General features: G+C 39.7%; 1 protein-coding gene across 4 annotated transcripts; it reads right to left on the bottom strand.

Moving 5' to 3' along the window:
- Nucleotides 1-51,571: 51,571 nt before the first annotated feature.
- Nucleotides 51,572-59,791, bottom strand: znf326 (zinc finger protein 326). Of its 4 annotated transcripts, none has more exons than XR_012407416.1 (14): nucleotides 59,629-59,791; nucleotides 57,778-57,824; nucleotides 57,602-57,674; nucleotides 55,935-56,295; nucleotides 55,461-55,626; nucleotides 55,261-55,277; nucleotides 55,145-55,190; nucleotides 54,959-55,040; nucleotides 53,078-53,225; nucleotides 52,899-52,998; nucleotides 52,444-52,571; nucleotides 52,264-52,359; nucleotides 51,745-52,184; nucleotides 51,572-51,658 (listed from the first exon to the last, which is right to left on the bottom strand). XR_012407416.1 is itself a non-coding variant. In XM_073953299.1 (13 exons), exons 2-13 carry the CDS (start codon nucleotides 57,803-57,805, stop codon nucleotides 52,077-52,079), a joined length of 1,353 nt encoding a protein of 450 aa, XP_073809400.1. In that variant the 5' UTR covers nucleotides 57,806-57,824; nucleotides 59,629-59,791; the 3' UTR covers nucleotides 51,572-52,076.
- Nucleotides 59,792-62,225: the final 2,434 nt, after the last annotated feature.

Below are 62,225 nucleotides of genomic sequence, written 5' to 3' on the forward strand. Positions count from 1 at the left end.
TTACGCAGCGGATACCCCTTCCAGCCGCAACCCATCTCTGGGAAACATCCACACACACACAACACACACACACACTCATGCACTACGGACAAGTTAGCCTACCCAAGTCACCTGTACCGCATGTCTTTGGACTGTGGGGGAAACCAGAGCACCCAGAGGAAACCCACACGAACGCAGGGAGAACATGCAAACTCCACACAGAAACACCAACTGAGCCGAGGTTCGAACCAGTGAACCAGCGACCTTCTTGCTGTAAGGCAATAATTTTAGATAATTTATCATTTGGCACTTTGACTGATCCTTCAAATATACCTGTACAATTTAATACTGGTTTTGTGATCTAGGTTCACATGTTATGATATATTGTTTTCACATACTATATAGTGGTAAAAAGTGGAGAATTTTTGCAAGTTTCCCTGATGCAAACAGTTTATGCCAGGCTTAGTCACTTATAGTTAGCTATCAGTTAGCTAATGTAGTTGTGTGTGCTATTTTTAGTAATGTTAGCTAACTAAAGTGCTAATTTAGCACTGACTATTTTGGTAATACATGAAACATATTTTGTTATGCAACTAATAATCCATAATAACAAAATACTTTAATCAACATGTGATTTTTTTTTCATATCATCTATATGTGATAAGATTAGGGTTTTTGTGTGCACTAAATAGGACAACCGTTTATTTAATTTTAATTTTTTTTTTTCAAACAAAATGTTTAATTGAGTGACATATAAAATTTATAATATTATTCTAATGTATTTATCATTATTTTAATACTACTAAAGTTGTGCAAAGTAACAGTAAACTGAAATGAAAATAAACTGGTTTCTAAATAAATGGGACATCCAATATGCTTTAAAAAGGAACAGGATATGACCAATTAGTAAGTAATCCCTAAAGAGAAGGCCCATGTTTAACAGAGCTAATGCAAAACAGAAGTCAGACTAATGTCACTGCTGACCCCGGTTGAACCTCTGACAGGGCCTCTGCTCGGGCAAAAGAGTGGACGGACTTCAACAGTGCTAAGCAGTCTCGATTGCATGAACATTAACCCTGCACTGCCCTCGCCTCCAGCACACATCTGGCACAGAACTGGACTAGTACCAACTCTCAGTGGGCAATGCCCTTCTTAACCAAGGCATGCTGGGACAGATCGAGTATGAGTGTGTCAATGCCAAGTTGCTATATTTACAGAGGTAGGCAGCTAAATGCCAACTATAATCAACCTCATTTCCAGTTTACACAAGGGCATTCGCAATCAGTACACCCTTTCTAGCAATAAATACATTTTAGGTGGTCGTTAATATTTAATCATTTCACAAATTAAGAGGAAAAGAAAACTTTTAAAAATGTTATATAAGTTATTTGTGCTTATGTTGGTCCAAAAAAGTACGCAAAAATGACAAAGAAAATGCATATTAAAGTAAATAATTATACAAATGTTGTCTGTGACTGTGTTCTGTATAGCAGTCCTCTTAATGCCAAGTAAGAAGAACACTAAAAATCTGTTTAAATTGTGAATGGCCAAATGGTACAGCTTATAAATACAGTCATACGGCTTTAAAAGATTTAGATTTAGAAGATTTCTGATATATGAACTAGTGGCAATTTCATGTGCTTTTTCAGGTTTGGAACCTACAATCTGGAACCTAAATTGTGGAAATTTTGTACAGATACAAGGGTGAGGGGATCCAACATTTTTCATTTTGGTAATCAGTGATGATAAACTGCAGCTGTGTGAGATCTGTCCAGATTGATATCAGCTGTGGCAGATAATCAGAGCCTGAACAGATACAAAACATGATGGGATGTGTAGTCCTGGGCCAATGGCTAATGGAGTCTTCAAGAGTGCCCTCTAAAGAGTCTGGCGGGTACTCCAGCTAAATGACTACATGCAACAAACTACATCATATAGAGCATTTATTAAAATATAAAATGTTAAAATAAAAAGTCTTTTTGATATTTTTTGAATGATCAAAGACTGAGGTGGTGGCTCAGCTTTTTACTTGAAGAAAAACAAAGATTTAGAATAATTATTTAATATAGTAAAACATGAACTGTCATTTTTATTTGAATTAATGAAAAACAACTGAGCCAAAAAAAGACAAAAAAATATAATAATTAGCTAATAAGTTAAAAATAAGTTAAAGAGTTCAAATTAATTTTGTTTGACTCTTTACTCATCCATGTGACATTGGACATCCACCATTTTAATAAACAGTGGTGTCAGAGATCCAAGCTATTATGTTATACTTAAATCTTCACTCTTACACTGTAAAAAAAAATATATTGCTGCCTTAATTTTTTAGTTCAATGAAATTAGCTTTTCATCTTAACTTATATAAATCAAACAATTAAAATAAAAAATATATATTAAGTTAAATGTTGCATTACTTAAACCATTTTAAAAAGTAATTAGAGTAAAAAAAAGTAAAAATATTTGTTGCCTTTACTTTCTGTCATTACGTTTTTACAGTATAAGGTCATTCTAACTGGCTTCATCCCGCAGTGAATGCCTGTGGTCTCTTAAGACTCTATCAATGACACTATTAAAACCTAATTTCTGATATCAAAACAGACATTATTGCACATTTGACATCAGATTTTTATTGCACACTATTTATTTTCTTCTTCTCTCTCTTTCTCTCTTTCTACTTGAAAAGTTAGTAATTATGCCAATATGAAAATAATTTCAGGCACCTTTTGCTTTCCCAAATACATATTAAACTGGATGGATTTTGGTTCAATTACTGTGAAGTAATAAGCAAAGAAAGTAAATGTACAAAGCACCAAAGACTTTATGCTCCATTAAATCACAGCCTTTTGCGGTTTAGAGAGGCAAATGTCATATACTAAGTCATATCCTGATTTTGTAATGTAGAAAACAGATTTCTGTTTCATCTTCTATATGACGTTGGTATTATAAGTAGTGAGAAATAATTTTCATATTGGTGTGAGACTGTGGCAAGACAAGATGTGGCTGTTCACCAGAGTATACTGGCAAACAATGTCCTTGCCCAGTCCACATTTATTTTCAGTGTATAAAAAAAATCAGCATCAGTACACTTGTACATTTTCCTTTTTGTGTTCTAGAACAGTAAAAGTTATACTGGTTTGGAGCCTATACACACATTGTGTGGGCTCCTGCTGTATCACAGCCCCTCGTGTTTATTATGTTCAATTAGTTCTAAGGCAATTGATTATTACTAGAATATTAAAATATCAGACAGTAGATCCTTTTAATATCTGGCATCTAAAATCTGAAACAGCCTTACTAGGACAGTTCGGGAGGTAGACACACTTTGTCAGTTTAAATCTTGACTAAAGGCACATCTCTTTGCTCTAGAATTTAAATAAAACACAGATTTAGAAATCCAAATCATCTAAAGCAGTGCATCTCAACCACGTTCCTGGAGGACCACCAGCACTACATGTGTTGTATGTCTCCTCTGTCTGTCTTTCAGTCTCTGCTAAAAAGCTGATTAACTGAGTCTGGTGTGTTTTGTTAAGGAGACATGGAAAATGTGCAGAGCGTGCAGAAAATGTGCACATGGTCCTCCAGGAACGTGGTTGAGAAACACTGATCTAAAGTATTTTAGGCTGCATTAATAAGGGCAACTAGAGCAGGGTACATTTCCCAAAGATAAACTATCATTTGAATGGATCTACTGAATGCTCATGTTAGTCTGTCTGTTTCTCCTTATACTAAGATTGACATAATCTTGGATCAGGCCCATATCCAGAGTAGATGTGCTTCTCTTCAGTGAATTTGCCTTCAAAATTGGCTTGGAGCACTGTCGTCTCACAGCAAGAAGGTTGCTGGTTCGAGTCCTGGCTTAGCCAGTTGGCATTTCTGTGTGGAGTTTGCATGTTCTCCCCATGTTCGCGTGAGTTTCCTTCCTCTGGTTTACCCCACAGTCCAAAGACAAGCAGTATTGGTGAATTGGCGATCTGGAGATGAGTGACAGACATTAAATATCTGTATACAGATATTGACCTAAAGTTGAAGTATTTTCCTACTCTTTCAGCTCCCTGTGTTTTCTTTTCTCAACTTCTCTCTGAGAGCAAGATAAGGAGACGCTCTGAAATTCCAGCTCCCTGTCAAGGACACCTGTTGGACTCTACAGGCTCTCACACACACACACACACACACACACACACACACACACACACACATACACAGCTACAGATAACAATCACTCCCTTTCCCCTCATTCAACACCTTTGTGTGCTTTCTCCCACTGGAGGTCGTAGGCGGGTCGGCGACCAGCACCCCCGTGGCTGCAGGACCAGATGGCTGCCCGCCCTCATCGGACTATATCCACACCCCCTATTCCCATCCCCTGTGGCAATGTTGTGTCTTGTCTGTGTGTTTTTGTGCTTGATTGCTGGGGCTCTTTTTTTGTTGTTTCCCTGGTCCCACATTGCTCTAATTCAAGGTCAATGTGAGAGGGAGTTTTTTTCTTTTGCTTCCATTTCCTGAAATGTATCTTATCTTCTTTCCTAAATGCTACCTCCTGTGACTTGTCTTCTCCTGAAAATTGTGATGTCTGTGTACAGTCGGGGGGTTCAATTTCACTAAATGAAAGTGTATGTGACAAATAAAGGCCTGATTTGATTTGATTTCATGACATTTGATCGTTGCCAAATCAGTGAATTAAATGACCTAACGATCAAATAATACCTGCCCTGAGTTTAATATTCACTCTCGTAGGAGAATTTTACTTTCACCATCCAAACTAAATAAAGTTATCCAACATGTGCGCTCAATAGATCCGCCCCTTCCCCTACGTGAGCAAACCTGCGGTCATTGAGTGCGTAAAGTGTTCATCATTACACACTTCATTTTACTGGCTGTATGAGTGCATCATCCAGTGCATCATTAGAGTTTTCAGTGTGAACGCAGTACTTGCGCTATTTATACTACAAAATGCTGTAGAATAGTGCATAAGTATGCGATTTTGGACACAGCTTATATCTTGCCTGGGAATGCCTTAAGATCCCTTGTTGAAGCTAGAGAAATTGCCTGGGGAGAGGAAACTCTGGGGTTCCTTGCTAAGACTGCTGCCCCCATGGCCCTGGATAAGTGGCAGACAGTGAATTGATAAATCAGTTTAAATTTAACTATAACTACACCAGAACTCAACAACTCTCCTGTGAGCCTGATATGCTGGAATGTTCCACAATCTGAATTAACGTTATGGCTTTTTATTCTCTTTTCCTCCACCATGTTTGGCACACACTACATTGTAAAACTTGCTACAGGAATAAAGATTACTTCACTTATTTTTTTTTTTATTTATTGGAAAAGCTATACATATTATATTCATATAATATTTTTTTTGCTTCAAACATTTGCAATACATTCATTCATCAGTAAATAAGCATCATGCTGTTCCAGGTTGATGCGCTTTGACATTGAAGAGCTGAAGTCATGATGGTATTAAATGAGGTCCTCACAGGCATGGATCGCATGCACAGTGAGATGGCTGAGCTCCCTCTAACAGGGCCTTGTGGCAAGGTTTTGTTAAACCTCATTTTTAACATGGGCTATGGGGAACTATAATCCTCTCCATGTCATGCACTATCAAATCTGAACCTGTGGGCATAGATGTGGTTGTTATTCCATGTAAAGCATAAAGGTTGACTAAACCGCGTAAGCATGCACACTATACCAATGTCTGTATGGGAAATGAATACAAAATTTGTTCCTGAACTCTGGAAACTATCCCTGCGGAGAAGGGCACCAGTTTACAGATTTGAGTCACACCAGTTGTTCATTATGTTTTATCTTATATTTCCTGATCTAGATAGAAAATGTAAACCTAAATAAATATTGAATAAATGGATTTATTGTGTAATGTGCGAAATCAAATTAATTACGTTTTTTGAAACTGTTAGAAGCCAGTGTAACCATGAATTTTTCAGTACAACCACTTCTACCAAAGCAATTTTGCCCATAAATATGTCTGGAGGTCTTGGATGAATTTTTAATGGGCGAGCAGAGAAGATGAAAGAGGGAATGGTAGGATCAGGGGGACATGAGCATTGAGCTGCTGGCACAAAGCAGAGAGGCCCCTCACCTCCAATCTTTCACTGTGACATCCTCTATGTCTTATTGCTGTAATTACCCTTTAGTTTGTCACAGGCCCAGTCTCTCATTATCAGGACATGGAACAGGAGGTATAGCAGACCCATGGGCCGGACAGACAGGAGGTGCTCAGAATGTCACCTTATGCTGGTTTTTGCATGTAATCTTGAAGCATATATGCTGTTCATTATAGGAAGAGAACACATGGAAAGAAAAAAGGAGTTGTCTTTCTTGTTGTTTTAGATACTAAAATTACATACATCTGTCTTGGTTTAACTTGTGTAAATTTTTTCCTTCTCACACTGAAATATATTAAATAGTTGATATGTATTAAATGTTTGATTCTGATTTTAAAATATTAGATATAACCTTTACCAGTCACTTAGGTAGTCACTTAGTCACTTGTTAGTCAGGGTTTTAGAACTGCCTTAATTATTTGTGGAGCAGATTTAACAAGCTGCTGGAAACATTCCATGGAGATTTTAGTGCAGACAGATAAAAAAGCGTGCAAATCTCCCGTTTCAGCACACCCTAACAGTGCTCTATTGGATTAATCTAGTGGCTGTGGAAGCAATTGTAGCATAGTGAACACAATGTCATGCCTCAATTTTCAAACTGTGTTCATGATGATTTTAAATTTTTGTCATGTTCTGCTGTAAAAAGCTATCATATGCTAGGCATGCTATGGTCATAAAGGGAAAAACATGGTCAACAAAAATATGCAGGTAAGATCTGGCATTCAAACAATTACCCATTGGTACTAAGAGCTCCAAAGTGTATCACACCAATACAGCAACAGCAATCTAAAATGTTACTGATTCATTTCCTCTGAGGGATATGGCTTCATACTACAGTACAGTAGTTGCATTGCTGTGCGTTTTCATTTGGCCATAGGAGAAATGGTCGTGCCCAACTGAGCCTAGTTTCTCTTGAGTTTTTTTCCTTCACTTTTGTCGATTGGTTAAGTTCCTCATCACTGTTGCCACTGGCTTGCATGGTTCGGTACTTGTCAATAGATTTGCTCTTCAGTGTTTGAACTTTCAGCAGTGAAAATTAAACCACACTGAACTGAACTTCAACTTTACTGTAATCTTCTGTGTTAAGCTGCTTTGACACAATCTACATTGTAAAAGCACTAGAAATAAAGACAAATTAGATTGTTTTATAAGTTTTATAAACTAATTTTAAGAGGAGCATGTGATACGATTTATCACGACTGGTCTCACATCAATAGTTATTAGCTACGTTTCCATCCATCTATTTTTATGCGCATATTGGATTTGCGCATAAAAAAAATCAGTTGATGGAAACGGTAAGATTTTCAATAAAATATTTTTTTTATTTTATTTGACAAGAAAAGATGTGCATAAACTGTGATAGAAACATTTTTATCAAACACATTTCAGCATACACATTAAAAAAAGTCATGTGATTTTGTTATAAGAGATCATGTGATGACAAAAATGTGTGTGAATGGACAAACCAGCAGGCTGAGTACCCTATAAAACATCTGAAATGTTGTTTTGGGTATTGAAAATGCCTTTAACCATTTCAGTTTTACTGTTATTATAATATTGCCTTCTGAGGCATAAGACATTTACAGCATTAAATGAAGAAAAGATTGGATGTGTTGTGCATACAGAAATACTTTTCTGCATATCTCATTTACAATGAGTAGTTATTGTTGCCTTTGAGTTACTGTTGGCTTTCTATAACCTTGTCTCAGTCTGACAATTCTTGTCTGACCTCTGACAGCAATAAGGCATTTTTCCCACACAGAATTTATGCTCAGAGGATATTTTCCATTATTCAGACGATTATCTGTAGAGATTGCTGTGCATGAAAATCCCAGCAGATCAGCACTTTACAAAATGCAAAGACCAGGCCATGTGGCACCAAAAACGGTGCCACAAGTCACTTAAATCAGATTTATTCCCCATTTTTATGATTGGTCTGTTCTTGGTTTGTAAGTTGGCAGATTATCCTGAGCACATTTATTTCTTTAAATGCTCTGACATGTGATTGGGTGATTAGATATTTGTATTCTACAAGTATGTGAAAGTGTCTCCAATGAAGTGTTCTGGTGGTGTACTTTGTCAGGGTCAGTTAAGGTGTGAATGCAATGGGGATATTAAAGACATTTGCTTTAAATGCATATTAACTGTTTGAGTTGTCCAAATAAATTGCAGATATTACTAACACACTATTTGTTCATTTGAAAAATGGTAATTTTGCTTGTGTTTGAATTTAAATTCGATTAGAGTAAAACAATTTATATTCGGCACATTATGTGAGCACAGCTTGTGTCCTTGTGCCTAAATCAGATTACATTTCTTCACTCATTTTTCATCCTGGGCTGAGGCCAGAGCAATTCAGGAGAAAAACATCTGGCACAAGGACGACACCGCAACAGTTTCCCACCTGGGATCTCATATACACAATCCATTAGACGCCTTTCAGTCCCACAACCAGCCGTTTAAATTACCAAACACATGCCAGAGCTTGCAAACAATAACACCAATTGTCAGCAACGCATTGACAATCCACAAATCTCCTCATTAGCCATCGTTAAGTGAAGACATACTTCCTGCAGCAGTATTGATGTAGTCTTCACGCATGCTTTGAAAGCCAACCATGGCCTTATAACAATTACTGTTTATGGTATAAGATGGAAATTATATTATCTTTCCCCACAAATTTTTTTTACCACTAAATGTTGGTCTTTTTCATGGTCAGATGTCAATCCATTTACCTTTTTTTGGGCACATGGTCCTAGATCACATTTCAAAAAATAGGACTAAAGCTATGATGTGTAGATAAGCCTTGGCAAGCGAGGAGCAGGTTTAGGCTGTGGTCCTATACAAAGCATTATCAATTATTGTCACTGATAAAATGTAGAAGTACAGGTTATGCCTATTTCACACTACATGACTTTAACCATTGGTCGATAGCTCTGCTGTTCAGACTACATGACTTTTTGTGTAGTTATGTCAATATGTAGTTCACACTATGCTAAAAACATAAATGATTCACAAGAGGACACACACTACACGATGTGACCACAACTCTATCACTTAAAGGGCACATAGTTTACCCTTTTTTATGATTTAATATTAGTATTATGGTTCTTCTGTGTGCCAGTTTAGGTTAGTGTCATGTTGGGAGCATTTACACAGTTTGCTGTTTTAGGGGCGTGTTGCTTCACATGAAAATTAGTTTCGGCTTCCCGCCCAACATAATAAGGGGGCAGAGCCTAGAGCTCACCCACTCTGTGTTTGGCAACAGACAGATAGACTGTGAGATGGAGCAGGAGTGAGAGGATCAGCATTCAGTTTTGCAGACAACTGTGTGCTAGTTTAAAGTGCCGAGCTTGTACACCGATACTAGTAACGACGCACACTGAATTCACTTTGACTGATGCACCGGATGCGCCATGACACGGCACACCAGACACTCCCTGTGGCGCTTCAGAAACATGAAGGGTCCCGAATCGTCGCACCACGCATTCTAGAACTCCAAACACAGGCCTTCATTAGGGTAAACACAATGGCGCTTCAAGCCGGCTGCTGGGCGCTGCGGACACCCGCCGTTGTGTTTACCCTGATGAAGGCCTGTGTTTGGAGTTCTAGAATGCGTGGCTGTCTGTTTACCCTGACAGAAACCCATGCCCAGAACTTCAAAATGCATGGTGCTGCGTCAGTGTCACGCCACGCAAAGAGGCACTTCTGGTGTGCGACCTGCAGGCAAGTTTGTTATGCAACACGCTTGCACTTTTCCAGCTGCACCTAGTTAAGATTCACAGGGAGCTTCTGTGAACGTGAGAAATGCAAACGGCTGAAGTTTAAGACGCAATAAAAAGTACACATGTTTGCAAACCTACCTAAAGATACAACCAATAATTCTGATTAGAGTGATACTGTGGAGAATATTGATCTTGTGTTGAGCACCAATAAGCCTTACATCTAAAAATAGAGCAAGGGTGTTCCTTTAGCGATTTGTTTTGACTCGCACTGAAAATGGCGGACGTGAATCAACAAACTGAGGATATGATGCAAGCCTGTCAATCAATATTGGTGGGCAGGGGGACCACACTCCTACGTCAAGTTGCGGTCGCTCTGAAATCCGCTCCAATTGGTCCACTGTTTTTATGTTGTTTAACTGAAAAAAAGGACTGGGTGTCTTTATATCACCCCAAATATGACGGTCTGTACACTATACTTACACACATGTCTGTACAAACAGCTTGAAAAGTAAATTTTTTTTACCATAGGTGCCTATTAACAACCACAGCACAATGAATAACACTATTAGCTGCTTGTGTAATGATGACCTAAACAGATAACATGCATGTCCAGGGCTCATGCTGGCTTTTGTGGGCACTGCAGGCTACAAAATGTCCATACCATATCTTAACCGGCCCTGTGTGGGCTAGCCCAGGTATGACCTACAGCTACAAGCTCACTGCAGGCTCTGTATGAATAGCCCACACTAGCAGACAGCCCACATTAATACTAACCATTTCGGTCATTCTGACTCTTCTCATATTGTGACGTCATATTTACATTCTGCTTTTATTAAGATATTAAAATTAAGCTTTGAATGTTTGTAATCATATTTAATTATGCCACCACCCTAAAAATATGCTCTTTGTGGTTAAAAAAAAAAGCCTATAAATGTAAAGTTAGGCTACGTTAGACCACCTGTGAATGTCCCTGTCTCACATTTATTTTCATGTTCTCAAGCAGGGGCGAAGGCTTTTTTTGCGGCACTGAATATGATGTTTTTTATAGACATATCTGAAGTAAAATTATGATTTTCTCAAGAGAAAGTTATGTTTCTGATAGCAGGAAGTTGCCAGGAAGCAGAAGCATGCATATTTCGGCTCTATTTTGACAATCGATGCGCAAAGTGCAAAGCGCAGGGCGCAAAGGAATAAGGGCGTGTCAGAATCCACTTTTGCTATTTTAGTGACGGAAAAATTCACTTTGTGCCATGGCGCATGGTCTAAAAGAGTAGAGCTTATTTCTTAATAAGATATAGATTGTGTCGCGCCATAGCGTATTTGCTATTTACATGACGAACTTCGTAAGTGGAAAAACTGAGCGTTTCACTAGCAAGAAAACAGCTAAACAGAGCATCTACAGCGTGAGAATGAGAGATGAGTCTACTTATTGTTTACTTTCGCTTTCGCTCTCGTGGATAGGGAAACTTCTTGAATGCACAGACATCCAATAGCTTATAAATAACTAATTTATTTTATTAAGCGCATAATTTTGTTTCAAAACTATTTCTAAAATCAGTTCTAATTTCCAGCAAATGAATGAATGAACAATAATAACGAAGTGTGTTCAAATAACTGAGTTATATCCTAATACACATGCTATGCCCCATATGGTCTAAAACCTGACAGGTGGACAAATCTAGGCTTGTTTTCAATAAAACAAAAATAAATGGACATGTAATAAATAATACTGCTAATAATAATAACATTATACAAAAGCAAATTGTTATGAATAAACTGAAAAGGTTTATTCTGCAAGGTTTCTGAATTGTGCATTTGGTGGACACTACATAAAGCCACACAACAGGATATAGGAATTGTTCTGAAGTGACAAAGCTGATTCTGGTTCATGTGATAATAACAACATGGTAGATGTAGTATCTCTAAATTCCATTCATACCACCAAAAATTCATACTACAAACCTGATTACAAAAAAGTTGAGAGACTGTACAAATTGCGAATAAAATCTGAATACAATGATATGGAACTTCCAAATTTCAATATTTTATTCAGTATACAACATAGATGATATGTCAAATGTTTAAACTGTGAACATATCATTTTAAGGGGGAAAAAAAGTTGATTTTATATTTCAGGGCATCAACACATTTCAAAAAAAGTTGGAACAAGGCCAATTTTGACATCTGTGAGTCATCCCCTTTTCTTTTTACAACAGTCTGCAAATGTCTGGGGACTGAGGAGACAAGTTTCTCAAGTTTAGGAATAAGATTATTCTCCCAGTTTTATCTAATGCACATTTCTAGCTGCTTAAATGTCTTAGGACTTATTTGTCACATCTTCCTTTTTATGATGCACCAAATGTTTTCTGTGGGTGAAAGATCTGGACTGCAGGATGGCCATTTTAGTACCTGAATCCTTCTTCTATGCACCCACAATGTGTTAATTGAGACAGTTTGTGGACTGGCATTGTCATGTTGGAAAATGCAAGGTGTTCCCTGTAAGAGATGACATCTGCATGGAAGCATGTGTTGTTCTAGAACTTGGATATACCTTTCAGCATGGATGATGCCTTTCAAGATGTGTAAGCTGCCCATGCCACACACACTCATGCAATCAAATACCTTCAGAGATGCAAACTTCGTGCTGATAACAACTTGGGTTGTCCCTGTACTCTTTAGTCTAGATGACATGGCATCCCAGTTTTCCAAAAAAAGGAATTTCAAATTTTGATTTGTCTGACCACAGCAGTTTTCCACTTTGGTACAGTCCATTTTAAATGAGCCTTGGCTGGAGAAAATGTCTGCGCTGATGGGTCATGTTTAAATATGACTTTTTTTAACCTATAGACATTAAGCCAGCAACATTGAATAACTTGGTGGATTGTGTTCACCGACATTGTTTTCGGAAGTAGTCCTGAGTCCATATTGTGATTTCCATTATTATTGCATTCCTGTTTGTGATGCAGTGTCGTCTAAGGGCCCGAAGATCATGAGCATCCAGCATGGTTTTCTGGCCTTGAACCTTTCGCACAGTGATTGTTCCGGATTCTCTAAATCTTTGTATGATATTATGTACTGTCCCAGCTAGCAAAATTCATGTGGCTCAAATCCGACCCACACCAGACACTTACATCTGGCCCACACAACGCATAGAATGATGGCAGTAGGGCAGTCCACTCCTGTTTGCCAGATCTGGGCCACAATTAAGCCCTAGCAATATCACATTTCAGCCAGCATTCAACCAAATGAACCAGAACTGACCCTATTCTGGGCCACATTTTGCTTTTATTCTGGCCCAGATCTGGCCTACACCTTACACTTGTTGGGTGTGGCAAAACAAAAACAAACAACATTCATTGCAGTATAAATACATTCAATAGCTTATTGATGCTGCAGTTTTCATTATTTGCTTTTGATTCTGCTGTTTATGTTGACGTTGTTGATTTTGTCACTTTTAGCATCCTTTTAGTGATTTTTTGGTTTGATTTTTGAGTTTTGTTCATTTTGTTCATTGTCACTATTGTTGAGGTTCATGCACTGATTATTGATGTCTCTGTGAGCAGAAGTTGAACCATATAATTTTTTTAGCTTAGAAAACTTCATAATTATGTGGTATGTGAAGGCAGGCTATTATGTTACTTCTAATAATGGATTAAACATTGTTTAACATCAGTAAATTATTTCATCACAAGTTGTGCCTCACTTAATTTTATTTATTTTTTATTTTTGCTGTAATGACTAAACTGTTCAAGCAAGGTTCTTATTATTTACAACAGCCCAAAAGAAAAGGCTTACAATCACATTAGCCATAGCTTACTGAGCCAGATATTCGACAAAAGTGGCCCACATATGTTTTAAGATAACTGGGCCACATTTTCCATATCTTCTCTGGGCCACTATAGGCTAACGGCTGCATTAGCCAGAGTTTACTGTGCCGAATATTTGCCAAAAGTGGCCCACATATGTTTTAAAATAACTGGGCCTCATTTTCCATATCTTCTCTGGGCCACTATAGGCTAACGAATGCATTAGCCAGAGTTCACTGTGCCGAAAATTTGCCAAAAATGGCCCATATATGTTTTAAAATAACTCGGCCATATTTGCCATATTTTCTCTGGGCCACACTAGGCTCACAGCCGCAATAGCCAGAGCTTACTGTGCCAAATATTTGAAAAAAAAAGTGGCACACAAATGTCTTAAGATAACTGGGCACTTACACCTTAAATGGCCCATATATGAATTTGAATATTTGGCCCCCATTGCCATTGTACAGGTGGGCCACTTCAGGCTCACATATATTTTGTCTGGGCCGAAGGAAGACCACCAGTTCTGCATAACTGCCTAAAGTGGCCCACATTCATATGCTATCTGGGATAGATGGTGATAACTTCAAACTATTTGCAATATTTGCTAATAAACTCTTTTCTGATATTGCTTCACTACTTTTTGGTGCATCATTGTGGAAATTGGTGATCTTCTGCCCATTTTGACTCTACCATTCTGAGAGGCTCTTTTTATACCCAGTCTTGTTGCCAATTGGTTCTCCTGCTGTTTCTTCTATGTACATTTGGCTTTTCTAGCCTTTTATTGCTACCTGACCCACCTTTTTTGGATTGTGTAGCTGTCCTGAAATCCAAAATAAGCCAATATTTGGCCTGAAATTTTAAAACGTCTCACTTTCAGAATTTGATATGTTATCTATATTCAACTGTAAATAAAATATACGTTTATGAGGTTTGTAAGTAATTGCTTTCTTTTTTATTCACAATTTCTATAGTGTCCCAACTTTTTTGCACTCAGGTTTGTACAAGGAGAAGTATTAATACGTTTTAAGACAAATTCTTGCAATCTAATGACATAATACAATCTACATTGTCAGTCGCCATTATTAGCAAACACACACACATAATTGCTCACACACATCAGTCCAACAATAGGTAGAACGGTGGCGCAGTGCAAAGCATTGTCACCTCACAGCAAGGTCACTGGTTCGAGCCTCAGGTGGGTCAGTTGGCATTTCTGTGTGGAGTTCTCCATGTGTTCTCGTGGGTTTCCTCTGGGTGACCGGTTTCCGCCACAAGTCTAAAGACAAAGGTAGGTGAACTGGGTAAGCTAAATTGTCCATAGTGTACATGTGTGAATGGGAGTGTATAGGTGTTTCCCAGTGATGGGTTGCAGCTGGAAAGGCATCATCCGCTGCGGTAAACATATGCTGGATAAGTTGGTGGTTCATTATGCTGTGGCGACTAAGGGACTAAGCCGACAGGCATAATGTACAGGGCAGTGGGTTCATTTTTCTTTTTTCTTTCTAAATGCCTGTGCAACTAGTACATGTATGTCTGTTCATTAACAAACTATGCGTATGAGCGAAAGTAAAAGTCTCTCTTTGCGTATATTTGTGTGAACTATTTAATGTATCTGCATAGATGTCCAAATTAATGTCCTGTGAGTGTTTTATAATGAGCATGTGCTCATACAGGAGGATCAGGCAAGGCTCAATGGTGTTTTTGTAAAATAAACTTGGATATGAGCTTCAGACGGAGCTGTTCAATTTTCCTTTCAGCAATTTCCCGAAAATGTCCAGCTGCGAACTCAACCGTCATCAGATCAACACGTTTCAACAGATTCTGTTTTTACATTTGTCTGTATATTTATGAATAGTAGATATTTAATAGTAAATATTCAGTCAATCCAGTTTAAAGCAGAAGCTGGTCTTTTGCAATCTCCTTGTTGACAAAAAATTTATAATATATTTATATTTATATATTTATAAAAAAAAATTATAATATATATACAAATACAAAAAAGGTAAAATAAGCATTTCATTCAAACATTTTTGAGAAAATATCAGACAGGTTGGCCTTCAAAAATTGATCAGAGAAAAAAGTGGGCTCCGAAGTAAAAAGGTTGAGAAGCCCATGTCCAAAAGTATATTAAAGTATACTTTTTTAATGAAGCTATAACTTAAGTAACTGTAATCTAAAATTCATAATATCAAAAATGGCATGAGTACCAGTTTACATGTTATTTGGCATTCAAGTGTGAGCAGGAATCATCAAACTAAAGTCTCTATAGTTATTTATTTATTTATTTATTTTATCTGGATCCCATTTCTTACTGGGGTCCATTGGACACACACACAAAAAAAAAAAAAACAAAGACCAATACAAAACATAACAACCCAAAATTCATACATAACATCCAGATCAACAATCCACTTAATATTGTGCCATTAAATATTTCTTCAACGATTTTTTCAACCTCATTTTACTTGTCACAAAGCATGTAACGTCTGATGGCAATTCTTTCCATGTTTCCAATCCCCTGTACATTACACTCCATGGCTTTGCATTAGTTTTTGAAGCAGGAAGCAAAAAAATCCTTTTGATGCATGCCTGGTGTTAAAATGGTGACTAGCATTACCATACACAAGTTGACAGAACAATACACTTGGAACTCTTGACACAGAAATATTTCTTATGAAACACAACAGAGAAACAATTACCCTATATGTCACCAATAAACCTCTTCCCATAACTATTACCATTTTATCGATCTGTTTTGACTGCTTTAACCTACTATCAAGTAGAACTCCCAGAAGCTTTATTTCCTCTACCAGTTCAATAGGCACACTCATTACAAACAATTTTAACTGTGGTTTTCATTTAAACTGAAAGTTTGATCCAAACACAATACTTTAGGTTTTTGTCAAATTTAAAACCATCTTATTATTCTGTATATACTTTATACTTTAATTGCAACTACTCTAAATCAGCAGATCATTTTTAATCAATGCTGCTGGTACATATAATGTTGTCTCGTCTGCATACATAACTGCCCTGGCATGCTTTAAACCCAAAGGAAGATTATTGGTAAAAATAGAAAATAAAAATTGTCCTAAACAACTTTCTTGAGGCACACCACATTGAAACTCTTTCCCTTCCAAATAACTTTCTATTAAAATTAACTACAGATCAACTTGTTAACTTCCCAGTGGTGTGAGAATGTGTGTGTTCAATAGGAATTAATCAGCTGCAGCATTCAGTAATGAACACACACTGAGTGCAGAGGTCTTTACAATTCCCAATGAAGCTATAACTCTAAAGTTTTTACACCAGGCCTCGCAGTCAGTCAGCGATAACACACTAACCAGAACACTCCTTCTTTCTCTCTCCCTTTTTCTCTCTTCCTAGCCTTCACCTCTTTGCTCTCTCTCTTGTTCTGTCTGGCTCTCAATCTTTTCACATCAGCAACACTTAGCTTCCAGGCCTCACTAAGGCATGAGACTGCTCGTATACTTTACTGATAATAAATTTATGAACCAAACCTAGAAGGGAGGAGTATTAAACGAGCGAACGAATCGCCGCAGTTCACTTTACCAAGCCGGCATATCCTTTTCATCAACAAAAATAAGTCTTCAAAGGCAGTAAAAGCATGCTTAGAAAGTAAAGGGCCATTTGAGCGAGTATAGAGAGAATTGTAGAGGTGGGGGTGGGATAGATATGATCCAGTACGAAACACCCTACCACACTCTCATCTAAAAGCTAAACCCAGCCTTTGAAAAACATACAGGGCCTTTAATAATTCAGTCTTTGGAGAGATTGAGTAGCTTCTTTAGCGTAAAAATCTGCAATCTCCTGACATAAGATCAGTCCCCATGGGGGCTTCGTGCTGAGTCTCATGCAGGCTCCTTGAGTTCTCACATCAGTACGCATTGCGCTCCGAGACACAATTCTGCACTTACAGCATTCCCAGTGTTCCCTTCCAGATCAATAATTATTGTAATAAACAATGACACGCAAATAGTTTTACGCACAAACAGTCATCATTTCACAAGTAGGTGAAAAAACAACAAATTTGAGATTTTAGAGAGAGAGAGAGAGAAAAAAAAAAGAATTATTAGCAATTATTGAAGTTGACTGCCGACTTAACTGCTGTGCCCCACCAATACTAGGCTGTAAATATTTTACAAATTTGCACCCTAAACACATTCATATTTTATCAGGTTTTTCAAGCAGTTTATTCTCAAAGCAAAGTGTTGGACTGCATAATTATTTCAGTTTAGCATGTTTTTTTGACCCATTACTTACATAAATACAAGAATTTGAGTTATTGCTCCTCAGAGGGCTAATTTGAGCTAAGGCATGCATTAATTAATATAACCTAGATGGAAAAAAAGGATATCCCTAAATAAGCTCTTGGTGAACATCCAGGATGATTGCCTTCTTCAAAGGAAATTGGGACAATTATTGCGCGGAAAGGTGCTTCATATTTTATGCTCTCAGAATCGCTCCCTTCAAATTGGCAGGTGGCCTGCCTTCACACAGATCTCAGGAGAATGTGTTTCACATCTATCAGTAACCAAAATAATTATGTTGCATTGCAAAGAAGGCCAGAAGATGCATGCAAAACAACATAGGGCCACATTAAGTCAAATATCCATTCAAGGACATATGCTGATTGGGATACAAAGGAGCTTGCAAATGGGTTATGCTAAATTTTAAATACCGACATATAAATATTCAGTGTTCTTTTTTGACCCATTGCTTTCCTGTTATAGTCTTACGCTCCAAATCGGCTTTAGTTGTTACGAGTTTTAGTGTGTATGATATGATATTTGTCATCAGAGCTGTATGTGCGTACTATAGGCAATGCCCAATTTTCTAACTCGCACATGGGCTTCGAATTGTATTTGCACTACTTTGTTTCTCCACAAGGTGTCAAAACTTGACTGGGACATTGCTTTAAAGTAATAAAAGGAACAATAGAGACAGAATAAGAGCAACATACTACTGAAGACAGCTAATACAAATGACACTCATGTTGACAAACGCTTGTGCGTGGAAAATAAATTCTATAGCTGACCCCTGTGTGAGCTGTTTTATTATTTATTCATTCAATTTCTTTTCGGCTTAGTCCCTTTCAAGAGTTCACACTCAGCTGATGATTGATAATAAAGCTAGTTTGGCATGCTGTCCCGGGAGAGAGTCCTGAACTTATAAGATCCTCGAGCTCTGGGCTCCTTCCCCTTTTTTTCATGATCCTTCAGAAATCACTAATATTAATTATTATTATATTTATTAATGGTAATAGTTATAAAATCAATAATGTCTGGAGCAATTATTTTATTTGAAACTAAATACAATAACAAAGCAGTTATTTAAAATTTTAATAAATATTTAACAATTACACCTTTTTTACATTTATAAATATAGCCTTGATGAACTGAATAATTTTCCTTAAACATTTTAAAAATTACCGTAAATATATATACAGATTTATTAGCCCCCTTTTGTTTTTTCTTTTTAAAATATTTCCTAAATGATGTTTAACAAAGCAAAGAAATGTTGATATTTTGTCTGATAATATTTTTCCCCTTTCTTCCTCTTTTTTTCAAATCTTATTTGTTTTATTTTGGCTAGAATAAAAACATTTTTTTAACCATTTTAAGGTAAAATTTATTAGCCTCTTAAGCTAATTGTTTTTCAGACTGTCTACAAAACAAACCATCATTATACAATAACTTGCCTAATTACCCTAACCTGCCTAGTTAACCTAATTACCCTAGTTAAGCCTTTAAATGTCACTTTAAGCTGTATAGAAGTGTCTTGAAGAATATCTAGTAAAATATTATTTACAGTCATCATGACAAAGATAAAATAAATCAGTTATTAGAGATGAGTTATTAAAACTATTATGTTTAGAAATGTGCTGAGAAAATCTGTTCTCTGTTAAATAGAAATTGGGGAAAAAAATAAACAGGGGTGCTAATAATTTAGGGGGACTAATAATTCTGAAATCAACTGTGTGTGTGTGTGTGTCTGTGTATATAACCCTGACAATGATAAGCACGTGATCCTCTCAAAATTTGTTTATAAATAAACTTCACTTAACCTGGGGTCAACACAGCAGAATGAACCACCAACTTATCCAGCACATGTTTTACGCAGGAAATACCCTTCCAGTCACAACACATCACTGTGAAACATCTATACACACTCATTCACACACATACACTACAGACAATTTAGCCTACCCAGGTCACATAGTCTTTGGACTTGTGGAGGAAACCCACACAAACACGGGGAGAACAAGCAAACTCTACACAGAAATGCCAACTGACCCTGCCAAGGTTCGAACCAGCGTCCTTCTTGCTTTGAAGCAAACGTGCCACCCACTGCACCACTGCGTCACCCACTGTTTCTTTTATGTGATCGATATTTAGTTATCATATTTTGACAAGTCATGTTCATGTTTGTCATGTTTAACAGCTTGTATAACTTATACATTTTTTTCTTTTGTTTGGTTTGTCTTCTATTTTTTTTCTCAAATACTCACAAACTTCCTAAATATGTTTTGAAATATCTGATATTCCAATTTGTGTAAGAAAATGTATTTTGTATTTATTTCAGTCTGAATGCTTTACTATCAATTAATAGTTTGGCTGAATGAGGATGTTTAACTGGAAAAGGTATAAAGTAATTCTAATTACCCAAACAGTGTCTATCTGATGTGAATAAAAGACATTGATGTTTAAAAAGAACTATTATTGCTATCACTGGGTGACATGATGGCTCAGTGGTTAGCACTGTCACCTCACTGCAAGACGGTCGCTGGTTCGAGTCCCGGCTGGGTCAGTTGGCATTTCTGTGTGGAGTTTGCATGTTCTCCTAGTGTCCATGTGGGTTCTTTCTGGTGTGGCAACTCCTGATGAATAAAGTGACTAAGCCAAAGGAAAATAAATGAATTATTTCCATCTCCATAGACTTCAGCTTGTATTTACTAATCATAAATGTAGTGTTTTAGTACTTGTGTGTTTTTAGTTGTCTGAAACCTGTTTCTGGCTTAGTGCGAGCCATCACAGTAGAGCAGATTTTAATTTAGCAGCCGATCATGTGACACATTTTAGCATTCCAATCACACTGGAGTGATCTTAAGCTTCAGCGACCAGACTAAATCCAAATATTTAAGTACAAACCAAATATTAAATTGTAAATTGTTTAATTGTGGTAATTTATGTTGCGCTGTGGCAATTCAGTTGTGTTGTGAATTTATAATTGCTTTTGAAATTGCATTGTATTTTGTCTTAATTCAGTTTTGTTTTGTTTTTAGTGTTTTGGCCTGATTTCATTGTTGAGAACTTATGTTTATTTTAAATTATGTTTGTTATGTATATTATTGAGCCATGGAAGTATAAGTTCTGATCTTGAGTAATTTAACGTTATATGTTGATTTATCTTTTATGGCAAGAATTAGGCTGTTTTCATTCTTTTAAAGTTAAATAACTGAACATAAGCATACAGTAGAAGACTGAGGGAAATGGTCTTTTAAGAAGAAAATTCAGACGGCGCTTGCATATGAACTCTTAAATTTAACTTTAAAAGACAGGTCAAGCGATTGTGTGTGTGGATACATATACAAAAAAAAATAAATAAAAAAATAAAAGTACACTTTAGATTTAGATGTCTCAATGCCAACTGCCAGTGGAAGGTTTTTCTGCCAGACCTTGTTTTCTCTCTCCTCCTGTAACAAATGCATTGTGTGCTCATGCTAACCCAATCCATCACTCCTATTCCGCCATGAAAAAAGCACTTTCCAGGGGTGTGTTTTTTATTTTTGCCAGCACTGCTGTTCCTACAGCACTCGAGAGACCATGCTGATGGACACTCTGGTCAACGTAGGCAAGGTGCTGAGGGATGAAGGAATATGCTACCAACGTGCATCTCCTCCAAACCCCCACACCAAAACTCCCTCCCCCAGCCCACAGCTCTCTCTGAAGACCACTTCCGTGTCCCTTGGGTGTCATCCTTATGATAACCTGTGCTCTATTAAATTCCCCAATGTGCTACAAGTCTGTCAGCTTGCAACAATGACACACAAGAAGAATGCTTTTTGGTGAACATATAGACATTGAGGTGTTTATGAGTGAGCAATGAAGAAGCAAAGAAAAAACAGGCTTCACAAACCAGAATTCACAGTGACAACTTGAATTACCTCTAGGGCCAATGTGTGTGTACATAATAAAGAAAAAAAAAATGTTTAGGATACATGTGCATATTTATGTGGGTTTCATTTGGGCTTAAAGGGTCACGAAACACCAAAACACATTTTTTGAGCTGTTGACAGCTATATATGTGTCCCACGCTGCTAAAAACACTATTATGACACATATATTTCACAAAAAAAGTTAAAATTTGGTTGTTTTTGCGTTACTTTGAGAAAAATTGTTCTTCCGATTTGAAACAAATTTTTGAAGCTGCGTCACGCCGATTAGATCCTTGCGTGTATTCCAGCATATAGACTGGCTGTCTATACCTGGTAGTAATTTGTGACATCTCTGAGTGTGCTGCATTCATTCATGAGTAAGATTTGGTTCAAACCAATCAGCACACTCTATTGTGTATGCGGTGCAACTTCATTATAATGCATGATAGCTTCGAAGACTGTTTTACCTGAAACAGTGTTTAGACGGCAGAAAGATGACACGTTGTGTTGCCAAAACAAGTGGGAGAAGAAGAATTGTTTAGAGATACGGGTCGTCAGTGTTGCGTTTTTAAATGTGCTGCAACTAAATTTTTGTTTTCATTTTCCCGCTATGAAAGCGCAGCTGGACTCACATGTGGATTACAGTGCACGTGACAAGTGGTAGATATACGTTTGTACGGATTTGCTGCTCACCTCCTTTTAAAAAAGACACACCTCCAGTTGGTGTTGTTGTCCTGTCTCTAGAGATTTGTTTAGTAAGCGATCAGTGGTCTTTGTTTGTTTATTCAGAAGCAAAGTTAGTTCGTTCGTATCCTCAGCAGTACTCTTTCAGTGTTTAAAGACAGACCTTAGTCAAAATGATTTCTACGTTACTTAGTTTACAGTATGTTAATATCACTACAATATTATGGACTGAAGATCTGTTGTAAGTGCTGCTCTCCGAGTGTAAACATGTAAACACCACAATCAAACTATTATCGACCGTTGTGTTGATTTGTCGACACATTTTGTGACATGATAGTCTACACACACACCTTTTTGACCTACCTAGTGCATCAGAGTTACTGAGAAATGCAGAAGGTTTTTTTTTTCTCTTTTATGACGAGCTTATCAAACATTCCACTGTCATTAAACACAGTCACTGTTTTCTCCCCTGCATCTGTTTATTTGTTTTACCTCTGTGAAAATCAGCGCGTGCCCAAATGGAAACTCTCATTTTTATTCAAATCCTTCCCTCTTTTTCTCCCCCGACACTCCCACCCAAACCGAGCTAGACACACCCCCTTTCCTGACTTTTTCCAAACTAGAGGTGTGAAAACACACTGCTGAAACAGGGGGGTTTCATGGCCCTTTAAAAATATTTAAAAGTTAAATGTAACAATTTGATAGGAAAGATCATTTTAGATAGTTTTAATATAATATAAACCAAAAAAAAAACATTAATACATTTAAAAATATATTTTAAATATAAATTGTTTAGAAACAATACAAACACAAAAAAAAATTAATTAAAATAAAAAATGTAAGAATTTGTTAGAATAGATGGCTGTTTATATAATACAATATTTAAGTATGACAATGAAGTTAACGTAATATGTATTATAATATAGAAATGACTTTTATTATTGATTAATTGATTAATATTATTTATTATTATTATAAAAATAAAGACAAACAATAAACTATCATGTAATTCATAGATGACTGGATTCACCTTAGAACAGTTTTTTCCCATATATATACAGCCAATTCCTCGCAAGTAAAAATAAAAAAAATAAAAAAACACTATTCCATTGACATTGCATTAAGAGAAGATGTCATTTCCATGTTTCAAACCTTGCTTTTGTGCAAGCTCCCAGTAATCTGGGGAGATGTGTGACTATGCATTTGCACCAATTATGCTCTATTAAACCTATTCAAATTGCAGTCTGTTCCAGGTTCGCCCTGACAAAGTGAAATTTGATTTCTAAAACGTTCTCTCGTCTTTTCTGCACAAAGAAGCCGTTGGGGATCGAGGGAGCGATCGCTGGAGAGGGAAGTGGGCTGGAAGGCAAATCTAGGTGATGTGTATGTTCTTAAAGTGCCCCTGGGTCTATCTTGGGTAGGCAGGATCTGACAAAAAGATCTGTAAGGAGGAAAAAAATCCTCCACTCTGCTCAAGCATGGGAAATTAAGCCCAGGTAAAGATTCTTACTTAAAACGCACTCTCAACTCTTTCTCTTCTCCATCTTTTCTCCCAACAGTCAGAGGAGAAATTACCAATTGTTTCATTAGATAAACTCCCAGAAGCACCTGCCGTTAAGACCTGTAGGTTCTGGCTCTGGCCCAGACCGGACTCCCTTGGGTATTTGTTCAAAGGGAAACTCTGCCGAGCCTCCGGGGGATGTTTAACTGATTGCAACAATGAGTATTTAGAGTATTAACTTCTGTGGGAATTCAACAAGTTTGCTTCTGTCAGAAGCTGAATTTAACTGTCAGCTAGATTTACTTTCAAAGGGTCCTGACAGGAAGTAATGACTACTCTTGACGGGTGTTTTTTTTTTCACTATTATTTCTTCTAACAATCATGCAATTGGGTGAAGCGAGGAGAATTTGAAGTCAGGAATGCTCAGTTTATCAGTTTGAATGATAAAGCGATGATTGTCAATAATTCCAGCAGCAATGGAAATTTAATGCCTTGCTTGACTCTTCATATCAAAACCAATATCGAGAGAAAGATGAGGGCGTTTCATGAGATGGAGTATGAATTATTTAAGATTTTCTGGTGTGAAATACTGAGGTGAAGTATAATATCTGTTAGGTGATATCATTTCAGTGTATTTATAGAGCTATTAATACAAGACACAAGGTTAACGGATAAAAAAAAAACTAATAGTAATCACAAAGGATGTATCAATCAGGTATTTCTACCCTCAAGTCTATATCCGAGTCATTTAATTTTGAGTATCTACCAATATCAAAACTCGATCAGATACCTCTATAATACATAAATAAAAGAATAAAGAAGAGTGAAGAAACAGATCCAGGCTGTCTTTATTTTATGTATTGTTTTTGAGGTGCCTTATCAGGTTTGTTGTGTTAAATGCCTTTTACCTTCCACTTCTTGCATTCCCAAGTTTACATATCTCACAGTTTGCTATTTTAATGTTGACATCAACTTTGGGATGCCTCTAGACCACAGACATACTAGCGATTTCCGCTTGAAGCTGCTTCCGTGTTCTACTTTGCCGTCATTTAACCAATCGTCTCTGAAACCAAGTGTGAAGTCAAGAAGGAGGTCTACCTCTGTGCCACCGCATAACTGTAGATATATATATATATATTAGAGATAACCTTCCGATCAGGACCCGAATATACAGTATATGTGTATATATATGTTTGTTCGTTAAAATCATATATATTATAGTCCTGATCAAGAGGTAATGTCCGATTCCAATCGAGTCTGAAACCGCATAATTGGCCTGATGTCAGATCACTTGAATGGATCTGGAGATCCCTAGCAATCACCACAAAATTCCAGACACTTTTTTGCATTGCAGCTTTTTAAAATATATTTAGGCTTTAGGTAACACTGTGGCATAGTGGTTAGCACTGTTGCCTTGCAGCAAGGTTGCTGGTACGAATCCCGGCTGGGTCAGTCACCATTTCAGTGTGGAGTTTGCATGTTCACCCTGTGTTGGTGTGGGTATCCTCAGGGTGCTCCGGATTCCCCCACAGTCCAAAGACATGTGGGTATAGGTGAATTGAATCAACTAAATTGAACGTAGTGAATGAGTGCATATGGATAAGTATGCTGGATAAGTTGGCGGTTTATCCCACTGTGATGACCCCTGATGAATAAAGGGACTAAGCTGAAAAAAAAATGAATGAATGATTTGAGGTTTTATTTAATTCATTATGTGCATACATTTATAGCAAAGAAAATTATAATTTGACATATTAGAGTTAAATGTTTCTACAGAGGGAACTTTGGCTCTCCTTTTATCCTTAATTTAAAAATACTGTAAAATAAGAATTTTCACACTTTTTGCAGAATATAATTTTGTTACAATTGTGTAGGATCATATATCTCTCTGAAAAACCTTCAGAATATATGGCTCAATGCAGGAAAAAACAGTCTTTAAAAATATGAATAGCAATTGAAATCTACTGGCACAAATCTATAAAGTGGGATCAATAGAAACAATAAATATTGTATGTTGCATGTTTTCTTTCCATTAGACATGAGAAAAGCCCAAAAATAAACATTTAATTAATACATTAAATTCATTTTTTGCAAATGAAATATATTAAACTGATCAAAACAAACATGATTAATGATTGAATATACCACTCGCATGTGGGCCTATAAATGGAAAAATGCCTTCCTGCAAATACATCGACATATGATGGAATTTAACAAGAGCTTTACAAAAGGGAACAGTTATGTGTCAGCTGACATTAAACGACAAAAACCTGACTGACACTCGGATAAACCTTTGAATATGTTCAAAAAACATTCTGCTGAAGGCTCCAAAGCTATACTGCAGCGCCCTCTGTCTTTTGCAACCGGTACGCAACACTTCCATCTAACAGAGACCCAAGTATATATTACAAGTCACATATTGAGACCAATCAAAAAAATATTCTCTTTATAGCTCCTCCAGCTTTCTGACCTCACGCAATCATCAAAGCATATCAAACACAAGCAGACCCACCACTTTGTATCCTTGAGAGCGAAGCGCTGCGTGCCTAAAAACTGTTATTAGTTTGGAAGTTCCATAATTCAATAAGTTTAGACTTTGAATAATTTATGACGGAAAAATGTGAAAGTTTAAGAAGCCATACGGCACAAATAAAAGTTGTTGCCTGGGATAAAAAGGCCTGTCTGCATGGCGTCCCGCTGGTGTGTAATTTGCGGTGCGCAGTTCTGGCCTTTTCCAGCCCTGTTTTGGGCCAATGATTTTCTCTTGTCTCGGCGCAGCTCTGACCTTCTGAAAGGCAGCTGTGTGGTTAAAGCAGTCAATTTTCAAGGCCCTTGTAGCTTGAATCAAAACTCCATTATAGATTTTACCTCCGGGGGAACTGGGGGCCTTGCAAGGTTTTTCACAATTTTACCTGTGGAAAAAACCTAAAAGGACGGGCCGCTCTCCAGAGGGCTGTGCAGGGTTGATGGGGGATTGCGAGGGACCGAGAGTGCCAGGTGTGTACCCCAGGACACCGTCCTCATCTTCATGTGACAAGCAGGGGGGCAGCGCAGAGCGAAAATGGAGCTTTAAAAACATTCGGATGGCACTGAACCCTTGACATGACAAGGCCAGCACCTGAGGGAGAGAACGAAAACAGGGCTCAGAATCCGAGAGCAGCTACGAGAGCTTTAAAACACCTCCTAGCGGGAGAAAAAAGAAAAAGAGAGAGAGGCGGAGATACGCCGAAGAATGAGGGTGGGAAAATGGAGGCCTCCGAAGAATACAAGTAACAGTTATTAAAACAACCAACAGTTCTCTTCCCTTGAACCGTGTGTACTAACAACCCAGGCGGGGGCCAAAGACTCAGCCAGATCCTATCAGGACATCTGTCACTTTGTGGTGACAACCTCCTTTAATAAGTGACAGGGCCTTGGTGCTGGTGGGTTCGTGCTGGGGGAAGGTTTCTCCACTCGGAGCAATGGCGAGGCCACTGCTGCCATCAAAGTCATTCAGCGGATGCCCTTTTTAAAACTACTTGTCCCAATTACAGCCAATCAGTGCCCGGAACACACAGGCAGGGGCATCTGACATCAAAGATGCCAAGCGAAAATACCCGCATGAGGTTCATGTGGCAATTAGAGGACTTAAGCTGCATTTCATCACCAAATGTTTTCAAAATAAGTCTTCATTTAGAGGGAATGAGTAAGAAGAAAGATACCGAGAGAGGGAGATGGAGTTTGTGGGGAAAGGAGGGGGAGATGCCCTTAAGAAATCATTAAAGCATAATTACAGCTCATCATCTGTGCAAGTGCTTACAAAGTGCCAGTTTTGGATTTGTGCTCTTTCCCTTGGGCAACACACATACACACACCGAGACACACGCATAAACATACACACAGACACAAATAAATCCAAGGCCATACCCCAGATAAAAGTTTTACAATCAATCTCTCACTGGGTTTAAAATGGCCAATTAAAATCAGAGCTTGAGCATCTAGAACAGCTTGCCCTCGTCTCAAAAGCAACACTTAACATTTTTTTTTATACCAGAAGTCACTCTTTTTGTTCTTGGCTAATAGAATGTCAACATGCATTTGTTGTGCAATCTGTCACCTGTCTCCATACAATTGAAGAAAATGCTAATGTTAGCATAGCTGTAGATTTGCACATGTTTTTTTTTTTGTGTGTGTGTGTGTGTGTGTGTGTGTGTGTGTGTGTGTGTGTGTGTGTGTGTGTGTGTGTGTGTGTGTGTGTGTGATGTGCTTTGTAAATATCATTGCAAGTTTCTGTCATTTCTAATTTCACCATGCACCCCACATGAAAAAATACTATGATAATTTATAGTAAATACGGTCAGACTTTACAATAAGGTTCATTATTTAATGTTAATTAATGCATTTAGTAACATGAACAAACAATGAACAATACATCTACTACTGTATTTGTTCATGTTATTTAACGTTAGTTAATGAAAATACAGTAGTTCATTGTTAGTTCATGTCAACTCATGGTGCATTACCTAATGTTAACAAGCATGGACTTGGATGTTAATAATGCATTAGTAGAGGTTCAGTTATGATTAATAAATGCTGTACATGTGTTTTTCATGATTAGTTCATGTTAGTAAATGCATTAACTAATGAACCTTATTGTAAAGTGTTACCGTAAATACTATAGTGTTTGTGAACAGCACTATCGTAAGGTTTATTGTGTTATAGTTTTATAGCATACTGTAGTATTACTTTAGTGAACTGATAAACTGTAATACGGCACTGTCAAAACGGGCGGGATTGAACAAGATGGTTACACTTTAAAAAAAAGCAAGCGATTGGTCCATGTTTTAAATTTCTGTCAAGAGTGGTCATGTTTTGATCTTTCATTGGTCTCACGCAATCATGTGATGCGATTTCACAGGTCAGAGTTCACCAAGCCTGAACTTTCCAACACAGCGAACTGTGAAACTTGCACAAGTTGCGTTTCCGGTCTGACATATATGCGTGCGTGCGTATGCATGGAAGTCTATGGGGAGAAAAGTGGAGTGTGATTGCAGCTTCATGATTCAAGACTAATCAAACCCATCTGAACAAACTAATCCATGTCTTTAAGATCACTAGTAAGCTACAGGCAGGAGTGTTTGATTAGGGTTAGAGCAAAACTATGCAGGACACTGGCCCTCCAGGTTCTAGTATGCCCATTTTTGACATATACTGATGTTTTTATGTTACTTATGGTTAACCATAATCTAAGAGGGAGTGTTCAACTTTTTTTTCTTAAATTGTGACCTGTGAACTGCTGGAATATGTCTTAAGAGGCCCGTCAAATCTGATAAAAAAGGCAGAGGCCACTCATAACACTGACCGACAGATTTCAGTCATATTATCATGACCTTCACAGGCAGTTCATTACTACATTACTGTAACATATTTATAGCCAACCTGATTTGCATCGTTTTAAATTATACATTGGGTAGAATTCAGTATGAACACATTTAAGTCAGGGTCATATATATTTTTTTTTTCAACCAAGCACCTGAGAATTTTCAAAGAGAAATTGGCAGCAGCTGCACAGAAGATCACAGACTATCAGGTATGTTCTCTTCTGTTCAATGTGTTTTTAAACCTGACAGTAATTCATAGGAGGATAAAATAAAATAGTAGCCTAGTTTTTAACAGTCATTATTCTTGCTGCCCACCATTCTAAAATAAATAATCTGGACGCAAACTGGTGCTCTTTTATAAGATAAAAAGATTATTAGGGGCATTTTGAGATGTGGAACTAAAAATGGTAACACTACAGTTTAAATACCAATTCTTACAATTAACCAGTGGCTTATTGCCTGCCTATTATTAAAATACTGTCTGTTTATTTGAACATAAAGAGATAGTTCACCCTAAAATAAAAAATACTCTCTCTCTTTCTCTATACATATACATTCATTTTCTTTTCGGCTTAGTCCTTTTTAATTATAATAATTATTACTCGATTAATTAATTAAGCCAACTTATGCAGCATATGTATTACATGTTGTATGCTAATACATCGGGTGCTCTTCCAGCTGCAACCCATCACTGGGAAACACCTATACACTCTAATTCACACCCATACACTATGGACAATTTAGCCTTCCCAATTCACCTATAGCATCTTTAGACTTGTGGGGGAAACCGAAGCACCTAGAGGAAACCCATGCAAACGGGAGAACATGCAAACTCCACACAGAAATGTCAACTGACCCAGCTGGAACTCGACCCAGCGACCTTCTTGCTGTGAGGTGACAGTGCTACCCACTGTGCCACCACTATTTTTTGAGTTCCTAATAACTAAACCCAACTTTTTACCTTAAGACCCTTAAAACCCAGCACATTTTACCTTAAAATAAAGTATGTTGCTGTAGATTCTGCAGGAAATTGTTAAATGTAAGTATACAGCAAGCAAATTACAAAATGCAAAAAAAAAACAGTCAAATCTTAAATTAGCAATAGCTATGTGAACTTGAAACTATAGGAGGTGCTGAGCGGTTTTCTCTGTACATAATAAAAGACCATCTTTAAATGCTGAAAGATGTTTAGGAACACAAACAATTTCTGTTTGTTTTGTGTATTGGGCTGAAGCACTGATTTTATGCTGCATGTGTCTTAAATTAAAGGCAGCAACTGGATCTGAATTAGCTTATTTCAGTAGCATTTTTTAAGTAATTAGAGTAAGATTACACACAGATTAATTTAAGGTTGAAGGTGACGCAGTGGCGCAGTAGGTAGTGCTGCCGGCTCACAGCAAGAAGGTCGCTGGTTTGAGCCTCGGCTGGGTCAGTTGCCGTGACTGTGGAAGTTTGCATGTTCTCCCTGCATTCGCGTGGGAAGCTCCGATATCCCCCACAGTCCAAAAACATACGGTACAGGTTTATTGGGTAGGCTAAATTGTCCGTAATGTATGAGTGTGTATGTGTTTCCCAGTGATGGGCTGCAGCTGGAAGGGCATCCGTTGTGTAAAACATGCTGGATAAGTTGGTGGTTAATAACCCCAGATTAATAAAGGGACTAAGCCGAAAAAGAAAATAAATGAATGATGATAGATTGAAGCGACTAATTTTAGCAAATAAGTTAATGAGTTAAATTTGCTGCACTAAAATAGCATACTGTAAAGTACATTGCAATAAATTACTTCAATCACTAAAATAACTGCTATTATTTTTAGAACATTTTGTGAAGTTTATTTATAAACTAATTTCGAGAGGATCATGTGCTTATGATTGCTTGCAGTCGGTCCCGCATTATTCAATTTATGATTCACCAATCAGACGATTTCCAAGCCCCTATAAATTCATCTTCATTTTACAGAATCCCCCATTCTACCCCTACTCCTCCTCCTTTCCTAGATGGGTGGCAGGGTGGTTAGCACTGTTGACTCACAGCAAGAATGTCACTGGTTTCAGTTCTTACCCATAGATATATACATTAGATGTCGCCTACCCTGTTGTTGTCTATTGGAAGGAATGCGGCAATAGAGCCGCCATTTTAGTACAGGGTAGCGCTCCTTTGAAATGAATGTGGGACCAAGCTGCAGTGGAGGACTTTGGCCATCCAGAACCAGAAAAATACACATATATCTATGATCAGGAGTTTTTACGAAGGTCAGTATGCAATTTCTTCTTTTTTTTTTTATTACGAAAATTATAATTTTACATCACTTTTCTACATTGATGGATCAGTGATCGCACAGGCATTTCTAACAAAAAGCTTGTGTTTGTGTGTATGGAAAGTCCTATCCATCCTCCCTTAATGTTATTGTATACTCCCTTATCCATCCTTAATGTTATTGTAAAGCTGATTTTTATTTAAAGATCGTGGTTGGTCTATAACCTCTCCCAGAACTTCCTGCTTCCCTGTATTGCTCATTGGCTGGAGGTCATTGCCGATGTGTTTTTCAGTCAGAACTCTTTCACACAAATTGTTGTTGAATCACAGACAGGTCCAAATATTTTACAAGCCACTTATTTCACATGCGCCAGCAACACATCGGCAATTCTCTCAGATCGGATCTTTGATAATTCACACTGCGTGACTGTCACTCTCATAAACAAGCACCAATTTGCCTCTGATTTCTGGCATTTGTCTGCAATTTTACAAAACCTGTCTGTAAGATGCAACAAGTGAATATATTTTAAATCAATTTAAATAAATTATATTAAATAATATTTTATGATTCATAAAAAATGATAATATTGTGAAAATCCTGGACAGTTATTCTCCCATTATTACATTTGATTATTTATTTTTCTAGTGTATTAGATACATTGTATAAAATGGAAAAACCCAGCCGGATCTCACGAGGAAACGTAACTTTTTTACATTTCGTCAGATTAGTGGCTAACTCGTATTTTTATATGAGTTTAGTCGAAATGTATGATTTTAAAAAGGAGGCTTGGCACTCAACGCCATCCCTAAACCCAACTGTCATTGGGGATAAACAAATCATACTAAATTGTATAAGTAAGATTGTATGAATTCATACAAATTAGCCACTAAATCAAAAAGGTACAAATTGCATTCAGATTGTGTTGGAAAAATCTTCTTATAGCCACTTTACACATGCATGAAGCAAAATGGTAAATCAAATCATTCCGTTTTATCGTTCACTAAATAAAATCTTTAAAGTTTGGTAAAAAAAAATCCAAAACTACAATTCCCATCAACCCAGGCGTGACCATCATCCTTTCCATATGTTGTCACTACAGATCCAATAATGCGGAAAGGGAGGGTCCTGCTAGGCGAAGGAAAAGAGCTGCAAATGGTCAAACCTAAAGCAGGTTTTAAATTGGATGCCTGGAAGCGTTGCGGTTTCTCTCTGCACGGGATGACAGTGACAGCAGAACACAGCACATTGCTCAGATTGATGCAGACGTTGACTTGTACCGCAAAGAGACCTCTATCTCACTCATGGCTTGTTCTCTCAAGTGGTGGAAAGACAATGCACAACGTTACCCACTGCTGTCAACCTTGGCCAGGTCATATCTCTCTGTCCAAGCAACATCAGTCCCAAGTTAGAGTTTTTTTTTTTTTTTTTTCTGTTGCAGGGGACATTGTAATTGCCCAAATAGCCCAGCATTTGTTAGATCATGATAATATGCAAATTAATTTTCCATAAAAAAACCTGTCTCTCTGAATAAGTGAGTGTGTGAGTGAATGAGGTGTGTTCTCAAATACTAATTCAGCACAGCTGAATTAAGCAGGCTGCTATTTTTATTTTTTCTGAGTTTTATACAATACTAAATTAAAACTTGAATTTTTACATGGTTTAATCCTTTTTTGTTTGTTACTAAAATTGAAGTTCCTGTGTTACGGTTGCAGGTTTGTGCGCTCTTCCGGAGTGTCTGTTTGATCATGTGGGTTTGTTTTGTTTTTGTGGCCCACCTGTATTTGTTTTGGTCACGTGTTATGACGGCACTCAGCTGGATTGATTGTTCGCCAGCTGATACTCATTATCGTGCCTATATATGTGCTACGTGTTTAGTGTTTCATTGTCAGTTCGTTACATGTGCTTATGGTGCTATCTTGTCTGTGCTCAGGACCTGAGGAGTTTTTACTGGACCCTGTTTCCTGCCTGATTCCTGTCCTGTTTCTCCTAGTTCAAGCACCGCACTCATTCCTTGCTTTTGTTTTGACTGTGTTAATAAATTATTATTTTGCTCACTCGCACTTGGATTCACCTGAACATTATTTACTTGTAACAAAACGAAAACTGACCTTACCATGGATCCATCGAGTGTGTCACAGATCTCGGAGTTCCTGACAACCAGCAACGCCAGGATCGATCGCCAGGATGAGGCTTTGGCAACGACAGCACAGGCTATTCAGGCCTTGGTTGGTCAGTTATTACTACTGACTACACAGGTCCAACAGCTGGTTTACGGAGCAGCACAAGCGGAGCCTGCACCAGCCCCGGAGGTGATGCCTGCGCCGGTGACTGCTCATGTTAGCATTGGTCGCTCAGTTGAGCCTCGCCTTCCTCCACCGACCTGCTATTCTGGAGAACCTCACTTATGTCGGTCCTTCTTGTCCAAATGCTCTCTGTACTTCTCCCTGCAGCCGTCCTTGTTCTCTTCAGAACAGTCCAAGGTGGCGTTTGTTATCACCCTTCTTTCGGGAAGGCCGGCTCAATGGGGAACCACAGCATGGGAAAAGAAATTACCATGTTGTTCCTCGTTTGACCTCTTCTCTAAGGAACTCAAGAAGGTCTTTGATCGGGCTGCTTCTGGGAGAGGCCCCCCGAGTCCTCGCTGAGCTCCGCAAGGAGAATCGGAGCGTGGCGGACTATTCGATTGAGTTCCGCACTTTGGCTACTGAATCCGGCTGGAACGCGGAGGCTCAATGGGACATGTTCCTTCATGGCCTTTCTGATCGTCTCCAGGACGAGATCTACTCCCTAGATCTGCCCAAAACTCTAGACGAGTTGGTGGATTTGGCCATCCGGGTGGACTCCAGACTGCTTCACCGTGAGAGTCGCATGCGGCAAAACAGGTTTCCGGATCCTGTTCCTGACTCGCTGGTCTCGGCGATGGCGCCAAAAGTTGGGAGCATTGACCCAGAACCGATGCAGTTGGGCAGATCCCACTTGTCCATACAGGAGAAGTGCCGGCGGAGAACGGAGGGACTCTGCCTTTACTGCGGTGGGGCGGGGCATCGGGTGGCTTCCTGTCCCGTAAAAGACAACACCCATCAGTAGGTAAGAGGTTACTGATGGGTGAAATTAATTTGGACAAATCCTCTATGTCTGCCAAATTCTTGCCCGTCACCTTATCATGGGGTTCCAGAACTCAAAACACACAGGCGCTTGTCGATTCTAGGGCAGAGGGAAACTTCATTGACTCTAGTTTCGCTTTCAGTTTTAAACTTCCGGTTATAGCACTATCACAACCTATTGCAGTACGCGCCCTCAGCGGACTTTCCCTTCCCACTATCACTCACTCCACCAAACCCATAAAACTTATCACGTCTAGAAATCATGTTGAACACATTTCATTTTTTTTAACAGACTGTTCTAACACACCAGTGGTTTTAGGTCATCCTTGGTTGATTCTCCATAAGCCTCATATTAACTGGGGTCTTAATACGATATTTTCATGGAGTGAGAACTGTTATGAGTCTTGTCTTTCGTCTGCTCGTTCTGCTGTTTCTTGTTCTGTGTTTCAGGAGGAGCGCATGGACCTGTCAAACATGCCCAGTGAGTACCTCGACCTGAAGAGAGTGTTTAGTAAGTCTCGAGCTGCTTCTCTGCCTCCTCATCGTCCCTATGACTGTGCAATAGACTTACTGCCAGGTACCTCTCCGCCTAAAGGCAAGTTATACTCTCTTTCTATTCCTGAGAGGGAGGCCATGGAAAAATATATTTCTGATTCTCTAGCCGCCAAGATCATATGGCCCTCTTCTTCACCGGCGGGGGCGGGGTTCTTTTTCGTGAAAAAGAAGGATGGGTCTCTTAGACCCTGCATAGACTATCGAGGGCTGAACAGCATCACGGTGAAGAATACGTATCCTTTGCCGCTGATGTCTTCAGCGTTCGAGCGTCTGCAGGGGGCTTCGTTTTTCACGAAATTAGATCTCTGCAACGCATATCATTTGGTTCGCATAAAGCAGGGCCATGAGTGAAAAACCGCGTTCCTGACCCCCAGGGGGCATTTTGAATATTTTGTTCTTCCTTTTGGGCTTTTTTAATGCTCCTGCGGTTTTCCAAGCACTCGTAAATGACGTTTGTGAGACATGATAGATCAGTTTTTTATGTCTACCTTTACCTGTTATGTTCTCTCCAGGAACATGTGCAGCACGTCAGGCGAGTGCTTCAGCGGCTGCTAGAGAATGGGCTCTTTGTCAAGGCGGAGAGATGCATGTTCCATGCACAGTCTGTTCCCTTTTTAGGACACATTGTGTCAGTCGAGGGGGTGTGCATGGATCCAGAGAAGGTTCAGGCTGTGGTAAATTGGCCAATTCCGGAGTCTCGTAAGGCCCTGCAGAGATTTCTGGGCTTCACCAATTTTTACCGGCGATTTATTTGCAATTTCAGCCAGCTCGCCGCTCCTCTGACGTCCTTAACCTCCTCCAAAACCCCCTTCAGGTGGTCGAGTGCAGCACAGGCTGCATTCTCCAAACTGAACAGCCCTGGACGGGGTAACGCCCCCGGTCGGATGCCCACCCAGCCGATTGTTTGTGGCGGAGGGGATTCGGTCTGACGTCATTCGATGGGGACATTCCTTCAAAGTGGCTTGTCATCCTGGGGTGAGTCGTACATTATTTTTAGTTAAACAGCGATTCTGGTGGCCAGCTATGGCACGGGACATACGCGAGTTTGTTTTGGCCTGTTCTGTTTGTGCTGTTTCTAAGACTTCTATTCGCCCTCCTGCTGGACTCCTTCAGCTGCTGTCAGTGCCTTCAAGACCTTGGTCGCACATTTCGCTAGATTTCGTCACCGGTCTCCCGCCATCTGGTGGCAATACGGCTGTTTTGACCGCTGTGGACCGGTTTTCGAAGGCTACTCATTTTATTCCTCTGCCCAAATTACCCTCAGCCAGAGAGACAGCGGATGCTGTCATTAATCACGTCTTTCCCATTCATGGCCTCCCAACGGACGTGGTTTCTGACAGGAGCCCCAGTTTGTCTCTAAATTTTGGAGAGAATTTTGTCATTTATTGGGAGCGACTGTAAGTCTTTCTTCTGGTTTTTATCCTCAGAGTAACGGACAAACAGAAAGGGCCAACCAAGATTTCGAGCGCATCTTATGTTGTTTGGTTTCCCAGAATCCCTCCTCTTGGAGTCAGCAGCTTCCTTGGGTGGAGTATGCACACAATTCATTACCAGTGTCGGCTACGGGCCTTTCTCCGTTTTAGTGTAGCTTAGGTTACCAGCCACCAGCTTTTCCCAGTCTGGAATCCGAAGTCGCGGTCCCCTCCGCTCACGCCTTTGTCCAGAGGTGTCGACGCACTTGGAACAGGGCCAGACAGACCCTCCTCCAAGTGGGTGCGCGCACCAAGGCTAAAGCCGATCGCCACCGGTCGAAGCCTCCCGTTTATGTCGTCGGTCAAAAAGTGTGGCTTTCAACTGAGAATATTCCCTTGCATTCCGTATGTAATAAACTTGCACCTAAATTTATTGGTCCATTCACTGTCATCAAGATCATTAGTCCGGTGGCAGTCCGCCTCAAACTTCCTCAGGAGAATTCATTCATGTTTCCAAATTAAAGCCCGTTTCTCATACGGCGATTAATCCGCCCACTCCGGTCTACCCCCGCCCCCCTCAGTCACATCAGCAGGAGGAAATCCAAGCACCTAAACATAAACTTGTACATCAAATTGATATTTGTTTGTGAAAGCAGATTATCAGACACACCCTTTACCTGTTATAAAGGACAGCTGATCAAGCTCATTTCTGCCAGGGAAGATGGGTCGCCCAGTGTAAAACTCTGCTAGGGCACAGCCAAAGCTCCACATGTCCATGGCAGTGTTGTAGGGCTGTTGCAGTAGCACCTCAGGAGGATAAACTGCAGCAGATATATAGAGAGAAAGGGGAGAGTAATGATGAAACTTCTAATCTACTCTCACATTTAAAGCATTTAAAGCCTTGTGCGCACCGGGACATTTATCACTCGTACTTACCGCCAGTATTTTTCTTTTTCATAAATTCAACATTTATTCCTAAGCTTTTTTAATGGCAATGAGCAGAGTGAATGAGCAAAATCACTCGCTGGCATAAGATGGTGCTTAATGAAAAATAGTAATACCCCTGTCCACAAGATGACACCGTGAACTTCTAACACACTCGCATGTTGCACAGAAGTCAACCTCATGCTTTTTCTTTGTGTAAACTGCATAAGCTTTTCTACTTCCGTTAATCTTCTCCATTACAGCACTCAAACACCTGCTCAAAAGTTACAAGCCATGAAGAAAATTAGGTGAAACTTGCCAATGAAACCAATTTGATCTGCTGTTCCTGTGTGTTCGCCTAGAGCTATTTGTGCTAAAGCATCACAATGTCCTGTTTTACTATAACTTCTGCAGCTCAAGGAAAATAAACATAAGCACCGATCTCACAGATTTATTTATTTTTTTATTCATTAGCTGTTTCCATTCACCAATTTCGATGCACATTTTGATCTATTGCATAAACTCTTAATGCAAATGGAAATATGTGAAAATGTGCATAAAAACATTTGTATGTGCACAACTGAGTAGGATAAACTTAGATTATAAAAAACACTCATAAACACATTTAATGCACACAAAAAAACATTTATTTTAAGAGAGGTCTTGTGCCTCCAAATTCCTCCGCGTTCATCGTGTTTCATCTTTGTCTTCTGAAGCACAAAGTAATTTATTTAATAAGAAAAAAGGCCTACAGTAGTTTCTCCTACTGCATAAAATGCATTTTTTATACTTAGTTCTAGTTTATCAGGAAGTGATGATTTACTTTTCTGACTTATTGGAATGATTTATTTCCAAATGTTTTATGGCAAAGTTTAGCACATAACTTTAAGTGAAGTTTATTTATAAAACTATGTCCAAGGCAGTCCTGGATTAGTCAATACATGATTCACCAATCAGATGCTTCCTAACTCACTATAAATAACCAAAGGATCTTACCTCAGTATCTTCATCTTGAAGAATTCCCTGTCCCATCCCTACACCCACTCCTTTCTAGATTGGGCGACATGGCGCCCAGTTATTAGCACTGTTGCCTCACATCAAGAATGTCACAGAATGTCCCTACTGAATTAATCGACATTTCTGTGCAGAGTTTGCTTGTTCTCCCCATGTTCATGTGGGTTTCCTCTGGGATCCTTGGTTTCCTCACATAATCCACAATCATGCGACTATGATTGAATTAAATAATCTAAATTGTCATCATAGACACACCCTTAGTAAGCTGTACATTTTTTTAGCCATCCCTTTATATGTCATTAGCCAGAAATAAGTTGAGGAGTTCAACGAGACCTACCTAAGCTCAAACTCCCTTCTTGCCCTGCAAATGGAAGGGAGCCCAGGGCTCGAATATCTTATGAGCGCAGGGCTCTCTCCCGGGACAGCATGCCAAATGAGCTTTATTATCAATCATCAGCTAAGTGTAAACTCTTAAATTCACATCTTTGGATGGAAACAAAACTATTGTGCAGACACTTGTTAACATCCTTTATTGTAGTCCTGAGGTATTATATATATATGTGATATTTGCTCGTGACAATCATCCCAGTGTGCATTAACTCAACTAAAACTCAACTAACCATCCTCATAGCAGCTGATTCCAAAATCAGTCACCTTGACGTCAAAGTGCTCTTCACTGCTGACCAGGATGTTGTCTTAGAAACACATGCAAATGATTTCAATCCAAATCTTCCAACACAAAAACAAACACATCTGAATATTTTTGGCAAAAAGGTTGAATGTTAGCCAACTTACAGCCTTAAGATCAGCATGTATGATCTTCTCATCATGAAGGACCTGTAGAAACTTCAGTAATAAGCAGGCAAAACGATGGACCAGAATCTTGGAAAATCCCTGGCATTTGGCTGTTTTTAAGAAGTGCATGCATGTCTGGTCTGTGTCGAGATAAAACACACAATTCCCACAGAACAATCAACATCTTAGTTTCCCCTTCAGTGTGAACTCCAGCATGTGTCTGGAAGACACTTTTGGGAGATCACTAGATGACCAATCACTCTGAAGATGATGCCAATAAGTTGACAAAGCAGGTGCCAGTCGTTAATCATTATTAGAATATATAATTGTCATAATGGTTAGATCTGAGGACTGCAGTGGGGGCTAATCCATCACCTTCGGCCTTGTGGACCCCTCACTCCTTGACAGTTTGCTCCATCCAAGCTTTGAGTGAGTGTGGCAGTGCATGCCCTAGCTGACACAGGTGACCAGATGCTCATTGCTGCTTCAGCGGTGGGAAGGGAGATGGCTTGTACCCTAGTACTGCGGCCGGACCGCTTAAACGGATGTTTTGTGGGGGCTAAAAAGAAGGTCAAACCTTCTAAGCCTCTGTCCCCTTCTTTCCAAAGGTAAACATTGAACTCACACAGGTATAATGGACACCTTTCTTTGCCTAGAACTTGTGTGTTCCCACACTCACCGCCCTTGATCGCAGAGCAGCCAGGGGGTATGAAGCAATTCCTCAGTTGGAGCGAGCTATTGCAGGCAATCTTTGCCCGCAAGGCGCCGCCACCTAGAGGGGTCAGCCCAAGCATGCAGGTTAGAGAGTATCTCTTTGATGCACAAGCTCCTCAAAGTGAGCGATTGTGCTCTTGTGACCACTAAACCAGCCGCCCATGCCCTAGGAAATACGATGGCCACACTACTGGTCCAGGAATGCCACCTCTAGCTGAACCTGGCTGATGTGACGTGTGACGTTGACAAAGCTTGCTTTCTAAACACAACCATATCCCAGACCGGCATATTTAGCGACATGGTTTGGGATTTCACCTAGGAGTTCTTGATGGTGAAAGAGCAGTCAAAGGTGATGGGTGAGGTCATCTACCAGCAGTCTTAGAAAATTGCTCTCCCCGCTGCCCCATCCACCTCAGCTGTTTCTCGCAGAGGGCGCCCGCCACACCTACTAGCCAAGCAGCTGCGCTGAGCCCCCATGGGACCGAGACACCCCGTCTCTAGGTGCTGTTCTTAAGTGCCACCCAGAGAGGACCTGCTCTTTCCTCAGTGGAGGGCTGAGGACTTCAGTCTGCAATATCGACAATAACAACTCTGCTTGCCTCCAAGCTGGTGGTACCCAAATCCTCAATAAAAGAGCAGTTTCCTCTCTCTCCTAGTGTGCAAACCCAAGCCTTGCAAGTCTGGGACATTCCGCCTTCCAGCTCTTAGCACTGGGCCATATCGCCACAGGCCTTCAGAGTGCAGGAGAACAGTCTCCTTTCTCTCACTCCAGCCTCATAACGGGATCAAGAGAGGAGGTTAAGAGACAATCTCTTATGTTCAGTTCTTTTCAGGTGAGCACTCTCTGCTTAAACTGCCTCTCCGCTGACATGTCAGCATTCACTCCAATGATGCCATTAGCATGATTAGTGCTGCCCAGCCCGTCACAGTGGCTTATGTGGATGGTCAAACTCGGCTTCAACTTCAATTCGCCATTCGCCCTCCCAAGTTCATGGGTCTATATTTCACAAGATTAAGTTCTATGTCCACTTTGGATTGCTGTCCTCCTGGTGAAGGATGCAACCCTAGATCTGTGCAAACTGATTTGCCACTTACACAAAATGCTCAGGATGCTCACACAGAAGCTCATACACTAATGTTTCTGTCCTCGCAATTGGTTTGCAGCTTTAGACCTGAAGGACACATACTTTTATGTCTCCATCCTTCCACGTCACCTCCCTTTCCTCCAGTTTGCATTTAAAGGTCAAACATGGCAGTACAAAGTCCTTCCCTTCGGGCTCTGCAAGTTTTCAACAAGCTTGCAGAGGGTTTCCTAGCATCACTTTGGCTCGTGGAAAAATGCACAGGCACCTCAGTTGGAGCTTCGGGCATGCCAAGCTGGTGCTGTCCTGTCTAAGCAGCCTTGACAGGAAAACAGTTGTCCCACTGAAAAACATTTCAGAGGCTTCTGGGGCATATGGCATCCGCAATTACACTTCATATGAGACCACTTCAGCGATGGCTTCATGATCAGGTCTCTAGACAGGCATGTGGGCACAAACCGGATGTTCATTACTTTGTTGTGTCGCTGCACCCTTTGTCCTTGGACGGATCTTGCATTTCTACAGGCTAGTGTGTCCTTAAATAGCCAGGCATGTTGACAACGAATGCCTCCATTATGGGCTGGGGGGCCCTGTGCAACAAGCATGCTGATGTGGGCTTGTGGACCGAACCCTGGTTACATTAACCCTAGAGCTGTTGGCAGTGTTTCTTGTTCTTTACCAATTTTTACTGGTTTTGAAGCAGAAACGCGTGGTGGTCAGGACTGACAGCACGGAAATGGTGGCATATAATCACCCGTATGGGGGGTATACGCTCCCTTCGAATGTGAATTGCTGCATGCTATTCCCATTCCAGGTGACCTCTTTCATTTTTTTTTCTTTAATTAATATTTCCCAAATGATGTTTAACTGAGCAGAGACATTTTCATAGTATGCCTGATAATAATTTTTTTTTTTTATCCTGGAGAAAGTTACTTGTTTTATTTCAGCTAGAATAAAAGCATTTAAAAAAAATAATTAATTTGTAGGTCAAAATTATTAGCCCCTTTAAGCTAGATTTTTTCGATTGTCTACAGAACAAACCATCGTTATACTTTAACTTGCCTTATTACCCTAACCTGCCTAGTAAACGTTCGAGGTTACAGAAGTAACCCTTCGGGAACGGAAGTGCCATAGAGTGGATGAAATCCACGAATGGGAGGATTCGGATCAGAAGCCGCTTGTCTGGAGAGTATTGAACGGGCCAATGAATGAAATTAATTGGCAGCGTAAGCTTGCGCAGGTGTGCTGCATCGGCAATTATCCCAGCATATAAGCACACCCGAAGCCAGCAGACGCTATCCTTTTAAGCTGAAGAGACTTTCAAACAGCTAAGGGACAGTCATTATGGCGACGGAGTATGGCACTTCCGTTTCCTTCCTCGGGGAACGAAGGGTTACTTCTGTAACCTCTAACGTTCCCCTTCGGTTGGGGAACTTCAGTGCCATAGAGTGGATGAAATCCACGAATGGAAGAAGTATGGAAAGCGCCATAATGACTGCACCTTACCAACGCCCCCGATGAGGGGATTGTCAAGCAAGCGTGACGCACCCACATCATGGGAGGCGCGGTCCTCCAACGTGTCCCTGGCCATAATTTATCCTACTTCAACAGTAGTTTTACGGATTTAGATATATTTTTTGGGAAGTCGTGAGCATCTAGATAATTCTAGGAAATACGACAGTACGTTGGGAAGCGTGCAATCCCGATAGGGAGGACGCTGCGGAGGCCATCCGTTACCCAAGGGGGGATAGATGGCAGAATTACATATGGACTAGCCCTAAAAAAGGGGGAGTATGCATAGCAAAAGAGTGGTTAGCGGAGAGGGAAGACACGGGTCCACCCAGGGGAGGGACTTAACCATGGTGGAATAAGCATATGGGATCGCCTAGTGGGGATCACACATAGCAGGCACCTATACCCAAAACGCGGGCTGACCAGCGGGCAGACCTACAACGTAGTGGGCCAGCAAGTGACTCCTCCGCTGAGTCAGTGCCGGGGGCCACGGAGAAATCTGCAGGGCTCACCTGACGGGGAACTTTACTGACAGATAAAAGGGCGCACGTATCTCCGTGTTAGGGAAAATGGCGCAGCAAGCGTGTCTCAACACCCTACCAAGTTCACGCACACGTGCACGCGCCCAAGAGGATGCAAGAGGATGCAACGCTCCGAGTGGAGTGTGCACGCACTCCCGGGGGACACGGCTGACCTCGACTTGAATAAGCGAGTGAAACGGCATCCACAATCCAGTGGGATAATCTTTGTTTCGATACGGCACTTCCCTGCTGCCGACCGCCATAACAGACAAAGAGCTGCTCAGATGATCTAAAATTCTGAGTACGGTCCACATAAATGCGCAGAGCGCGAACTGGACAAAGTAAAGAAAGGGCTGGGTCTGCCTCCTCCGGGGGCAGCGCTTGCAGGTTCACTACCTGATCTCTAAAGGGGGTGGTAGGAACCTTGGGCACATAACCGGGGCGGGGTCTCAGGATGACATGAGAGTAAATCGGCCCGAATTCCAGGCACGAGTCACTGACCGAAAATGCCTCCAGGTCCCCGACCCTCTTGATGGAGGCCAACGCAACCAGCAGAGCTGTCTTCAGGGACAGAAATCTTAGAGATACTGATTTGAGTGGCTTAAAGGGATCGGATCGCAAACTCGTGAGAACGAGATCCCAAGAGGGCATGAGAGGGGGGCGAGATGGATTAATTTGCCTAGCACCCCTAAGGAACCGGATGATGAGGTTATGCTTTCCCACGGTGCCGCCAGCTACCGCGCTATGATAAGCAGAGATGGCGGCCACGTAAACCTTGAGAGTGGAGGGCGACAGCCAGCTGTCCAACTTCTCTTGAAGGAAAGAGAGCACAACACTAATCTGGCAATTTCGGGGGTCTTCTCTGCGAGAGACGCACCATTCAGTGAATAGACTCCACTTCAGGGCGTAGGCGGGCCTCGTAGAGGGGGCTCTAGCCTGAGTGATGGTATTAACCACCGCAGTCAGTAGGTTACCTAAGTCTTCCTCGCGTCTAAGGACCACACGTGGAGGTTCCAAAGATCGGGGCGAGGGTGCCAGATGGTGCCCTTTCCCTGAGAGAGTAGGTCCTCTCTCAAAGGGATCCGCCAGGGGAGGGCCGTCGCGAGGAGTGAGAGCTCTGATATCCAGGTCCGGTTGGGCCAAAGGAGCGCAACTAGCAGAACCTGTTCCTCGTCCTCCCTGACCTTGCACAGTAACAGCGCGAGCAGGCTCACTGGGGGAAACGCATATTTGCGCATGCCCCGAGGCCAGCTGTGGGCCAGTGCATCCGTGCCGAGAGAGCCCTCGGTCGGGGAAAAAAACAACTGGCAATGAGCGTTCTCGGGGGAAGCAAACAGATCGATCTGGGCCCATATCAGCTGAACAGACTCGGGGTGGAGTCTCCATTCTCCAGGGCGTAACAGCTGTCGTGAGAGCGCATCGGCTGCACGATTGAGCGTGCCTGGAACGTGAATGGCGCGCAGCGATTTCAGCCGCGGGTGACTCCAGAGGAGCAGACGGCGGGCGAGCTGAGACATGCGGCGAGAGCGCATACCCCCCATGCGGTTGATATACGCCGCCGCTGCCATACTGTCCGTCCTGACCAGCACGTGTTGCCGCTCCAGCACCGGTAAAAAGGAAAAAAGCGAGGAACACTGCCAACAGCTCTAGGCGATTGATATGCCAATGCAACTGGGCACCCTTCCACAGGCCCGCAGCCGCATGCCCGCAACACACGGCCCCCCAACCCGTGTTGGAAGCATCTGTTGAAACAACAACATGGCTGGACGCCTGTCCTAGAGGCACACCGGCTTGTAGGAAAGAGGGGTCGTTCCAAGGGCTGAGGGCGCGGCGACACAGCGCAGTAACCGAGACCCGGTGTGTGCCCGCGTGTCATACGCGTCTGGGGACCCGATCGTGAAGCCAGTGCTGAAGTGGTCTCATATGGAGCAATCCGAGCGGCGTGACGGTGGCTGCGGATGCCATATGCCCCAGGAGCCTCTGAAAGAACTTCAGTGGGACCACTAGTTTGCTGTCGAGCTCCCTCAGACAGTTCAGCAACAGGCGAGCGCGTTCCAAGGAGAGGTGCGCTACCATGGTGATCGAGTCCAGCTCCATCCCGAGAAAAGAAATCCTCTGCACGGGAGCGAGTTTGCTCTTTTCTCGGTTGACCTGAAGCCCCAGTAGGCGGAGATGCCGAAGCATCTTGTCCCTGTGCACAATCAATTGCTCCCGCGAGTGGGCTAAAATCAGCCAGTCGTCGAGATAATTGAGTATTCGGATGCCCGCGAGCCGAAGGGGCGCTAGGGCACCCTCCGCGAGTTTGGTGAAGACCCGCGGAGACAGAGAGAGCCCGAAGGGGAGGACCTTGTACTGCCACGCTCGACCCTCGAACGCAAACCGCAGAAATTGGCGGTGGCGTGGAAGAATGGAGACATGGAAATACGCGTCCTTCAGGTCTATGGCTGCAAACCAATCCTGAGGACGAACGCATTGGAGAATGCGCCTCTGCGTGAGCATTCTGAACGGCAGCCTGTGCAGACAGCGGTTCAAAACGCGCAGATCTAGGATTGGCCGTGACCCACCGCTCTTTTTGGGTACGATGAAGTATGGGCTGTAAAACCCACTCTCCATCTCGGCTGGAGGAACCGGCTCGATTGCACCCTTCGCCAGGAGGGCAGCAATCTCCTCTCGCAAGACAGGGGCGGACAGGGGGTTGACCCTGGAGAAATACACGCCCGTAAACTTGGGGGGCCGTTTCGCAAACTGAATCGCGTAACCGAGTCTGATTGTGCGTATGAGCCACCGCGAGGGGCTGGCCCGCGCTAACTAGGCAGGCAGAGCCCCCGCTAATGGAGTTATCGCTACAATTGCTGACGTACCAGCGGTGGGGCAGCGCGGAGTGGGTGTGCTGATCCGGGAAGCACGAGGGTCCCGCGGAAGAGCTGGAGGAGAGCGATTCGCTCTGGCTCCGCACCCTGACTCCGGAGAGGGGGCTGGAGGGCTGAGGGAAGGGAGACCGTCCCCCCAGCGCTCGTGAGCCACTGGCGAAGCACGTAGAATCTGCGAGCCGGAATGCAGCGCGTCCTGGACTGGCAGAACTCGTGTAGTCACATCCGGGGAAGGGGAAAAGTGCTCTTTTACTGATGTTTTGGTGGCACTGAAAAGTACCGTTGTTATCGGGGCCCCGCCCTCCAGCGGGGAAAGAGCAAGTTTCCTCTTCTCCGGATGGCCTGTCTCAGGGACGCTTCGCGGTCCGTTTACCGGACTTAACGGCGCCCTGGGCAGGGGGGGCTGCCTGCTTTCGAGGTGTACGCCGCGCCCGCTTGGCCGGAGGCACAGGCGGGGCCGGGGCAGCACTCGTTGGCGGGCGCCCTCGGCGAGGAACAGCGGAGGTGGATGGCTCGGCGGGCGGAGCGGGCTTACGGCCACGCCGATAGATTACATTGCCCATCGCATCCGACTGCTCTTTCACAGCCTTGAATTCCTGGGTGAATTCACCGACGGTGTCGCCGAACAGGCCAGCCTGGGATATGGGCGAGTCAAGAAAGCGAACTTTGTCAACATCGCGCATATCGGCCAGGTTTAGCCAGAGGTGGCGTTCCTGAACCACAAGTGTGGACATCGTCCTCCCCAGCGCACACGCGGCGGACTTAGTAGTCCGAAGAGCATAGTCGGTCGCGGTGCGCAGCTCATGTAATAAGCTTGGGTTGGACCCACCCTCGTGCAGCTCGGCCAGCGCCTGCGCTTGGTAGCGCTGACAGGTGGCCATCGTGTGCAAAGCAGAAGCAGCCTGGCCCGCAGCCTTATAAGCTCTGGCTCCGAGGGAGGCAGACAACCTACAAGCTTTGGACCGGAGGCGGGGCAAACCCCGCCACGTAGAGGCGCCGCGCGGACAAAGATTGACCGCGATAGCGCGCACCACTGACGGGATCGCCTCATACCCCCTGGCAGCTCCGCCGTCAAGGGCGGTGAGGGCGGAGGTACATGCAGCACGGGCAGAGAAAGGTGCCCTCCAAGACTGCGTGAGCCTACTGTGCACTTCCGGGAAGAAAGGGACGAGAGGCTTCGAAGGCTTCGCCTTCTGGTCCTCTACGTAGCACCCATCTAGTCGGTCCGGCCGCGGAGCTGGGGGATAAACCATCTCCAACCCCACGGCCGAAGCAGCCCGGGAAAGCACGGCTAACATGTCCGCTTCAGGATCCGATTTGACAACGCTTACCTGCCCGGAGGGGGCGAGCGGGTCCGGATCTTCGTCGGACAGTGAAAGCCCACCCTCCGATGCCACGGAGGACATCTGATCTCCGGTGTCAGCGAGTGTGAGAGCTACCATCTGGTTAGACGGATCACTCCCACTACCCGAAGCTTGGATCGAGCGCCGTGAGGAGCGAGAGGTCCGCGAGCCCGTGGGCGGCGGATTATCTCCCGCTGGAACCCTCAGATCTGCCCGAGCGCCCGCTGCTTTTTTAGAACAGGAGGCAACTGGGGTGCTGGTAGCCGCGATCTTAGCTGTGCAACGGTCATGGCATCGCAATGACGACATGAACCGCCCGCGAGCACCGCATTAACATGCTGGACCCCCAAACATGCAATGCAGTGATCGTGTCCATCATCCGGAGCCAGGAAACCCCCGCATCCAGAAACGCACAGTCGGAGCGCCATCCTAAAAAGGACGTGCTGCACGACTGTGTTGCTCTTTTAGGAAAGTTTGCAACAATACGCACCGCTCTGGAGGACCGGACCCAAAGAACCGCAGGCAAGGGAGAAACCCAGCTCGACCGTCTGCCACTGCGAAGACCCACTCTGGACCGGGAGACACACTCGTACGCTCTGAAGTGCTGAACAGCAAGAGGAACCCTCATCGACTCACTCAGAAAGGATCTGAAGCGAAAAGGATAGCGTCTGCTGGCTTCGGGTGTGCTTATATGCTGGGATAATTGCCGATGCAGCACACCTGCGCAAGCTTACGCTGCCAATTAATTTCATTCATTGGCCCGTTCAATACTCTCCAGACAAGCGGCTTCTGATCCGAATCCTCCCATTCGTGGATTTCATCCACTCTATGGCACTGAAGTTCCCCAACCGAAGGGGAACCTAATTAACCTAGTTAAGCCTTTACATGTCACTAAGCTGTGTAGAAGTGTCTTGAAAAATATCTAGTAAAGCATTATTTACTGTCATCATGGCAAAGATAAAATAAATCAGTTATTAGACATGAGTTATTCAAACTATTACGTTCAGAAAAGTGTTGAAAAAAAACTGCTCTCAGTTAAACAGAAATTGGGAACAAAATAAACAAGGGGGGGCAAATAATTCTGACTTCAACTGTATATGTTCTCACCCCAGAAGCTCGAAGGTGATGCAGAAATGGTTGCGGAAGATGAAGTGCTCTTTCATTTGGATGACATTGGTGCTGGTGTAGCCTGGCTAGCTCAGACGGTAGAGCATAAGACTCTTTATCTCATGTTCGTGGGTTCGAGCCCCACGTTGCGCGATTCTGTTACCTTTCTGTCTAAGTTGGTGTTTCTGTGTGGAGTTTGCATGTTCTCCCTGCCTTCACGTGGGTTTTCTCCGGGTGGTCCGGTTTCCCCCACAGTCCAAACACATGCTGCAGGGGAATTGGGTAGGCTAAATTGTCCGTAGTGTATGAGTGTGTGTGTGTGTGGATGTTTCCCAGAGATGGGTTGCAGCTGGAAGGGCATCCGCTGCGTAAAAACTTGCTGGATAAGTTGGCGGTTCATTCCGCTGTGGCGACCCCGGTTTAATAAAGGGACTAAGCCGACAAGAAAATGAATGAATGAATGAATAGCCAAGATAATAAAACTAAGTTCAAGTAAAGAAATGAATGTCATCCCCGCAAAATGAAGTAACTCATGTAACAGACATTTCATTCATGTCTATTGGCTAATGACACAAAAAATAAAATGGGTTTATTTCATTGTGTGGACCACTTGATAGTTAAGCATGGAAATTATTACTATAAAAATTCATGGATAGTTACCCTTTTCTTTATGACAAAGACTGCTTACTGTACAAAAAGGCTGGTTTTATATCAATTTGTAAAAACTTTTTTTCACTTTAAATGTTTTATGTTAAATAAATCAAATACATTTTACATTAATACAAATTGAACACAATTAAATGGCTTTTCGGTCAAGCTAAAGTGTTCAAAATATATTTTCAACATAGCACTGCATTCAATGTTTTCTTGCAAATAACCAGATAAAAACTCTACAAACTTTCTATTTCTGCCAGTACATATGATAAACAGTACAGTTTTATACTGAAATAAATCTGTACTTTAAAAAAAAAAACCTTCAGAAAAGCTTGAAAGCCTTGGCTAGGAGATTTTTTTATTTTTTTGTACGTTCCAAAACGCATGCAATTGGATAAAATCACTAAGAAATTATAGTCCGTGTGAAACTGAAACTGCATTTATTTTTGTTAGCCATCAAAATGAATCTTAATTAAATTAAATTTAAAATTTGTTTCAGAGTGATTAAGGGTGCTTTCACACCTTCACTTTTGTTTCGGAATGTGTCTCGATTGCCCAGTTAGCGCGGTTCGTTTGGCATATGTGAACAGGGCAATCGCGCTCTGTTCCGCACCAAATCAATCGCTACGAGATCGCTTGAATGAGGTGGTCTCGGCTCGATTGAAACGAACCCTGGAGCGGTTCGATTACAGTGAGAAAGCGATCCAATCCGAGCGCGGTTATATCACAGTGTTTTATGGATATGTAATAGGCATACGGCTATATGAAGAGAGAATTATGAGCATGGCGGGAAGCTTCGCGAGTCTCCGGATGCCCGCAAAAGAGTGATGATCTCCCGGTAATCTTGCGTCTCCCTCCCGGTCCTCAAATAGGCTACGTCGCGCACCCTTCTCACCCCTCCCCACCGCATCTCTCCTCAGACACATCACGCGCGCGCACCCTGTCAATCACCACCAAACCACCACCTCTTCTTACAGCTGAGTGGGACGCTACAAAATAAACCCTGACACTCTGACCAATGGGAGGAGAGTTTACTCGCACGTGACTTGTTTTAGCTCTTTTGGTCCGATTAGAAACTTTGCAGTGTGAAAGCGAACCGCTCCAAGAGCAAAGAGCAAAAATGTAACAATTGAAATCTCTGTTTCGGAACAACTGAATCGATTCACAGGTGTGAAAGCACCCTTACATTACAAACCACATTCGGAATAGGCCGAGCTCGCTGCTTTTTAACGTCCCTGTGGTTCTCCTGTCTGTTGGCAGGTGTCCGAGGAGTGGGGGGTTTGCTCAGTGAAGGAAACATTTTGTCATTCAAATGAGTGGATCAAACCAACATCGCTGAAGACCGACTGTTGTTGGTATAGTTAACGCTACTTCTTTGGTTAAGTATTTTCGTTTATACCGATAGGTTGTGTCTCGAAATGGTCTACACATACTGCTCTGAATCGGCCGTTGGGATTCTGGAATTCCACATCATTCCATATATATTTATTCCATAATATGACGTGAGGTAAATTCGAATATAGGCCTTTTAAAAGCCGTAGGCTATGGAAAAGTGGACGCTAATGTGCAATAGAGACAGTGGCAGTTAAAGAGAGAGAAAAAAACGGTGCCGTATAAGTGGTTACTTTACCAATTAGAAAAACTGTGTATATATGGACTATTATAGTTAATAAATACAGCATTATTAAAATCAAATTATTTAAAAAATAAATAACTAAGCCAACCCAAAAGTTCTAATTATTACCATTAAAACATTACTAGCAGCTAGCCTTGTCATTACAAAAGTAGCCGAGTCTACATGTTTTAGTAGTTTTTCCGTTAGAAATTTTGTTTTTAAATGTCAGCATTAGCCTATATAAATCATTTGTATCATACATAATTATAAAACAGTAATGCAAAGTAAATGTCAGTTTGGGGTGTGACTAAATGAAAGTCATTGTGCTTTCTTATTAAAAAAGAAGAAGAAAAAAAAAAGCCTGAGATTAAAATTCTTTAAATATTTACTATCTTAAAGAGTTGTTTTGTGCATCTTTAATAATTATTTAAAGTTAAAACCATTTTTATAATTGAAACAATCAAATCCACAGGATTGCTGTATCATATATAGCTATGTATTCAAGGAAGATAACATCTTAATGTTTGCCACTGATTTGTTTTCACACCATAGATTTGTTCAGAGCTGTCATTTTTTGATTCCACCAGCAGAGGGACCTTCAGTATATGAAACACATAATGCTAATATAGTACTTCACTAAAGTCTTATAGTAGTACCTCATGCTTCTTTTTGAATGGTCATGCATGCATTCCAAATGTGTAAGGTGAGTAAATTACAGCTTTTACGTTTGGTGTAAAGTGAACATTTAATGGTCAAGAAACTGTCTCATCTCCAAACAAACAGTGAAAAAGCAAATATCCAGTCTCAAAAAATCTAGGGAGAAACAAAATGTAACATAAGCATTCCAGTATCATACTATAAAGTTTAATGGCATTTAGAACAGTGGCAAAATAACTTACTTCAAGCCCACACAGAGACACTCGGGCAGGCAGAATTCATCTCCGACTACACTGTGAAAAGTACAATTTAATATATAAAAAAAGGAAAATGCCAACACTTTAGCAGAGGAAAACTGACCTGCACTTATAAGTGTGAATCAATGTGGTATGAATTACCAACTATAAATTATGAAAAATTTATCTCAGGCCTGTTACCTTGCGGGATCATCGGAAATCTACAGATGCCTGAGCATTTGAAGTTGCAGAACAAGAAATTACTTTAGAAAGAGTCTTTCTCTCTTTTCTTTATTCTTCTCCAACCAATACTCCTTGAGTCTATTATTGTCATATTACTATGAGTCACTATTTTCTTCTTCGTCTTCCTCCGCCTCATCAGATCTATTGGCATCCTGAGAATCCGAACTTGTGTCTTTGGCATCAGTTGCAAACGGGTCTTCTCCCTGTGACAGAAAAGTAGTTCAACATTTAAAATTCATTCTCGAAAACTAGCACTTCTAAATGCGTTTAAAACATGGTTACCTTCATGTACTTCTCATAACGTTCCTTCACATTATCGTTATTTATTATGGCTTTGGCTGTGACCACACTGTCTCTTTTTAACTGCTCCTTGTAAGCCTTTGAGTGGGATAAATAGAAGCAAAATGATGAAAAGCCTCACATTCAGGAATTAGAAGGAAGAGGACAAAGATATGGTACCACTTTGCTTTTGAGATGAGTCAGTGAATGAAGATGTTGCTGTACAGAACTGAAAAGCACCGGAATGTGAACATCACACGCAACACAGTAAACCACCTCCATTCTTCTCATGTAATCATCTTCGGTCACCCCTGTAAGAGCAATCAAGCCTGTTAAAAGGATGGTTTAGCCAAAAAATGAAAAAAGAGAGAAATGCTCACCATTTACTCAAAATCAATTGCTTCTTTTTTTATATCAAACACAAAAGAAGATATTCTTAAGAATGCTAAAAACCTTTAACCATTACAATCTATCATACAGAAAAAGTTAATGGTTACCAGTTTCCAACATTTTGCTAAATATCTTCTTTTGAGTTCAACAACGGAAAAAAATCCTTAACCAGTTTGTATGCATTACATTATAATGTTTATGATGTCATGCACATTTATAACATCATGCTGGCTTGAGCAGAGCCATACCTTCCATTATTTTTGCCCACTCATCTTTGCTGCGTCCGCAAGAAAACTTTAGTTTGTGTAGATTGGACACGGTTTTATGAAACTTGTTAACCATGCAGTCCTGTGAAATAAAGGTAAAATCTATATCATTAAATATGATGCAAATGCATACTATGAAACAAAATATGTGAAAGCCTTACATGCAAAAAACTGATGACTTTGTCATCAAATTTGGCTTGCCGTCTTATATAGTCAAGAGTCTCTCTGTGATATGTGCTTCCAAAGTGTTTCTCAATGTCTTTGTCTTCAAACGTGTGGAATTTACAAAAAGCACATGTAAAAGCCAATCTAAAGGAAAACACACAATACATTAGAATTCTACACTGCACTTAATGCGCCCTGTGATTGTATAGAGTTACATGTATAATCTACAATATTTTGTATTAGCAACATTATTTAAATTAGTAAGCCTTTCAAATATTAAAGCAATATTATTGAAAGAAATGTAGCAGATCTCTTCAAGTTCTGCCTCACAAAAAATGCTTAGGGCTATCAATAGATTTACAGATATGATTTCTGACATGCTTTTCATGATGATGTTAAAGGATCAGTTCACCCAACAAATAAAATGTTGTTATATATTACTCATGGTCATGTCATTTTCAATCATCCGAAACCTTTGTTCATCCTCAGAACACAAATAATATTTTAGATTACATCCTAGAGCTCTCTGGCCATCAAGAGTCATGAGAGGTTTAAATCACAGAAAAGGAACCAAAACATTCAGAAAAAGACAAAACATTGCATGTGACTTCAGTGGTCCAACTGTAATTACATGAAGCATCAATAACACTTTTTTTTTTTTGTCAAAAAAAAACAAAAACTATGTTCTCTCTTTAGCTGAATCAGGTGCCGGTACGCATTTACTACAGGCAAACTACTACTTCTTTTGTGTTGCTTACTCCAACAGAAAATTTGAATGTTTCTTTCTGAACATAACATGACCCTTGGTGACTGGAACAAAGTTCTTGGATTTCATCTACAATATCTACATTTGTTTTAAGGATATAAACTAAATCTCAGAGGATTGGAACAACTTGAGGATGAGTAATTAAAAATAGACCTTTTTTATATTTGTGTAAACTGATACTTTAAGGATTCATCATTTATCTTGTTCATCACATTTATTTATATAATTGGCTATATCCATTAAGTAAACCATCAAACTGAAATATATTTACAAAACAACTTCATGCATGGATAAATAAATAGATAGATAAATAAATAAATAAATATTGTAATAAATCATTTGAGAAATGTATTCTGTATTAATCAAAGATTTTCAAAATCAAATTTTCAATATTGCTATTCTCTCATTTCTGGATTCTTGTTTTTAACAGCAGATGCTGTATGCTTTACAAACAACCATAATATGCTTGCATCCAATGCATTACAACTACCATTTGAACCTAAAGTAATCATTAATCAAGTTAGTAAAAGTTTAAGCAAAATTATAAGATTGTTCATAGTGAGCTGTTTACATTAACTTAGTTGCATAAAATGCAAATTACAGTTCAAGACTCTGAACACACAAGCCTTCTTCCTCATTAACATTTAAGTGTCTGGCTAAATACTAGCCTAGATCGCCATCTGCTGTTAAAATTTAAGCTCATAATCCATTCAAAAGAGAATAGTTTTGCTTTTTGAAAATCTTATATTTGATACAGTATCAATTACTCAAACTATTTTCACCACACAGCTCTAATCCAGACACAGGATAGAACTTGTTGCAAACATGTTAATGCAAAAATCTCCACTAGATCTATTTTTATTCTATCTGTTCTGAGCCAGTACTTCCCATTATGGTTTTATTGCGAAACAGAACCAACAACTGTGTCAAAGGATGCCTGATCTGTGTCTAACATTGCATCAATCAATCGCAAGGTAAAGGTGACTGAGGTGAAGAACTTAAAATCAAATATAATAAAATATAACTTAAAATATTACATTTTTTATTGAAATAATAATAATTATAATAATAATAATAATAATAAATTTAGATAGAATTGACCTTCACTTACCTGTGCTTGTCACCATATTTTTCATGATTCTTCTCTCGTCGTCTTCTGCGCTTCTCTCTGGCTCGAACTTTCTTCCCAAGCTCTGTACTCAAGTTTAAAACCATGCTTGCGTTTATAATTGGAATGTGAGATAATGCTTTTTAATCCAACTATCTAAACTTAAAAAATAACAAAGCCATTACATACCATGCTCTCCATTTATTTCCTTGGCATCAGAAGACAGACAACTGTCCTGTAAAAAATTTAAAAACTGTAGTATCACAGGACTAATTCAATGAGGCATACTGACTGTAAATTCTTACCTCTAAAATGTGTGGTCCTAAAAAAAAATAAAAAAACAAAACAGCATAAAATGTAAGACATCATCTAAAAAGAGTTCATTAAGTAAATTCTAACTGAATTTTTAAAAAACATTTTTTTAAATATTATTTTTAATATTTTAAAATTAATAATTTTAAATCAAGGTCTTAAGCTAGGTCAATCAAAGACGCAGATCACATACCCGCTATGTTGCTTTTACTGGGAGCTGCTCTGACAATCCTCTTTTTTTTGACCAGCGTGCAAGGAGGCACTGGTTCCATCATCTTTCTCTTGGTCCCTCGAAACACTAGAGTAGGTGATGCTGAACAATATCTCTCTATCCAAATAGACGGGTTTTCACAAGAGCACTGGGAAATGACAGAACATGAAAAACTCAACATTTCATTGTTGATGCTTATTATAAACTAGGCACCAGGAGCCTATTCCATCAAGCTGGTTTAGCTGAGTGAATGCTGATTTAGCTATGCTTATATGGTCTGTCATCCATCTAAACCTGTCATATATCTAAAACAATAAAGCATCTATCAATTTCTCTTGCTCCACTTTAAAGGCTGCCGCATACACAAAGCATGTGCTCATTATATAAAAACATAAAGACTAATGCTGGAAAGTAATCCTGTACTCCAGGGTTTGTTTAGATGTTTCCCAGACGTACCCCTACACTTTGTCCTTTGGCCTCATGTACGACAGCACCTCTGCCCCTGTAGTTTCTCTGCCCGTATGGGTGCATGTCTCTGCCCCGAGAGCCAATAGGCGCTGGGCGAGAGTGTGAGGGCGAGTGCAGGCTGGAGGAATCAGAGAGATAAGATGTGGAATGTTGACTCTCTCTTCCACTGTCCGAGAATGGAGACCTGGACCTCTGGGAAGACATGGCAAAGGGTCTGTCCAAGCCCAACATGTCTGCAGCCCAGGTGGATGAACAGGTGTCACTGTATCCTCCATTAGAATTATCAAAAACACTGTCTGAATCTTCAGTGCTCAAGGTCCCAAGTCCAATAGATTCATAGGCACCATATCTGAAGAAATGATAAATAGTAGATTAATAATAGTAGACATATATATATATATATATATATATATACATATATATACATATATATATATATATATATATATATATATATATATATATATATATATATATATATACATATATATATACACATATATATATATATATATATATATATATATATATATACATATATATATATATATATATATATATATATACATATATATATATATATATATATATATATATATATATATATATATATATATATATATATATTTTTTTTTTTTTTTTTTTTTTTTATTATTATTTATATTTTTATGTTACTTTTAATAAGAATGGAATAGGTCATTATGATAAAACAATTCCTTTCATAGTTCCTATTTTTACAGTTCAGAAAAAAAAAAAACATTGAAATAGATTAATTGAAATGTGAGACACTAACTGTACGAAAAAGGTCAGAATTCTGAATTTACCTGAAGTTTTTTTAATCATGGAGATAAGCATACTTAAAGCAAATAAGAATCACGTTGTAGTGGAAACAAGCTTCCAAAAAACTCAGAACTGCAAGACAGTAAGTCATAAGTAGGGACAGACAGATTCTGCTGACATTTTTTAGCTATTTCTTTGTATAAAATTTGCAGATTTATGTGGATTTTGGGAATACAATAACTAAAAAGCTAAACTATGGAGTAAAAAAAAAAAACTTTTTTTTAAGGTTTACAATGCAATTGTGATAAGATCAATAGATGTAAAGTCTCTCACTTTATACAATCTACTATTGTGAATAAATCATATAAACATTTGCATATTATTTAATATTACTGAGATTAACATATATATATATATATATATATATATATATATATATATATATATATATATATATATACACACACACACATATATATATATACATATATACATACATACATACATACATACATACATACACATTTAAATAAGTAAACAAATTAAGTTGACAGATTAAATCAGCTTAAATCTGCATATTTCTGGATAAGCCGATTCTGTGTGAGCCCAGTCATATGTTCAAATTGAACTTGCAGTTTTATTTCTTGAGCTTGAAAGTTATCTCACAATAATTTATTTATTTATTTATTTTTTTTTGAGAAACACAGAGTCAAAACTCAAACACAAGCATGGTAAAAAAGAAGCCTCCATAAAATGTTATTTTTAGTTTAAATAGTATAAACATTTATGAACAAAATCTCCAACACTGTATATAGAAAAGCAATTACTACTGCCTTGTAAGAAAAGCACAGGAAAGATCCTCAGACAATTCTTACCTGTCAGAGCCACTGGTCTCAAAGGACTCGGAGGATGCAAACGACCCAAATAATGGCTGACTGCAGCATTTCCCTGGACATTTGACAAGTGAAAGTGATTATTTGAAGTGCTATGGGAGATTTACCTTATTCTGAAACAGAAGACAAAAGTTACAGCAAAATCAACAATTATTTACCTGAATTTTCAGCCGATGATGGGAACATTTCATCTTTATTGTAAGTCCTTGGAAAAAAGAATGTATAATGTCACAATTAATGATTAAAAAAGCATCTTTCTGTTAGCATGAGTCTATGTTTGTTTGTTGTAAGCTTTTCTATGGTGCTTTATGGAGGATTTTTTATTTGGAGAATATTTGTCATTTTTTAATGACGAATATTTAATGAATATCAAGCATCTATACTTCTATAAAAGCTAAATGGTAGACATTTTTTATTTTTACTTTATAATTTATTGCTAAGGCTACACAAAACACACAGTGTCACACATTTCAAGACTTGCAATCTTAATGACGTCACATAATCAAAGTGTGTTGAAAAAGTCTGTGTTGTTGTATGAAAATCAATGTGTCAGAACACCAGGGTTTATTTTGAAATGAAATAAAATTAATTTCAAAATTAATTAAAAAAAACTAAAGGAAACTAACAACAGTTACTGAAAACAAACTCAAATCAAATAATAATTAGCAAAACATTTTTAAAAATCATTTGAGAATTTAAAAAAAAGCACCCATTTTGTGAATGTTTATATACAAAAACATATTTTCTGTATAAACAAAATGGCTGTTCTATTTTTGTAAAATAGGAATGTCTAACTAAGCATGTCTAAAGACAAGTAAAATTATTCAAATGATACTTCAAATTAAAAATATTGAAGTTGCATAGGTATGATTTTGGGTTCAGTGTCTGATCAAATATTTATTATTATTAATTTTATTGTTGTTTACAGATGTAAATAAAACTTTAACTACACTAGCTCTGCTCAACTATAATTAAAAGTCCTACAACTGAAACTAAATATATTTAAAAAAAAAATTAAATGCTTTCACATATACAAAAATACACCAAACCCTCATTTTAAGGAACTAAAAGCTGAGATGACATGCAACTAAGATGCAAAACTAAAATAAACTATTTTGTAAGTAGCCTACACAAAAACTTTATAAGTATGTAAAGCCTTGCATCCATTTTGATGTACTCACTGTTGAATTTGATCGGACATTATTTGAAAACTAAATTAAACAGCTTCGATTCAAACACCATAATGATGATTTGGTTCTATTTTCATGAAAGAAAAAAATAGTGTAAAATTGTCTCGGAGAAGCTGGAAAAATTATGTAAATTTTTTTTAAAAAATCAAAATGATAGAAGACCTGTCATGACATTATTAGAATTTTACTTTTGAGAGTTGGTGGACCATGAACTGAATCACCTACAATAAAGCCGCATTCTGTTAACTGAATGTGATTGTTCTTCCTGTAAATATGCTTTGACACAGATTTGCTTTGTTCAGGCTGCTCTGAAGGCCAAATTTGCCATATCCTGCAGGAGCACTGTGGGGCTGCCATGTTTTGAACCTTTTGCAGCAATGTCAGCAAACCCAAGGGCATGTACACTGCTGAGGTGTGATTTTTTCAGGTCTGTTTACTTGTATACCACACAAATAATGCCAAATGCAGGCTACTCCATCACTCAGGTTTTGAATGGGCCTTTGTAAGGCATTATCCTAAACACAGTCATGTCTTAATTTTAACGTTGTGTTTATGTTGTCAGTTTAAGATTCACAAGAGTGTTACATTTTGCACCATCATTGTGGTGTCTAAAATAAATACAACGTGATCGTTGACCGATTCTGGTAGTTTCAAATTTAAACTTTTATACAAAAACAGCTAATATAATGACGGCTTCTTTTATTTAACTTTACAATATATGCCAGCATCGTGGATAATTATGCAAACAATAAATCATCTGCCGACTTGTTTGAAAACATAAAAATAAACAAAGGCAACATTACAGGCCGCGTCACTTACCGCACAAATGAGAGTCAGTCAGTCGTACTGCGTTAAATTAAAACAGGTGTCACTGAAATCATTTCCCCCCTGGTGACAAACGAAACCAAAAAGCTAAACAACGGTGTCAGGAGTTGCAACAACAGCCCTTCATAACCGTTCCCTAAAGGAAAGGAAGCTCTGTTCAGCCAGAGGGCGCTTGGACCTTCATAAACCGTGACTGAAGCCTCAATTCGGCCACGCCCATTTTTGAGTGCAGACCTGCAAAGGTAATGTTGAAATTTAGCAACATAATTGTAGAAGTCTTTCAATATAATAAATGTGCTATTATAAAATTTCTCACTTTCTCAAATCAAAAACTTTCCATTGTATCCACATATCAATATTTGGGAATCAGTCTGGTCTCTCACCTCACTTATTGTAACCATGTTCAAAATGTTTATAAAAAGCTGAAACAAAAGCTATTTGCTTATGGCAAAATTAGGACTAATTTGTCTTTTTCTGTTTCAGAAACTTATCTGCATGCCATAATCTTGTCTACCTTGTCTTACTGTCTGCCTATTTGGTCTCTCACAACAAGCGATATCTTGGAGCCAATAGCTAGACTGTACAATAGGGCCTATATACACAACAGACTTTCTGGATGGACACATCACTGTTTTGCTCTATCACTTTCTAAAGCTTTAACATTTCAAAATTACATTATGAACACAGGTATCAAACTGTACTACCAAATTTTAAATAGCTCTACCTCAGCAGCCCTTTGTGCATTGGTACCAAAACTCAACACAAGGACTGATCGTTCCACCAGATCTGTAACAAATGGATGTTTGCCAGTACCGGCTTTTAAAAACTGTTATGGACAGAGATCTTTCTTTTATGTTTTCACAAGAGTCTGGAATGAGATCCCACAACATCTCAAAACAATACCAACACTGAGACTTTTTAAGAAATCCCATGCTCGTCATCTGATGGTCAACTATCGATGTAGCCACTGAGATAGTAGCCTGCTTTTCTTTATTTTATATGTTTGGTGATTGTTTGTACTGTGTTGATGGATGAGATGTTTGTCTGTTTTTATGTTCTGCAGAGCAGGAACCTGCTGAAAAACAGCATGCATGCTGAGTCAGGCCTGATTATCTTTTAATCTTTTCCTGTTTAAAAAAAAATTGTAAATAAATAAATAAGTTCCAAAGAGATTAGTTGAGACTGATAACATAAATACTGAGCTGCTCCAGGCTGCTAACCATTGATTATTCTTAAAGATCAATTGGGTATCATCACTACTTTATATAAAATTTCAGTCATATCTCAATTTCCGGACAAATTCTAAAAAACATATTTTGTTTAGATTTTTAACAGAAACTGAAGGTTAAGTGAACACATTGTATACTATACTAAATACATGAAATTAGTGCTAGCTGGAACAGTAAATGTAAAACAATAAATTTGAGTGAGTTAAAATAGGCTATATATGTCATACTTTTAAACTTTTACAAAATAAAAAACTAAATTTATCAAAAATATATTACCTTTAAATATGCATATTCTATATTATTTAAAAATTTTAGCGCAAACGTAAACTTTTAGGTACCTAAACATGAAACTTAAGCATGCACTTTGTGTATCTTTTTCTTGCGTCTTTTTTTCTTTCATTTATGACATATTATAGTATTTTTTATTGAGTAATGAAGAATATAATCAAACTTATTATGCATGAAAATATCCCTCTTGCTTCTTAATATTCAATTCAATTCAATTTGTTTATTGTCATGTGCACAGAAATTCTTACTTTGCCGTCCAAAGTGAAGTCATACACATAGCATACACATGACATATAAATACACATATGTACACAGAAGTGACGAAGGTATAACTATGAAATGTAAATATATAAATATATATGAATGTAAACAATATATAATACTGATTGGGGAGTATTGTAAAAAATATGAATAATGGGATGTAAGTGCTGAAGAATTTAAAGATAAAAAAAATTGAGTAAACTTTTTAATTTTTTGAATATATTATAATTTAAATTTAACAAATTAATAAACTGTGACAAAAGCAACATTTAAGTGTGTTTTTAATGCTGTCTTTACATTAGACAAAAAAGGAGGGAAATCAAAAAGACCAAAATGGTGTTTGAACAAAGTGTTTTGACTGCAGCACCTCGCATTAAAGCTTCAGTTTAGCAGTAATGTATACCTGTCACAGACAATACAATTGATTTCATATAAAAAAATAAAAAAAATAAAAAAAAAACACTGGATTTGTAAATATGAGAACTGCTGTTTTATTCTACGTGAATCATAAAATAAGACACTTTCATGCCTACAAATTTCTGCCCAATTCAGTGCTGAACTACATCATGGTCAAAAACTATTCACCTTCTCTTTTTTTTTTCTTACACGCATAGCAGGAAAATAACGTGTGGCTATAACACATCCCAGAGGATATTGTCTGTCACCTCTAGAGGGCGCTAAAAGACAAGAATTCGACTGAATAAGACAGAACAACATATCCTAGACCAGTGCCCAAACTTTTTCTTATGAAGTGCCAAAAACCCAACTTAATTGATGCTGGTGGGCCGGATATACGTATAATTGCCATGGGTA

This window comes from Danio rerio, chromosome 6 (genome assembly GCF_049306965.1).
Source record: "Danio rerio strain Tuebingen ecotype United States chromosome 6, GRCz12tu, whole genome shotgun sequence".
Classification (NCBI taxonomy): domain Eukaryota; kingdom Metazoa; phylum Chordata; class Actinopteri; order Cypriniformes; family Danionidae; genus Danio; species Danio rerio.

Bases quoted from the DNA above. Each gene is read 5' to 3' on its own strand.
- znf326 (XM_073953299.1), bottom strand. From the start codon at position 57,805: ATGTTCCCATCATCGGCTGAAAATTCAG. The intron at 56,296-57,601 runs GTAAGAATTGTC...TCATTTCTTCAG, and splicing joins GAGACCAGTGGCTCTGACAG to ATATGGTGCCTATGAATCTA. The intron at 52,360-52,443 runs GTGGTACCATAT...TCCCACTCAAAG, and splicing joins TGACTCATCTCAAAAGCAAA to GCTTACAAGGAGCAGTTAAA.